Genomic DNA, 71,585 nt, shown 5'->3' on the forward strand with positions numbered 1-71,585 from the left:
GGCAGGGCAATTTGTGACTTGTTTTGATAATCAGTGGCTGTATTGGAGGCGGAGTGGTCTCTCCTCTCCTAGGCAATCAGCAATTAGTACAGGGAGGCATGCTCTGCACCTCTACTAGGCAATTAGCAATTTGTGTTACTACTTCAGTCTCTCCTGGTTGCTCGTTGGCAAAACTAAAATCGTCGCCGAAAACAAAGACAGTTCTGCTGAGTTGCTTGAGGAAGGAAAGAGAAGGCCCCACACCCCTCTCACTTGAGTATCTTAGCAAGTTCTTTTCTGATCCTCTTTTGCAGCTTTGTCAACTATGTGTGTGTTTTCTACTGTAAGTCGCTCTGGATAAGAGCGTCTGCTAAATGACTAAAATGTTTTCTATATCTGTTCACTCCTCTCCCAGTTGGCTTTACAGTCACTCCCCACCCCTTGGCTGCAACCCTTCTAATTTAGTGTACCCTGCGCATACAACCCATGTGGAATTCCGGGTCTCTGGCAGCATTTGGAACTTACACTTTCTATCAATCTACATTTCAAGCTTCTGCTTCTGACCCGAGGGGACTCTTTTCCACCTTCTCCTCCATTCTTAATCCTCCCCCCTATCTGCGGACGACATTGTCAAGCATTTTGAAAAGGTTGATGACATCCGCTCCTCATTCACTCAGCCTTCTGAGTCACTAGTCCCACCTCTTGACCTTAACCAGCTTCAAGACGGGTCACTCAACTGAGACTACTCTTCTGTGTCACGGAGGCTCTTCCCACTGCCAAAGCTCACTCTCTTCTGTTCTCATCCTTCTAGATCTAGCCGCTCCCTTCAACACAGTGAACTATCAGATCCTCTCCACCCTCTCAGGGCTGGGTGTCTCAGGCTCAGGCTCCGCACCTGAAACCCTACCTCTTTAAAGAGCATCTTTAAAAATCCCCCTAGCTCTGACTTTGCTGATAGATACTTTGAGGAAAAGTGTCTTTACTATGCATGTGAGATATTTGTCCCACCTAGAACATGAATGCACTAAGTCACGCTAAATTACTAAAATGTTGATGCTTGTCTAATGTCAATGCTCCAAAATCAGTTTTGAAAATATAAAATCCTTTTGTTTGTTGTCCAACATTGACATATATATATATATCACACTTGGTGAAAGGAAGAATGCAAAGTAAATATTTTTTAGAGCATTTATTAATGCCGCAAGCAAAACATCACGATTATACAGTGAGGTCATAGCTTTCAGAGAAGCTTCCTTCATTCCATGTTATTGAACCACCTTTTCTCTTCACCCAATAAACAGAAGAACAGCCAGAACAGTCCAGTGTGTAACTTAACATCAAGTTCATAATACTCTGTCGTAAAGAAAAGGTCTCGCAGTGTATCAGGGGAGTCTACATAGTGTACAAGTACCACTGCAGGGTATGACTAGGAACGTGGCATCAATACTTTGGAACAGAAAGACAAAAAGTGAGGTCGGAAAATCAGTGTCTCTGCACCTCATTTAACTAATGACTACAAACATGGTTGTATGTGGGCCGTTTTCATTAGGCTATACAGTAGTAGCTAGTGTTTGAGAGGCTCACTGCACACTAAGTGGTTGATGGTTTAGGACCCTCTATTGAATTAGAATCGTTAGGGAAATTCCCATTCAAACCAGCATACAATTTGGAATGTTTGATTAATGGACACTTGTGTTCTACTTATTCAAAAGCTGTCCCACAATTTGGGTGGACCATGAAATGTTTTTAAAACATTTTTTTTTTTTTAGAGCTACTGTATATCCGTTCCACACGGTTCTTACGTCATGAGATTTCTCTGGCTGCACTCCAGCAGGTGAGGCAGGAAGAAGTGTGCTGTCCCGTCATCAGGCAACAGGTCCAGGAACTCCAGTGGGTTCAGTTCCATGGCAACCACCACCAGCGTTTCTGTTGTCAGGGAAAATACAGATGTTACGGCCCAAACTCTCTGAATATTAAAGGGGCAATCAGCGAGTTCTACATATTTTTTATTAATGATATACCGATTGATTCTTGAGGAATAGAACTTACACATGCCTCATGATCTTAGTTCAACTGTCGTACCCCATCAGAAACCAAAAATATACGCTTGTTTTATTCCACTGTGTGTAAACAAAAACTCTAGCCTCAAAAAATTGTTAAAACTATAATTTTGATATCATGGATGGTCAATCCTTGCATCCATAACACTGTCTATTAATTTAGGACTGGTTACATTTCTCTAGCCCCATCCCTCAGCTGTTTACCAAAACTGCAGATTTCCCATTTTAACTACAGCAAAGGAGGTGACATTATGAGTTAAATCCTATGCTTGAATCACAGGCTAGTCTAAGTGTACCTTTGAGTGCAGACAGTAAGATGGTGTTCTCTCCCCCTGCTGCTCTGGTTCTCTCACACAGCTCAGGAAACAGTTTCTGCCACCACAGAGTCTGAACAAAATCACATGAATATATAGAAATGTTATAGAAATGTTAGAGTTCAGACTTTAGGATTGTAAGGCGGTAAGGGGTTATGAGGACTTAAGGTTGTGCAAGTACTATGAGTTCCGCAGTAGGGTCAGAGGAGTTGGGGCAGTGCGTTTCACAGTAGGGTTGCGTTGCAGTACCCACCATTTTGTTATTCTGCAGCTCGTGGTTAGCGTAGGGGATGATGGCCTGAGGACATCGGTCCAGAAGCCTCTCGATGGAGCTCTCGTGGCGGTCCAGCTTGGTGGCACAGAGCAAGTGCACACTTAGCCCCTCGTTGTCCCTGTCTGGCAGCTGCTCCAACAGGGGCAGGATGGACGAGACATCCAGCGTGGGACCGCACAGCAGGGACTGGGGAGGAGGGGACATTGAGGGTTTATTGTTTGTTCACCATATTGGTGAATTTACATATCCTACATATTTACAAGTAAGGCTTAACCTCTTGGGGCTAGGTGGGACGCTAGCGTGCCACCTGTGGTGCACTCCATCAACAGCAGGTGCATTTCAAGAGCGGCAAATTTGAATCCAAATAAATGTCAAAATTCAAATTTTTCAAAAATACAACTATGTTACACCATTTGAAAGATAAACATCTCCTTAATCTAACCACGTTTTACGATTTCAAAAAGGTTTTACGGCGAAAGCATAAATTTAGAGTATGTTAGGACAGTACATTTACAAGAGTTGTGTGTAATGTTTTGTCAAGTCAAAGACAGGGTCACCAAAACCATAAAACCAGCTAAAATGATACACTAACCTTTTACAATCTCCATCAGATGACACTCCTAGGACATTATGTTAGACAATGCATGCATTTTTAGTTCTATCAAGTTCATATTTATATACAAAAACAGCGTTTTACTATGGCATTGATGTTGAGGAAATCGTTTCCCTCCAATAACCGGCAGTCAAGTCAGCGTCACAAATTAAATAATTAAAATTAGAAAACATTGGTAAAATATTATATTGTCATTTAAAGAATTATAGATTTACATCTTTTGAACGCAATCAACTTGCCAGATTTAAAAATAACCTTACTGGGAAATCACACTTTGCAATAATCTGAGCACTGTGCCCAGAAAAATACGCGTTGCGATACAGACTAGACGTCATGTTGGGGAGATCTAAAATCGAAAATACTATGTAAATAATCCATTACCTTTGATTCTCTTCATCAGATGTCACTTCCAGGTATCACAGGTCCATAACGAATGTAGTTTTGTTCAAAAAAGCTCATCATTTATGTCCAAAAATCTCCGTCTCGTTAGCACATGATGTAAGCCAGCCGGACTTCTCGTCATGAACGAGGGGAAAAAATATATTTCCGTTCGTTCAAACATGTCAAACGTTGTATAGCATAAATCATTAGGGCCTTTTTTAACCAGAACATGAATAATATTCAAGGTGGACGAATGCATAGCCTTTTATAACGTATTGGAACGAGGGTACCCAACATGAAGTAGCGCGCCAGGTGTCTAATGGGACATCACCGTTCCATGGCTCTTGTTCGGTCAGATCTCCCTCCAGAAGACTCAAAACACTTTGTAAAGGCTGGTGACATCTAGTGGAAGCAATAGGAAGTGCCAAAATATTCCTAAACCCCTGTGTTTTTCAATGGGATAGGTTTAAACTCAATACAACACATCAGGTATCCACTTCCTGTCAGAAAATGTCTCAGGGTTTTGCCTGCCAAATGAGTTCTGTTATACTCACAGACACCATTCAAACAGTTTTGGAAACTTTAGAGTGTTTTCTATCCATATATAATAAGTATATGCATATTCTAGTTACTGGGTAGGATTAGTAACCAGATTAAATCGGGTACATTTTTTTTATCCAGACGTGCAAATGCTGCCCCCTAGACCCAACAGGTTAACAAAGCTTTATTTTACATGTTGATTGGTTGGTTAATTGATAGACAATGTAGAGAGACTGACCTGTAGTTTCTGGAGATCCTCCTGGTGATCTTGAATGATACTGACGTGAGCTGGAGTCAGGATGCTGAGCCAGGGATACGGCACACCATAGTGAGAACATGAGTTGATCTACAACACAGAAACAATGTTGTTGTGGTCCTGAACTAGCTCACCTGATGCACCTATAAAATGGCTTGATGGTTAGTTGACAAATTGAATCAGGTATGCTGGCTGCGAAATAGTTAAAATGCATGGAATATCTGGGGGGTTTGAAGGTTCTGGAGGTTTGAAAACCCCTGATCTACACAACACATACACAACCGATACATAGTCTTACTGTAGGACTACCTCTCCACTACCTCCTAGCTAGGCTATAACCCTGGGGAAGATCACGCCATAGTGACAAGAACACAACAAACTACAGAGACAGAAACACACCAGGTCGTCTGAGGTCTTGAGTGGTTTCATGCCGTGGCTGTCTCGGCGCGCGACGCGGTCAATGTAGACAGAGGTGAGGCGGAACAGCAGCTCCTGGATGACAGCTTCCTGTGACGAGGCTATCAGCAGGGCCTCCCAGAAGTCCACCAGCAGCTGAGGGTCTCCCTGGGGCCCCGACAGATTCCCACAAAGCTTCTACAGGACACACATACACACACACACACACATACACATTTCAATACATTCACAATGACACGAACATTTTTAAAGATCATACTTGGGATCGAATCCTGCAGGAAATCCTACAGAAATCCTATGGGAATGACTTACACACAAACACTGTAACCCTAACCTGGAAGAAGAGGTCAGCCTCGTCCAGTTTGACCTTGTTATTCTCATGTAGCGCCACCATGGCTGCTACCAGCAGACCTTCCTGACTGTCCTTGAGGTGGCGTGCCAGGACGGTGGGCACCACCGTGTGCCCTCTGCCATGCAGCAGCAGTTTGTGCTCCTCGACGAACCCATATACCTGCAGCATCTGGGTAGGTATATAGTACATAGACAGTTAAAGCTGCAATATGTAACTTTTGAGGCAACCCGACCAAATTTACATAGAAATGTGAGCTATAGATCTGTCCTTCTCATTGAAAGGAAGTTTAAGAAGCGGTAGATCTGTTTTATGTGTGCTATTTCTTTGCTTACCGTTCTTAAGTTACATTTTTTTGCATCTTTTACTTTAGTTTTTTGGTTATGGAAAAGATATTTCACAGCGGTTTAGATGGTACAATGATTCTCTACACAATGACTGCTTGTTTTGTCACATAAATGGAATTAGTCGAACTTACGATGTCGCCGGAGGGGAGGGCTGCCGTCTTATTGGCTCTTAACCTCTTAACCAACCATGCTAATTTGTTCGTTTTTTTCACGTTGTTCGTAACTTGTTTTGTACATAATGTTGCTGCTACTGTGTATTATGACCGAAAAGAGCTTCTGGACATCAGAACTGCGATTGCTCACCTCAAAGTGGATGAAGATTTCTTCAATGAGTCGGACGGGAGGGATATACTACTACAGACACCCGAATAGGTCCAGATCCCCGTGATTCACTGGAGAAGGAAACTGAGATTTTGTGGAAAAAGATCAGGGTGCCTTGCGAGGATCAGGCGACGAGTGGCTAATCTGCCCTTGCCTTCCGTCCTGCTAGCTAATGTTCAATCGCTGGAAAATAAATAGGACGATCTGAAAGCATGTATATCCTACCAACGGGACATTAAAAACGGTTATTTCTTATGTTTCACTGAGTCGTGGCTGAACGACGACATTAAGAACATACAGCTGGCAAGTTATACACTCCATCGGCAGGACAGAACAGCAGCCTCTGGTAAGACAAGGGGCGGGGGCCTATGCATATCTGAACAACAGCTGGTGCACAATATCTAAGGAAGTCTTCGAGGTTTTGCTCACCGGAGGTAGAGTATCTCATCATAAGATGTAGACCACACTATCTACCTAGAGAGTTTTCATCTTTTTCGTAGGTGTCTACGTACCACCACAGACCGACGCTGGCACAAAAACAGCACTCAATGAGCTGTATACCACCATAAGCAAACAGGAAAACGCACATCCTGAGGCGGCGCTCCTAGTGGCCGGGGACTTTAATGCAGAGAAACTTAAATCAGTTTTACCTTATTTCTATCAGCATGTTAAATGTGCAACCAGAGGGAAAAAAATCGAAACCACCTTTACTCCACAAACAGAGACACGTACAAAGCTCTCCCTCGCCCTCCATTTGGCTAATCTGACCATAATTCTATCCTTCTGATTCCTGCTTACAAGCAAAAATTGAAACAGGAAGCACCAGTGACTTGGTCTATAAAAAAGGGGTCAGATGAAGCAGATGCTAATCTACAGGACTGCTTTGCTAGCTTATAAGAAATCCCACTATGCCCTCCGACGAACCATCAAAGAGGCAAAGCTTCAATACAGGACTAAGATTGAATCGTACTACACCGGCTCCGACGCTTGTCGGATGTGACAGGGCTTGCAAATTATTACAGACTACAAAGGGAAGTACAGCCGAAGAGCTTCCCAGTGTCACAAGCCTACCAGACGAGCTAAATAACTTCTATGCTCGCTTCGAGGCAAGTAACACTGAAACATGCATGAGAGCATCAGCTGTTCCGGATGACTTGTGTGATCACGCTCTCCGCAGCCGATGTGATTAAGACCTTCAAACAGGTCAACATTCATAAGGCCGCAGGGCCAGACGGATTACCAGGACGTGTACTGCGAGCACGTGCTGACAAACTGGCAAGTGTCTTCACTGACATTTTCAACCTTACCCTGTCTGAGTCTGTAATACCAACATGTTTCAAGCAGACCATCGTCGTCCCTGTGCCCAAGAACACTAAGGTAACCTGGATAAATGACTACCGACCCATAGAACTCAGATCTGTAGCCATGAAAAGCTTTGAAAGGCTGGTCATGGCTCACATCAACACCATTATCCCAGAAACCCTAGACCCACTCCAATTTGTATACCGCACCAACAGATCCACAGATAATGTAATCTCTATTGCACTTATGTGCGAATGCTATTCATGGACTAAAGCTCAGCGTTCAACACCATAGTGCCCTCAAAGCTCATTACTAAGCTAAGGACCCTGTGACTAAACACCTTCCTCTGCAACTGGATTCTGGACTTCCTGACGGGCCGCCCCCAGGTGGTAAGGATAGGTAACAACATCCGCCACGCTGATCCTCAACACGGGGGCCCCTCAGGGGTGCGTGCTCAGCCCCCTCCTGTACAGCCCTGTTCACTCATGACTGCACGGCCAGGCACGACTCCAACACCATCATTAAGTTTGCTGATGACACAACAGTGGTAGGCCTGATCACCGACAACGATGAGACAGCCTATAGGGAGGAGGTCAGAGAACTGACCGTGTGGTGCAAGGACAACAACCTCTCTCTCAATGTGATGAAGACAAATGAGATGATTGTGGACTACAGGAAGAGGAGGACCGAGCACGCCCCCATTCTCATCGACGGGGTTGTAGTAGAGCGGGTTGAGAGCTTCAAGTTCCTTGGTGTCCACATCACCAATAAACTAACATGGTCCAAGCACACCAAGATAGCCGTGAAGAGGGCATGACAAAACCTATTTTCCCTCAGGAGACTGAAAAGATGTTGCATGGGTCCTCAGATCCTCAAAAGGTTTTTCAGCTGCACCATCGAGAGCATCCTGATGGGTTGCATCACTGCCTGGTATGGCAATTGCTCGGCCTCCGACCGCAAGGCACTACAAAGGGTAGTGCGTACGGCCCAGTACATCACCGGGGCCAAGCTTCCTGCCATCCAGGACCTCTATACCAAGCAGTGTGAGAGGAAGGCCCTAAAAATTGTCAAAGACTCCAGCCACCCTAGTCATAGACTGTTCTCTCTGCTACCGCACGGCAAGCGGTACCGGAGCGCCAAGTCTAGGTCCAAGATGCTCCTAACTACCTTCTACCCCCAAGCCAAGAATCCTGAACAGCTAATCAAATGGCTACGACACTATTTGCATTGCCCCCCCCCCCCCCCCCCCTTCTACGGTGTTGCTACTCTGTTATTATCTATGCATAGACACTTTAATAACTGTACTTACATGTACATATTACCTCAATACCGGTGCCACCACACATTGACTCTGTACTGGTACCCCTTGTATATAGCCCCACTATTGTTATGTACTGCTGCTCTTTCATTATTTGTTATTATCTTATCTTTTTTTCCCCCCTGTATTTTCTTCAAACTGCATTGTTGGTTAATGGCTTGTAAGTAAGCATTTCACTGTAAGGTCTACTATATGTTCTATACCTGTTGTATTCGGCGCATGTGACAAATAACATTTGATTTGAACTATTAGAATTACAACAACCAGGAAATGGCGGAGCGATTTCTGCCTATTGCGCCTTTTAATGTACACACATCATGGAAATACGCAGTAGTACGTATACCACATCTACATACTAAACCACTTTATTTGGATCCACAGTGAAACATCACAGTATAATATAATCTACATTTCAATACACACACAGTCAATACACACTAACCTCTGTGTGTCTGTCCATGTGTTGTCTGTAGAGCTGCAGGTCTCCAATGCGGAGGGCCAGGGCAGCCTTGGAGAGAGTGAGGGGTACAGAGGGGGCTCCGATGGACTCCAGGCGCTCTAGGTGGGCCAGGCCACTGTCAGGGCTGGCTCTGACCATGGAGGGGCTGGCTATAACATGGGGGAGCTGGGACGGCTCGGCCACACCGAAGATATCCAGCACCTCGTTGGCCGTCTCCTACAATACACACACAGGCAAGAACCCTTGAATATCAACATTCAACACTATTGAATCAGATGTGCTAGTGTTGGAATTTAACAAAAATGTGGAATGGCTGGAGGTCTCCAAGGACTGGTGTAGCTACCTCAGAGAGCTCCTCCATGGTCTCCTCATAGAGTGAGTGTTTGAGGAAGAAGAGGAACCCCTTCCCATAGCCACAGGGGCTGCTGGACAGACACCTGTTCCTGGAGATCACCTCTGTCACAGACAGGCCTGACATCTTATAGTAGGGCAGGGCCAGATGGCAGTCACGCTTATCAAACCTACACATCAGTGGAAGAGACAGTCACACTTTACATTAAGTGTCCAGTAACACATTTGAAAAATAGTTGTTGACAAATGGGCAAACCAGTCCAAAAAAAATATCTATCAATCAGCTAACATATAAATCAATAAACTAGCATATTAATCAACTAACATACTGTATCAATAAATAAATAAATACATATCAATCAACCTTGATTTTAATGTGACCCTGAACCAACTGACCTACTGAAGCAGTCTCCTAAATGGGCACAGCTCTCCTGGAAGGCCTGCTGCAGCTCCTGTCTGTCTGTGGTTCTGTCAGTGGTGCTGCCTATTTTGTCTGTTGCTGTATATCCCAGGGACTGGGCTAGGTTCTGGTCACTGCTCTGAGGCTGCTCCACGGGATTTCCCACCCGGGGGTCCAGGAGCGTGGCTCTCAGGAGGAGGTGGGCCTCACTGAGCAGGTGCAGACAGCTCTGAGACAGAGGGTTGGTCTCCTCATACTTCTTACTATACTCCACCTAGCCCAGAGAAAAGGTTAATTGTTGAATGCAAGGTTATACCAGCATAAACGCATCATTCAGCACAACAGAGCCAAAGAAAAATGAATGGTAAAAATGAGTATCGTCTCGTAAACATTAAGGCTTTGGTTGACATGTTGTTCTGGTGTTGAGGTGCTGTACCATCTCATTGTAGAGTTGGAGTGGGGGGACGGTGTTGACCACGTATAAATTCCAGCCGTGACTCATCTCAATGGGATCTCGGTGCTTGGTGAAGGATGACTTCCTGTTCCTGGGATCAGAGGTCAGGGAAGCAGGAAGTACAGTCAGCTCATTTCCATAACGCCAGTCACTTCTATAACACCGGTCATTCTGGGCCACAGATGGCTGATATTACAGCTTCTAGGTCAGAAACTACAGCTCAGCTCCAATAACATTAAACACAAGAGGTTACAGTAAACCCCTGGTGTGGACCATGCAGAACGCTAACTCTCTAGCTCAATTTGAGTTCACATGAATGGCACAAACCTATTAGGTAAAATACCACCAAACATTTAGTTTCAGTTCCAGTATAAAATATTCAGTTTAACTTAGAGGTTAGTTTAATAAGGAACTAACGAGCATGACTACCTACAAATCCAAAACAATCACCAGTGGAAGTTATTGAGTACAGTGTTTCTGGAGTTGATGTGAATCAAACATGTTGCATGTTTTTCTTCATGACTTCACAAGTTAACACACAAGGTCTACAGACCATGTGCTGAACCCATTGTGCGTGTATGTTCTATCTGCTATATGTCCTGTATAGCCTCTAGCAGCCACAGCTAATGACGGACCGGACACTATTAGCCAGTTAACTTCTCTAGGGTATGTGGGACGGTAGCGTCCCACCTCGCCAACAGCCAGTGAAATAGCAGAGCGCCAAATTCAAAACAACAAAAATCTCATAATTCAAATTTCTCACACATACAAGTATTATACACCATTTTAAAGATAATCTTCTCATTAATCCAACCACACTGTCCGATTTCAAAAAGGCTTTACGGCAAAAGCATAGCATTAGGTTATGTTAGGACAGCACCTAGACAAGAAAAACCACAGTCATTTTCCAAGCAAGGAGAGGCGTCACAAAAAACAGAAATACAGCTAAAATTCATTACTAACCTTTGATGATCTTCATCAGATGGCACTCATAGGACTTCATGTTACACAATACATGTATGTTTTGCTCGATAAAGTTCATATTTATATCCAAAAACCCCATTTTACATTGGCGTGTAATGTTCAGAAATGTTTTGCCTCCCAAAACTTCCGGTGAATGAGCACATCAATTTACAGAAATACTCATCATAAACGTTGATAAAATATTCAACTGTTATTCAAAGAATTATAGATACACTTCTCCTTAATGCAAACGCTGTGTCAGATTTCAAAAAAGCTTTACAGCGAAAGCACACTTTGCAATAATCTGAGTACGGCGCTCAGTCACAAAACCAAACCCGCCATTTTGTGGAGTCAACAATACTCATTAATAGCATTATAAATATTCACTTACCTTTGATGACCTTCATCGGAATGCACTCCCAGGAATCCCAGATCCCCAATAAATGTTTATTTGTTTCGATAAAGTCCATCCTTTATGTCCAAATACCTCCATTTTGTTCGCGCGTTCAGTCGGGTAATCCAAATCCACTGTGCTCGCGCAGTGAGTTCAGACGAAAAGTCCAAAAAGTTATATTGCAGTTTGTAGAAACATCAAACGATGTATAGAATAAATCTTTAGGATATTTTTATCATAAATCTTCCATAATATTCCAACCGGACGATTCCTTTGTCTTCAAAAAAGAAAAGGAACACAGCTAACTCTCACGGGAGTGCGCGCCACTGAGCTCATGTCATTTTCTCAGTCATCTGACTCCATATGCTCTTATTCTCTCCCCATTCACAGTAGAAGCATGAAACAATGTCCTAAAGACTGTTGACATCTAGTGGAAGCCTTAGGAACTGCAAAATGACCCCACAGACACTGTGTATTAGATACAGAATCACTTGAAAAACTACAAACCTCAGATTTCCACACTTCCTGGTTGGATTTTTTCTCAGGTTTTTGCCTGTCATATGAGTTCTGTTATACTCACAGACATCATTCAAACAGTTTTAGTTTTTTTACTAATAATATGCATATCTTAGCTTCTGGGAGCGAGTAGCAGGCTGTTTACTCTGGGCACCTTCTTCATCCGGACGTCAAAATACTGCCCCCTACCTTCTCCTTCCTAAGTAGCTTATGGCTACAGTGCCAAGTGCTCTCATATGATATGAAAGCCTCCTGTGTGTGATTTGTGTGTGTTTGATTTGGAGAAAGGGTCAGCTTGGTGGAGGATAGGAATTTCCTGCATGTTGCCCTACTTCGCTTCTGTGAACGCCTGGCATCACTTCTTAATTCTAGTGGTCATGTGGTGCCTGTTGCACATGACTTGATCACATAAATAAAGTTGAAAAATAAGTTCTCATGAAAATATCAGATATAGTTGTTTCTTCCGACCCCTGGATCCTTCATGCTCTCTAGAGCAGGGGTGGACAAACCACAGCGTGCGGGACATGCCAGGGCAAACTTGAACTTTTAAAACTAGACAAAGTATGTAGACATTATAATAGACCTACACTACTGGTCAAAAGTTTTAGAACATAGTTTGTCTTCATCATTATTATACAATGTAGAAAATAGTAAAAATAAAGAAAAACCCTTGAATGAGTAGGTGTATCCAAACTTTTGACTGGTACGGGACAAAAATTTAATTTAAGAATGTCCCTAGTGAAAGTTGCGCCCGATTGTATGTGTGGGGTACAGATGAGGTAGTCATTCAGAAATTATGTTAAACACTATTATTGCACACAGTGAGTGAGTCCATGCAACTTATGTGACTTGTTAAGCACATTTTTCCTCCTGAACTTATTTAGGGTTGCCATAACAAAGGAGTTGAATACTTATTGACTCAAGACATTTCAGCTTGTCATTTTTTATGAATTAGTAAAAATGTCTAAAAACATAATTCTACTTTGACATCATGGGTTGTTTGTAGGCCAGTGACACAAAATCAACATTTTATCCATTTTTAATTCAGGCTGTAACACAACAAAATGTGAAAAAGTAAAGGGGTGTAAATACTTTCTGAAGGAACTGTACATGGAACATAATGTACAATGAACATTAACGTTTAATAATTCCAGTGCGCCTGAGTCTAGAGCAGGGGTGGGTAAAGTTTTTGGCTTGAGGGTCACATCAGGATCTCAAAATTCAACAGAGGGCCGCACAGATTTCTTTTAGATGATTTGGTCGCCCATTTTGCGGATAGAAAAAGGGAAGTTATTTGAAAATATACTGATCAAAAGTTTTAGAACACCTACTCAGGGTTTTTCTTTATTTTTTGTTTACTACATGATTCCATATGTGTTATTTCATAGTTTTGATGTCTTCACTATTATTCTACAATGTACAAAATAGTAAAAATAAAGAAAAAACCTTGAATGAGTAGGTGTGTCCAAACTTTTGACTGGTACTAATATATAACCTATTATATTATGTCCCCCCCACTTCTAAAACCAAAGCTGCACCCCGGCATACAATTATCTGTAAGGTTCCTCAGTTGAGCAGTGAATTTCAAACACAGATTTAACCACAAAGACCAGAGAGGTTTTCCAATGCCTCGAAAAGGTCACCAATTGGTAGATGGGTAAAAAAGAAAAACAATCACACATTGAATATCCCTTTGAGCATTGTGAAGTTATTAATTTGCTGCATCGTGTTATGGGTCTGATTAGGGCTGTTGAGGAGACCCTATTACCGACACACCGGAGTTCATGAGTCAGGACTGCAGTAAAATTCCATGTGACCGTTGAGTCATGGAAATCTACTCCTACGCACTCTGGACATGCATTGACAGTACCCAACTCACTAACAACCATCAGGTCGCCAATGGCCTGGTACTCAGCGCTCTATTGTCCCTCTAACATAAATGCAATCGAAAATCACATGAAACATTTACCATCAAAGTGGTGCTGTGCTTTTAAAACTCATCTTACTGTGATGATCAATCTGTAGAAAGAAGTTCAACAGGTTGAAACTGAGTGGGAAAAACTGTCATTGTTGATGTTGTTTCAAAGCCTAACACAACAAAACGTACAGCACCTTCTAAGGGGATTCTTAATTCAAAACCCCCACATGCATATTAGAGCTTATGCATTCAAAAAATATTTTATGTTAGTCTTATTCTAAAATTGATTAAAAAAAATACTCACCAATCTACACACAATACCCCATAATGACAAAGCGAAACGGGTTTTTAGAAATGTTTGCAAATGTATTAAAAATAAAAACAGAAATACCTTATTTACATACGTTTTCAGACCCTTTGCTACGAGACTTGAAATTGAGCTCAGGTGCAAGTACACTGTATGAAGTACAACTTTGGTTGATCCTAGAATTTCTAAAGATCTGCATGCCAGTTATGATTTTCATATAGGCATTGTGGTCTACTCAACTCTGGCCAGAAAATGTCTAATTGCCCACAAACTGAATAGCCTAATACTAGCTCGCTACTAGACAGAGATGCTGTCCATTCAGCCACACCCCACGGAGCTCCACTATACCTACCTGCACCGAGGCGCAGTCCATTCAGCGGTGCTGAATCACTAGTGCAACATTAACGGGTACATTTTTCTTCATTCCTTGGTCGAGTTTGTTTATCTTTATGCGTCTTTGCAGATTGATGGCCTAAGTAATTCCTTTGATGTATGCTTATTATTTCAACGCATTTGTAGGATTTATCTGGCATAGATAGCATTTACAGTTAGCTGTTTTATGCTCCGGTTATTTTCACATTGATGTTGGTATTTGAAGTCGGCCTCGATAGTGTGTATTATGCATCTCTCTCATGTTGCACTGTTCCAACAGTAGGCTAAATGAGTCAATGTAGGCTATGTATGATGAGGTTGAGTAATACATTGTACATGCCATTCCACAGACCTTTAAACCTAATATGATACTGTGTTTTTGAAGTTCTCCAAATAGCATTTTAGAGTTTTAAAATTGTGTAGAAGTACAATAAATGAGCTAGTGGGTGTATTTCTACACACTCCACTTTGCCATAACCTAGGTTTTGCCGAAATGACACCCCCCCACCCCCTCTATTTTGAATTCAGGCCCTAACTCAACAAAATGTGGAATAAGTCAAGGGGTTTGAATACTTTTTGAAAGCACTGTAGGTGATATCATAACACTGATGTCTATGTCCTTTGTTTAGTCCACACACCATTAGCGACAGGCCACACAGGGAGATGTTAGGGCTGTTTTAGTGGGGTTGGGGTTTGAGGGACATTTTAGGTGGACTACAGGGGGACACATGTGCAAAAACCAAGCAATGAGGTAGAAGGAATTGTCCGTAAAGCTCTGAGACAGGATTGTGTCGAGGCACAGATCTGGGAAAGGGTAGCAAAACATTTCTGCAGCATTAAACGTCCCCAAGAACAAAGTGGCCTCCATCATTCTTAAATGGAAGAAGTTTGGAACCACCAAGGCTCTTCCAGAGCTGGTCGCCCAGCCAAACTGAGCAAATGGGGGAGAAGGGTCTTGGTCAGGGATGTGACCAAGAACCCAATGGTCACTATGACAGAGCTTCAGAGTTCCTCTGTGGAGATAGGAGAACATTCCAGAAGGACAACCATCTCTGCAGCACTCTACCAATCAGGCCTTTATAGTAGAGAGGCAAGACGGAAGCTACTTCTCAGTTAAAGGCACAGCGCAGTTGGAGTTTGCCAAAAGGCACCTAAAGCACTCTGAGACCATGAGAAACAAGATTCTCTGTCTGATGAAACGAAGATTGTACCCTTTGGCCTGAATGCCAAGCATCACGTCTGGAGGAAACCTGGCACCATCCCTATGGTGAAGCATGGTGGTGGCAGCATCATGCTGTGGGGATGTTTTTCAGAGGCAAGGACTGGGAGATTAGTCAGGATTTAGTCAGATGAACGAAGCAAAGTACAGAGAGATCTTTGATGGAAACCTGCTCCAGAGCGCTCAGGACCTCAGACTGGGGCAACGACTCTAAGCACATTGCCAATACAACGCAGGATTGGCTTCGGGATAAGTCTATGAATGTCCTTGTGTGGCCCAGCCAGAGCCCGGACTTGAACCTGATCGAACATCTCTGAAGAGACCTGTAAATAGCTGTGCAGCAACGCTCCCCATCCAACATGACAGAGCTTGAGAGGATCTGCAGAGAAGAATGGGAGAAACTTCCTAAATACAGGTGCACCAAGCTTGTAGCGTCATACCCAAGAAGACTCGAGGCTGTAATCGCTGCCAAAGGTGCTTCAGCAAAGTACTGAGTAAAGGGTCAGAATACTTACAGTTGAAGTCGGAAGTTTACATACACTTAGGTTGGAGTCATTAAAACTCGTTTTTCAACCACTCCACAAATTTCTTGCTAATTAATTAACTTCAGGCTACGGTCCTTTTTTCTGAATTTCCGCCTGACTGACGTGCCCAAAGTAAATTGCATGTTACTCAGGCACAGAAGCCAGGATATGCAAATAATTGGTACCATTGGATAGAAAATACTTTGAAATTTGCAGAAATGTTAATAATGTATGAGACTATAACACAATAGATATGGTAGGAGAAAATCCAATCAGAATTTTTTAAATGGAAAGTCTAGGGGCATTTCCAAATCCAGCTCGCAGATTACAATTCCTATGGCTTCCACAAGATGTCAACAGTCTTTGTTCAAGGTGTCAAGTTTTTCTTCCAAAACGAGGAAGAATAATGAGTTTTAGTACTGGGACTCAGAGTTGGAAATCAGTCTGTGTGCGTGCGATGAAGAGGACGTGCACCTGCTAATATTGCTTTCCTATTGAACATACTTCTTTCCGTATGAAATATTATAGTTTAATTACATTTTAGGGTACCTGAGGATTAAATAGAAACTTATTTTGACTTCTTTTAACAAAGTTTAGCGGTAGCTTTTTGGATTCCTTTCTCTTCATGTTGAACGAGTGGATTACTCAAATCGGTGGAGCCAACTAAACAGACTTTTTGGGATATAAAGAATTATTTTATCTAACAAAATGACACTACATGTTGTAGCTGGGACCCTTTGGGTTGCAAATCAGAGGAAGATTTTCAAAAAGTGAATATTTAATCGCTATTTGTGATTTTTTGAAGCCTGTGCCGGTGGAAAAAAATTTGATATGGGGCGCCGTCCTAAAACATTTGCATGGCATGCTATCGCTGTAAAGCATATTGTAAATCTGACAATGCAGTTAGATGAACAAGAATTTAAGCTTTTAACCAATATAAGACACTTGTATGTACCTAAATGTTTAATATCCATAATTGTTATGATTATTTATTTGAATTGCGCGCCCTCCAATTTCACTGGAAGTTGTCGACAGGTGTCTCACTAGGCATTGACTGACCTTTATGTCTTAAAGTAATGATGGACTGTCATTTCTCTTTGCTTATTTGAGCTGTTCTTGCCATAATATGGATGTGGCCTTTTACCAAACAGGGCTATCTTTTGTATACCACCCTACCTTGTCACAACACAATTGATTCACAGGTCTTCATTGTAAAGGGTTTAAACACCGTTTCCCATGCTTGTTCAATGAACCATAAACAATTAACGAACGTGCACCTGTGGAACGGTCGTTAAGACACTAACAGCCTACAGACGGTAGGAAATTAAGGTCACAGTTATGAAAACTTAGGACACTAAAGAGGCCTTTCTACTGAATCTGAAAAACACCAAAAGAAAGATGCCCAGGGTCCCTGCTCATCTGCGTGAGCATGCCTTTGGCATGCTGCTAGGAGGCATGAGGACTGCAGATGTGGCCAGGGCAATAAATTGCAGTCCATTCTGTGAGATGCCAAAGACAGCGCTACAGGGAGGTAGGATGGACAGCTGATCGACCTCGTTGTGGCAGACCACGTGTAACAACACCTGCACAGGATCGGTACATCCAAACATCACAATAACAATAACAACTGCCCGAATTACACCAGGAACGCACAATCCCCCATCAGTGCTCAGACTGTCTGCAATATGCTGAGAGAGGCTGGACTGATGGCTTGTAGGACTGTTGTAAGGCAGGTCCTCACCAGACATCACCGGCAACAACGTCGCCTATGGGCACAAACCCACCGTCGCTGGACCAGACAGGACTGGCAAAAAGTGCTCTTCACTGACGAGTCGCGGTTTTGTCTCACCAGGGGTGATGGTCGGATTCACGTTTATTGTCGAAGGAATGAGCGTTACACCGAGGCCTGCACTCTGGAGTGGGATCGATCGTCATGGTCTGGGGCGGTGTGTCACAGCATCATCGGACTGAGCTTGTTGTCATTGCAGGCAATCTCAACGCTGTGCGTTACAGGGAAGACATCCTCCTCCCTCATGTGGTACCCTTCCTGCAGGCTCATCCTGACATGACCCTCCAGCATGACAATGCCACCAGCCGTACTGCTCGTTCTGTGCGTGATTTACTGCAAGACAGGAATGTCAGTGTTCTTCCATGGCCAGCGAAGGGCCCGGATCTCAATCCCATTGAGCACGTCTGGGACCTGTTGGATCGGAGGGTAAGGGCTAGGGCCATTCCCCACAGAAATGTCCGAGAACTTGCAGGTGCCTTGGTGGAAGAGTGGGGTAACATCTCACAGCAATAACTGACAAATCTGGTGCAGTCCATGAGGAGATGCACTGCAGTACATAATGCAGCTGGTGGTCACACCAGATACTGACTGTTACTTTTGATTTTGACCCCCCGCCTTTGTTCAGGGACACATTATTCCAATTCTGTTAGTCGCATGTCTGTGGAACTTATCTCAGTTGTTGAATCTTATGTTCATACAAATATTTACACATATTAAGTTTGCTGAAAATAAACGCAGTTGACAGAGGACGTTTCTTTTTTTGCTGAGTTTAGATGGTATTGAAAACATTCATACCGGTTTACCTTAAAATATGATATCGGCCAGCCCTAGATCAAATGTCTTACCATAGATCTATAACATTCTCTTAATTTGAATTGGTCAGATTTTGAAGCAGTATTTAGTTTGGTTTGAGTCAATTGCACAGGTATATTTCCTTTCTAATGAAGTGCAGCTCTAGCTATGACAAAAGTCTCTGACTGTGTGTGTGTGACCTACAGGTTTCTGCGAGCAGCCCTCTCTGTGTCCTCCCTGGTCTCCACGTCTGCAGCGGTTAGCAGGACGATGTGGTGGCGATCGTGACACAGAGCCTTTAGACCAATGAACAGCTGGATCCGCAAAGCGCACACCTCCATGGTGATGGGAGGACAGGCCTGCACACAACACAACAGCCAGTTACACTTAAGAGACTTGTATTACCTGGTGGTTGTTTATGCTTAGTTGGTGAAATTGTAATTACCATTTTTGTATCTTCGGGATTCATTAAAATAATCACATTAATACTGCTACATGTCAACCGTTTCTTGCAGATGTTATGGTCTTACACTTGAAACTGAAGGTATGCTTAAATGGTTTTGTTTGAATATGGGTCACAGGGCAGTGTAAATAGTCAAGAAACACAAAGTCACACTTTAGTAGCCTTTCGGGTAAATTCGATCAACTTCTATGCCTGTGCGCTTCTAAAAATTAATCTTTCAGCACTTCACTCACGGTGGGCACAGCACCCCAGGCACAGTTGCTGCGCGAGACTGTGGGATATATGGGACTCTTCGTAGTTGTTTGTGTGATTAGCTACCAGCTATGAAACAAAATGTCAGAAATACTTTGAAAATAGCTACAGCAGCAATTCTTTGCACATGTGCTCATACTCGCACATGCACACATACTTTTTCAGTTCGCACACATATATTTTTTTAGGCACATATGCGAGTGTGCTGCTCTGATTCCACTGTGTAACTGTTTGGCACGCACAAGTGTATAGACACAAACTGCAACTGTGTAAGTGGTTGTCATTTTGATCCCTTTCCAGCTCCTCCATCTTTGTGAATGTAACACACTGATCTTGAGCCAAGCAGCCATCCATCTGTAGTTCTGCAGAAGCTCTTATCCACTTTAATTGCTTCCTGTCTCATTGTGTAGCAGGGCCAATCAGAGCACAGCCAACCGAGGCACAGCCAATCACACACAAGAAGGGAAGACAGTCAACGCATCCTTCAGATCAATAATGAGGAGGTCTAAGGCATCGAGGTAGGTTTAAGCAGTAGGCGTAAGTGGGATTGATCTGTTTTCCATTAGCTAAGGGCAGTGGAGTGATCCTCACCTTCATGGTGGTATCGATGTAAGGGTCCTCAGCTCTGGCTGCCACTGCTGCACACCTCACTGAGAAACACTGGAGAGCATTCCTAACAAACACACAGGTATTATTACGTTTAGAAAAGGTAGATGAGACCAGTCTCAAATAATCAATCAATCAGTAATACCAGTCTCATGAACTTCGTATTCTTTCTCCTATCCTTACTTGGTGATGATGTGGAGGAAGAGGTCAGTGAGGACGGCCTGCTGGGCTTTCTCTGGATACTGATAAACTGAGACCATCTCCACTCCGCCCCTCACGCTGTACACGTAGCCCGTATTGGGCAGTGAGAAGAAACAGAACACACACGTCGGCTCCACCCCTCTCCCCCCTCCAGCACACACTTCCTGGTTACCTGGTTGTCAGGGTGAGAAGGCCAATAGAAAAGAAAGGGATGAGGAGTGAAGGAGGGAATGTAGAAATAGGTCCTACTTTACAATATGTGTGCCTCCTACCTACCTATGTATTTACAGTACATGTTAGTTCCATAGGCAGGGACAGCGTAAGGAAGTTATGACTCACTGGTGAATACAGGGTGGAACTGCAGGGAGTGCAGGCGGGTATCCTCCACGCTGCAGCCTTGGAAGAAGTCTGGAGCAAAACGTCTGGAGGGGAGACCCAATAGGATGAGACCAACCCCTAGTACACACACACACGCACGCAAACACACAGAGAGAGACAGCGAGAGAGAGACTAGGGCTCCTGAGTAGCGCAGCGGTCTAAGGCACTGCATCTCAGTGGAAGAGGCGTCAATACAGTCCCTGGTTCGAATCCAGGCTGAATCACATCTGGCTGTGATTGGGAGACCCATAGGGCGGCGCTCAATTGGTCCAGCGTCGTCAGGGTTTGGCCGGGGTAGGCCGTCATTGTAAATAAGAATTTGTTCTTAACGGACTTGCCTAGTTAAATAAAAATACAAACTAAAAAACACAACAACAGCTCCCACACATACACACCTGTATAAGATATAGGTGATAGTGAGGATACCCCTGGCCTCACTGTCCATGCCTGTCCACTCCAGAGAGACCTTGACCCCACAGTCCTTGGCCCTGTCCCCCAGCAGCTCCTGATGCTTAGGGAATATGAAGAAGTCATCCTGATCAAGGTGACCAGCAAGACCCTCTTTCCTCACCTCTGGGGAATACAAAGACAAGAAACACAACCCAATCAGACAGAATATACAACCATACCATTTTCAGTGCAGTTTGTAGTACAGTGTATTCAGACCCCTTTACTTTTCGCACATTTTGTTACATTACAGCCTTATTCTAAAATGTATTACATTTAAAAATGAAAAACGAATTTCTCCCATTCTTCTCCGCAGATTCTCTCAAGCTCTGTCAGGTTGGATGGGGATTTATTTAATTTATTTTCAGGTCTCTCTAGAGATGTTCGATTGGATTCAAGTCCGGGCTCCGGCTGGGCCACTGAAGGACATTCAGAGACTTATCCCAAAACTACTCCTGCGTTGTCTTGGCTGTGTGCTTAGGGTCATTGTCCTGTTGGAAGGTGAACCTTTGCCCCAGTCTGAGGTACTGAGCGCTCTGGAGCAGGTTTTCATCAAAGACCTCTCTGTACTTTGCTCTATTCATCTTTCCCTCGATCCTGACTAGTCTCCCAGTACCTGCCGCTAAAAAACATCCCCACAGCATGATGCTGCCACCACCATGCTCCACCGTAGGGATGGTGCCAGGTTTCCTCCAGACGTGATGCTTGGCATTCAGGCCAAAGAGTTCAATCTTGGTTTCATTAGACCAGAAAATCTTGTTTCTCATGGTCTGAGAGTCTTTAGGTGCCTTTTGGCAAACTCCAAGCAGGCTATCATGTGCCTTTTACTGAGGAGTGGCTTCCGTCTGGCCACTGTACCATAAAGGCCTGATTGGTGGAGTGATGCAGAGATGGTTGTCTTTCTGGAAGGTTCTCCCATCTCCACTGAGGAACTCTAGAGCTCTGTCAGAGTGACCATCAGGTTCTTGGTCACCTCCCTGACCAAGGCCCTTCTCCCCCGATTGCTTAGTTTGGCCGGGCGGTCAGCTCGAGGAAGAGTCTTGGTGGTTCCAAACATCTTTAATTTAAGAATAATGGAGGCCAATGTGTTCTTGTGGACCTTCAATACTGCAGAAATGTTTTGGTACCCTTAGGTACCCTTCCCCAGCTCTATGGACAATTCCTTCAACTTCATGGCTTGGTTTTTGCTCTGACATGCACTGTCAACTGTGGGACCTTATATAGACAGGTGTGTGCCTTTCCAAATCATGTCCAATCAATAGAATTTACCACAAGTCGACTCCAATCAAGTTGTAGAAACATTTAAAGGATGATCAATGGAAACAGGATGCACCTGAGCTCAATTTTGAATCTCATAGCAAAGGGTCTGGATACTTATATAAATAAGGTATTTCTGTTTGTTAGTTTTTTATATTAATTTGCAAAATTCAAAAAACAGTTTTTGCTTTGTCATTATGGGGTATTATGTGTAGATTGATGAGCAAAAAAAGCTAATTTAATCAATTTTAGAATGAGCACCTTAATCAAATACAGGTGTGCCAAGCTTGTAGCGTCATACCCAAGAAGACTGGAGGCTGTAATCGCTGCCAAAGGTGCTTCAACAAAGTACGGAGTAAAGGGTCTGAATACCTATGTAAATGTTATATTTCCATTTTATTATTAGCAAAAAAAATCGAAACTATTTTATACATTTTAAAATAAGGCTGTAACCTACCAAAATGTGGAAAAAGTCAAGGGGTCTGTACATCTTGTGTCTGAGCCATTGACTTGTGACTCCACTTTGTCTCTGTACTGACGTTTCTCCTGTTCCATTCCATTAACTGGACTGTTCGTACTCAACCATATTCCCAGTCACCTTGCCGTGGTTAAATGTGGTGGTTCACGCTTTCAATTTTGCGCGAAGGTTGCCATCTATTCACGTTTTTTGGTTTGGATAGGTTTTAATCGTCACAGTGGGAACAACATCCCCTATTCACTTCCTGATGAAGTGTGCATGGCCGATTTATTAGGGCCGATTTCAAGTTTTCATAACAATCGGTAATTGCCATTTTTGGACGCCGATTATGGCCGATTACATTGCATTCCACGAGGAAACGGCGTGGCAGGCTGACCACCTGTTACGCGAGTGCAACAAGGAGCCAAGGTAAGTTGCTAGCTAGCATTAAACTTATCTTATAAAAAACAATCAATCTTCACATAATCACTAGTTAACTACACATGGTTGATGATATTACTAGGTTAACTAGCCTGTCCTGCGTTGCATATAATCAATACGGTGCCTGTTAATTTATCATCGAATGACAGCCTACTTCACCAAACGGGTGATGATTTAACAAAAGAACATTCGCGAAAAAAGCACAATCGTTGCACGAATGTACCTAACCATAAACGTCAATGATTTTCTTAAAATCAATACACAGAAGTATATTTCTTTAAACCTGCATATTTAGTTAAAAGAAATTAATGTTAGCAGGCAATATTAACTCGGGGAATTGTGTCACTTCTCTTGCGTTTATTGCACGCAGAGTCAGGGTATATGCAACAGTTTGGGCCGCCTGGCTCGTTGCGAACTAATTTGACAGAATTTGACATAATTATGACATAACATTGAAGGTTGTGCAATGTAACAGCAATATTTAGACTTAGGGTTGCCACCCGTTCGATAAAATACGGAACGGTTCCGTATTTCACTGAAAGAATAAACGTTTTGTTTTCGAAATTATAGTTTCCGGATTTGACCATGTTAATGACCAAAGGCTTGTATTTCTGTGTTTATTATATTATTATTAAGTCTATGATTTGATAGAGCAGTCTCACTGAGTGATGGTAGGCAGCAGCAGGCTCGTAAGCATTCATTCAAACTTTACTGCGTTTGCCAGCAGCTCTTAGCAATGCTTGACACAGCTCTGTTTATGACTTGAAGCCTATCAACTCCTGAGATTAGGCTGGCAATACTAAAGTGCCTATTAGAACATCCAATAGTCAAAGGTATATGAAATACAAATGGTATAGAGAGAAATAGTTGACGCGTCATAATTCCTATAATAACTACAACCTAAAACTTCTTAACTGTGAATATTGAAGAACTTGGAATATTGAACCACCAGCTTTCATATGTTCTGAGCAAGGAACTTAAAAGTTAGCTTTTTTACATGGCACGTATTGCACTTTTACTTTCTTCTCCAAAACTGTGTTTTTGCATTTTAATCAAATTGAGCATGTTTCATTACTTATTTGAGACAAAATGTTTTTTATTTATGTATTATATTAAGTTAAAATAAGTGTTCATTGTTCATTCTGTATTGTTGTAATTGTCATTATTACAAATATAAGACGATTAATCGGTATCGGCTTTTTTTTTGTCCTCCAATAATTGGTATCGGCGTTGAAAAATCATAAATCGGTCGACCTCTAGTGTATACGTCAATGTTATTCTCAGAGGCAACCCATCATATCCTGGTCCGGGTGATCAAAACAATCTTGAAGCATGGATTCCGATTGGTTAGACCAGTGTTGAACAGCCCTTACCACGTGTACTTCCTGTTTGAGTTTCTGCCTATAGGAAGGGAGGACAGGATGGAGGCATGATCTGATTTGCTGAAGGGAGGGCGGGGGAGGGCCTTGTAGCCGTCCCGGAAGGGAGAGTAGTAATGGTTGAGTTTTTTAAGCACAAGGGGCGCAGGAAATGTGTCGATAAAACTTTGGGCATGTTTTCTTTAGATTTACTTTATTAAAGTCCCCAGCTACAATAAATGCAGCCTCCGGATATGTAGTTTCCAATTTACACAAAGTCCAGTGTAGTTCCTTGAGAGCCGTCGTGGTATCGACTTGATGGGGAATATACACGGCTGTGACGATAACCGAAGAGAATTCTCTCGGGAGGTAATGCCGTCGGCATTTGATTGTAAGGTATTCTAGGTCGGGTGAACAAAAGGACTTGAGTTCCTGTACATTACCACATCACACCATGAGTAGTTAATCATGAAACATACTGTGTAGAGCTAGTCGTGTTACCTATCTCATTGTTGTGTTCTGCTCCAGTGATCATATCCTTGAGGACTAGACAGTGGTCCTGGGACTTCTTGTCAGCTGACTTCTGGGTAGGGGCGGAGCCAGGAAGTCTCTCCAGCTTGACCACCAGCACTTCGAGGTCTGCCTGCAGGGCAATGTACCCCGCACAGATCGCCACCTGCAGGCAGGGATGGCAACGTGAATAAATACTCTATTAAAGAATCTTTTGTATGCAAAGTTTGCATTACAGAATTACCTTCTCAAACCCTAACCTCGTCCTCATCAGGCTAAATGCTACCAAATATAACAGGCTCCACAAAAAGAACTGGCTGGTAGATGAGATGACCAAAATCCCAACCCCTACCTGTTGGGGCGACAGTCCTGGGAGGTGGAGGATCAGACAACGCTCAAAGTCCAGGATGGAGAGCTTATCGTTGAGGGCCTGTTTCTTGAGACTGAACAGCACCAGGCTCTTAGGACACCCCACCAGCAGGTCCCCTGTCACCCCACAGCACGCTACACACAGTGGGCGCTCAAACAGCGGAATCTCAATGATCTCCATCTGCTCCTTGGGAGCTCCACGCATGGATGAGCCACGCAGGAAGTGGCCCAGCAGACGCACACCCACACGGGTCTTCTCGGCCACCTGGTAGCGCCAGTTGGTGTAGGTGCGGAGGTAGGTGACATTGTTCTTCTCCTCGATGGTCACCAGGTAGTCCCCTGGGGTGGGAGGGCAAGACAAGGGAGGACAGAGAGAGGATTGAGAACACGGATGAGGAGATTGTCATGAGTGGAGAGTTATTTAATGATTATATTCCAAATTCATTCATTTATATTCTGTGTATATTCTGTGGGAAATTAGCCTGGATTAATTTTCAATGTAAGACACTTTTTTACAAGGGATCCAAATTAGACTACTGTTTTTTTTCTTTGACTGTATTTACAAACTCTAGCTATACACACATGCTGATGCACCTCACTCCCTCAGCAGTTTACCAAAGACAGTACAGTATGAAAATAGGCTTAAACTGCTTCTCCAATAGAAATCCCCGATCAAACTTTCAGGTGATGTCATGGCGACGTTGGCTAGCAAAGCTCATGCGTAGAAACACGTCATCGGTTCTAAAGGTCGTCTCGATCCGAACGGCGCATTTGCACCCATACAAAAAAAAATGCTGTTTTGAAACTGCAGTAAAAGTGCAGTAACTGCATCAGACTATGGTATTTTGGACGCAGTAATTGCAGCATACTGCAGTTATACTGCACTCTAACTAAAGTTATATTACAGTGTTCTGCAGTTGTACTGCATTCGAGGGGCGCAACTTTCACTGGGGACAGGGAGGCTATGCCCCCCCACATTCTGAAATTGCATTTTTGTCCTCACCAGTTTTATAATAAATGATGCAACATTGTGCTTTAGGACCATGCTGACGCTATCGAGCGGCCGGGTTGGCTGTTTTGAGTATTTATCCAACTGGATAAAAAACAAAAAAATAATAATGTCCCCCCACTTCTATAACCAAAGTTGTGCCCCTGCTGCAATCTTTTTTCGCATGGGCAGGCCATCAAATCAAAGGTACTCCTTTGACATAACAGTTGTTTTTGACAAATGAGGGAGGGGAGGGGGGGGGGGGGGGGGCGTAATAACATGTTCAACTACTTAAGACATTGGCTCGAATCGAGGTCGTGCCTTTAGATTTCGAGAAAACTAACAACTAAGGAAGAATGTTTCACTCATTGACTTCTCAAACCCTTAACCCCGGCCTGGTCTGTTTGCTGCGCCTCTGGGTTTCTAAACCATGTGAGTAAACAACAGCGCAAAGACAGAAAGGAGAAGTGTGATTAAGAAAGTGACACACCTATCTCGCTGTGCAGGATGCTCTGCACAGTCCCCATGGTGGCGAAGCGGCAGATAAGAGGACACCCCTCCGCTTCCAGTTGAAATGCCTCGATCTTGCATCCTCCCGCGGATTCCACAAACAAGACACCCCCGCCACAACACACTAACCCAGGCTCCTGTTCGGCTTGCACGATTTGCTGGGAAGCGAAGGGATGGCAGTTGTATACGTGAACCATCTTCACTTTTCCCCGTAATTTACGTCGAGAAACACGATGTGTACATCAAGGTAGATACATCGCTTCTTTCCGGATAATACAGGGCTTTGTTTTCACTTCTGTATCGAAGTTAGCCAGCTACACCCAGAGGCTAGCTAGATAACTTGATCATATCACATGCCCCCACCGTCTTGTGATGAGCAGGCAGAATTCGTTAACTTGAACATTAGTTTTTTTTTTACCCAGTCCCGGGTAAGTTTACGCCACCTGCTCTTTTCTACAAAGAAATCTTAAGTATACGCTAATTATATCTGAAAGGAACACAGTTTGAAGAATTAATGCGGTGCTAATGGTGAAAGTGAAAACTAGAAACAACAACTCCTTCTCCAGCGATGATTGGTTGATTTCCCTGTCATTAAGGAGCGGTGACTTTCATTTGCTATTGTGCACCACAACTCCATCTACTGTAAAACTACAGTGCCAGATTGCGAAATATTTGTGAGTCATTTGTTTGACATGAATCATGGTCTTGAAACACACACTTTTGCCCTTCACGTCAGATGAGAACATGTTTAATTGTATACAAACATCTGTCAATGTCACCTCCAGGGCTCCATATGAAGTGGCTACAATTGCACAATAAATTATGACCATTGAAAATATATTCATTGTAAACTATTCATTTATTGCTCTGATACACACACATCATAGTTCATATTATCATACACTACAATGTTGTGGAATTCTTTACATCTGTGATCCAAAATAGCAAAAGAAACATCCAGCCAGGGCAAAAGAGGGGAAGTATTGGAGTCATAGTGCCCTTGTTACCAAATAGCTTTGTATCGCAAGTGTTAATAAACATTATGCCCACTCCGAGATCAACACCTTCCTTTCCCCTAGACCTATTCTTGAATTTAGTCAGATCTGGACTGGAACAAACGCCTGCATTGTGGGGGTCTCATCTGCCCAATTTCTGAGGTTACTGCTGTGCTGTCTCTATGTTACTGAGGTTTCATCATGGTATGGCAGTGATGGCACTGTTGTGGAAGTTCCCTACCTCTGGTTCAAGGATTTCACACTTGAACTCGATGGGAAGTTTGATCTCAAACATGCCATCATCCAGAGTGGTGTGAGAGCCTGTGCAGAGCCCTTGTGCTAGGGGACAGAACACGGAATATTATTGGGTAAACCGAGAAACAGGATATGATGACATAGTGAAATCACTGAGAATGGTGTGATGCTGATGTGGGTCTACAGTAGGCTACCTTCCTCCATTGAATAGTTGCCAGCTTGTCACATACAAATCATAATTTTGACCAGTTGGTTTTCCCTTTTTACCTATTTCAGAATGTGATAGACGGTGTGTAGCTGTACTCCATTGAACATTCACAGTCCATCATTTTACATTGGGTCAGATCAACGTCAGGATTGTCCTTAGCAGAAACCGTCTCTTGAATGGTGAACTCCACAAAGTATGACGGACACTCAACCCACTGTGAAGATTTTAACTTGAAATAGTTGTTACAACATCAAGTTTTGTGAGCGAGAGTCACATCTATTTACTTAAAATGCTTTTATGATTTTTGGTTGCACCTCATCTCATGTTGGTTAAGTGCCTCCTACTGCTCTCTAAGACAATAGCAAAGTAACATTTTATTTCAATAGCAAAATTGTCATATTTGCCATACAACAAAGAATGAACTCACCGACCTGCATGCTAGCTCCTGTTAGGTTGAGGAGGGTGTAGTAGTTGGTGAGGCGACTCTTTCTGTTGTATGTCTGGAGGGACAGATTGGCCGTCTCCGCTATGATGGGGTCATCCAGGCGCTCTACTGTTGGACAGTCTGGACACATGTCGACGATGAGGTAAGGGCTCACTACTATAGGTCATTACTACAGGTTAGTCAAACTAAAGCAACAATAGACCAGTAGGTCATTCAGCTGAAGGGGTTTTGTGGTTACAGTGCATACTGTATATTTTTCCTGACCTATTGACCTGACCAGGAAAAACAAAACCCTACTAGCCAGACTCTACCTTGTTGGATGGTACATTTTATTGCTGCAGAGTTCCACACTTTTCCCAACATACAGTAGATAGATGCCATACACTGCCCATACACCTGTTTAGTGGTAAGAGAGTTTCATTCAAAAATCATACTCCCCACACCCTTTAAGCCAACCTGGACTCAGGGGTAGACGTAACATAGTAAACTAAAAATCTGGGACACTCATGTTACATTTGGTATGGCATTTCTTAATTTGTGGATGTCCATCATCCATTTGTATGATAGGTTACGAATTGCAATTCATATGATGCGTTACGAATTACAATGTGTATGATATGTTACGAATTACATTTGCTGTGGCTAACGTTAGATAGGTGCCTACGTTAGCTAGGTGGCTAAAGTTAGCTAGGCTAAGGGTTCGGCTTAAGGTTAGGTTCAAGGTTAGGTTAAAGGGTTAGGGGAAGGGTTAGCTAACATGCTAAGTAGCTAAAAAGTAGTTGCTAATTAGCTAAAATGCTAAAGTTGTCCGTGATGAGATTCCAACATTCAACCTTTGAGTTTCTAGATGTTTGCCCGACCAACCACCCTCCTTTTGTTTTTTGCCTTAAGTAACCTCTCTTATCTAACCATACCAAACATAACATATGGGCCGTAGGAGATGGCTGTTATTTTACACGCTCCTAACCAATTGTGCTATTTTGTGTGTTTTCTCGCGTTGTTTGTAACTTATTTTGTACATAATGTTTCTGCCACCGTCTCTTATGACCGAAAATAACTTCTGTATGTCAGAACAGCGATTACTCACCTCGAACTGGACAAAGATATTTTCTTTAACGAGTCAGACACAAAGGATTTACTGCTGACATCGGACCAGGCCCAAATCCCTTTCATTCACATGAAGAAGAGATGCCGATATAGGGGACACAGGTCCAGGTGCTTTGTGAAAGGTCGCCGGCGAGTGGGTAACCCGCCTCTAACATCCGTCCAATTGGCCAATGTGCAATCTTTGGAGAATAAACTGGATGAGCTCCATTCGAGACTTACCTACCAGCGGGACATTAAAAACTATAATATTTTATGTTTCACCAAGTCGTGGCTGAACGACGACCTGGGTAATATACAGTTGGCTGGGTTTTCCATGCATTGGCAACACAGAACAGCTGCCTCCGGTAAGAAAAAGGGTGGTGCTCTGTGTCTATTTGTCAATATGAGCTGGTGTGAAAAATCTAGTATTAAGGAAGTCTCGAGGTTTGGCTCGCCTGAGGTAGAAAATCTCATGATAAGCAGTAGGCCACACTATTTACCAAGAGTTTATCTATATTTTTCGTAGCGGACCTTTTACCACCACAAACCGATGCTGGCACTAAGACGGCACTCAATGAGTTGTTTAAAACCTCTTGAGGATACCGTAGGATACAGCGCATTTTGAAAAAAAATCGTTCCCATTTTCAACGGCCTACTAATCAAACTCAGAAGCTAGGGCATGCATATACTTATTATATATGGATAGAAAACACTCTAAAGTTTCTAAAACTGTTTGAATGGTGTCTGTGAGTATAACAGAACTCAAATGGCAGTCAAAACCCCGAGACCGATTGAAACAGGAAGTGGAATTCTGAATTGTGGACTCGACTTCTCATCTTTCCTTATTAATCACACCGTTAACAATGGTTCAGTGAGCACTTCCTATTGCTTCCACTAGATGTCGCCAGTCCTTTCACAGTGGTTTGAGCCTTATAGAGTCAAAACTCAGTGAATGACACGAGTTTGAAATTGGTCACAGGGGATGGGCCATCACCATTATGACGCCGGCGGCCATGTCTGCCCCCACCTTTGGATACGGTTTTAAAGGCCATGACATCATCCCCCTCGAATCTTATTGGCTCTCTTGGTGTTACAGGCCTGAAGATTTATGTTATACAACGTTTGACATGTTTGAACGAACCTACATGCGGGAGCATTGCATTTTATTCGGAACTTCAGCCCTGCGCTTGGAGAGAGCCATAGGACGCGCTACCAACATCAGGCTAATGGAACGTGAAGTATGGACTTTTTGACCGAAAATACATCTGTTGTGGACCTGGGATGCTTTCTGATGAAGACAACTAAAGGTAGGCGATTATTGACAATATTATACAAGATGAGATGTGACATGCGATTGTTTCCAAGATGGCGCCGAGCTCTGTATATTAGCTAATTTTCTGAGTATCGCATCTCCTTTTATCGCAAAGTGTGATTACCCAGTAAAGTTAATTTAAAATCTGGTATGACGGGTGTTCTCAAGAGATATTCATCTATAAATGTTAGATTGACAATATACATTTAAAAAATCGTTATAGGATAGTAATTTAGGGAAATGTAGCATTGTTTACCGGGACGCTTTTGAGGGGAAATTATGTAGTCAACCTCAGACAGAGATGTAAAATGCTGTTTTTATATATAAATATGACCTTTATTGAACAAAAGAATGCATGCATTGTATAACATGATGTCCTAGGGGTGCCATCTGATGAAGTTTGTAAAAGGTTAGTGCTGCATTTAGCTGTTTTTTGATTATATGTGATGCAAGTGGTTGGTCGGAAAATGGCTATGAAGCTGCTTTTTACGATGGACTCATCTAATATAATCTAATGATTTGCTTTTCCTGTAAAACCTTTTTGAAATCGGACGACGTGGGTCGATTCAGGAGAGGTGTATCTATAAAAAAAAAAAATATATATATATATTTTTTTAAATTATGATTTTTTTTTAATGCTAATTGGCGATATGATTTTTCGCTGGATTTTGATCCCGGTGACGGGATGAGACGCTGAAGAGGTTTTAACCTGTTAGGGCTAGGGGGCAGTATTGACACGGCTGGATAAAAAACATACCCGATTTAATCTGGTTACCACTCCTACCCAGTAACTAGAATATGCATATACTTATTACATATGGATAGAAAACACCCTAAATTTTCTAAAACTGTTTGAATGGTGTCTGTGAGTATAACAGAACTCAAATGGCAGGTCAAAACCTGAGAGATTCCTTTACAGGAAGTGGCCTGTCTGACCATTTCTTGAACTTGTTTTCCATCTCTATCATTTACTAAGGATCTCTGCTCTAACGTGACACTTCCCACGTCTTCCATAGGCTCTCAGAGCCCGGGAAAAAACAGAATGTCGTCATTCCAGCCCCAGGCTGAAACACATTATCGCCTTTCTCAAGTGGCCGATCAAGGGACACTGGCTTATGCGCGTGACCCCGACCGCCCCCGCCTTTGGGATTTTTTCCTCTGTTTGCCGAAAAGGAGATTCCCTGTCGGAATATTATCGCTTTTCTACGAGAAAAATTTCGTAAAAATTGATTTTAAACAGCGGTTGACATGCTTCGAAGTACGGTAATGGAATACTTAGAATTTTATTGTCACGAATTGCGCCATGCGCGCGACACTTCTTTACTATTTCGGATAGTGTCTGGAACGCACGAACAAAACGCCGCTATTCGGATATAACGATGGATTATTTTGGACCAAACCAACATTTGTTATTGAAGTAGCAGTCCTGGGTGTGTATTCTGACGAAGACAACAAAAGGTAATCAAACTTTTATAATAGTAAATATGATTATGGTGAGTGCTAAACTTGCCGGGTGTCTAAATAGCGAGCCCGTGATGCCTGGGCTATGTACTTAGAATATTGCAAAATGTGCTTTCACCAAAAAGCTATTTTAAAATCGGACATATCGAGTGCATAGAGGAGGTCTGTATCTATAATTCTTAAAATAATTGTTATGCTTTTTGTGAACGTTTATCGTGAGTAATTTAGTAAAATGTTAGCGAATTCCCCGGAAGTTTGCGGGGGGGTATGCTAGTTCTGAACGTCACATGCTAATGTAAAAAGCTGTTTTTTGATATAAATATGAACTTGATTGAACAAAACATGCATGTATTGTATAACATAATGTCCTAGGGTTGTCATCTGATGAAGATCATCAAAGGTGAGTGCTGCATTTAGCTGTCTTCTGGGTTTTGGTGACATTATATGCTGGCTTGAAAAATGGGTGTCTGATTATTTCTGGCTTGGTACTCTGCTGACATAATCTAATGTTTTGCTTTCGTTGTAAAGCCTTTTTGAAATCGGACAGTGTGGTTAGATTAACGAGAGTCTTGTCTTTAAATGGCTGTAAAATAGTCATATGTTTGAGAAATTGAAGTAATAGGATTTTTAAGGTTTTGAAAATCGCGCCACAGGATAGCAGTGGCTGTTACGTAGGTGGGACGAATTCGTCCCGCCTAGCCTAGAGAGGTTAAGGCCATAAGCAAACAAGGAAGTTGTTACGCGAAGTGGAACTGGGGAACCCAACGGCTGACTCAGACGAGGAGACTGGGTTGAAGTAACCAAGGTATTTATTGAAACACAGGGGAGAGATGGAGTGCAGGTCAGGGGAAGCTCGGGGGGGTTGCTGGAAACCAGGTGCGGAGGCTGAGGCTGGAGCGAGAGGGGTTGAGACAGGGTAAGCAGGTCTGGAGGGGAATCCAAGGGAGTAGTAGAGTGGGGAATCCAGGACAGAGTGCAGGATGACGAGACGTGGCACTGGAGACAGGGACCAGAGTCAGAGCGGGCAGAACTGTAGCGGAGAGGAAAACAGTGCCAGGCAAGGAAAACAGGTACAACAGGATAACTGGATCTGAATAGTAACAAACGGCTAGAAACGTAGACTGACTGAGCAGAGATTACAATCTGGCAGCGTGGAAGTGGCAGGGCTGAGTATTTGTAGAGGTCTTGATTATGGAACAGGTTGCAGCTGGTGGGGATCTGCTCTGACTCCAGCACACCTGTCTCTGGCCCACACAATCACACACAGAGAGGGAGAGGGAGAGAGTACTGGGGGAGTGGCGGCAGGTCAAGGAGACACAGGATGAGCAGTAGAGGGCGTTGCAGGAGCAGATGTGACAGAAGTGCTCATCCAGAGGTGGCGCTCCTAGTGGTCAGGGACTTTAATGCTGGTAAACTTAAATCCGTTTTACCTAATTTCTATCTATGTGCAACCAGAAGAAAAAAAACTCTAGATGACCTTTACTCCACACACAGAATTACGGTCTCTATCTTCCTGATTCCTGTTTACATGCAAAAACTAAAAGCAGGAAGTACCAGTGCATGTAAACAGGAATCAGGAAGATAGAGACCGTAATTCTGTGTGTGGAGTAAAGGTCATCTAGAGTTTTTTTTCTTCTGGTTGCACATAGATAGAAATTAGCTCAATACGGAAGTGATCAGATTACGCACATGCTAAGCTACAGGACTGTTTTGCTAGCACAGACTGGAATATGTTCCAGGATTCATTCGATGGCATTGAGGAGTATATCAGTCACCGGCTTCATCAATAAGTGCATCGATGACGTCGTCCCCACAGTGACCGTACGTACATATCTCAACCAGAAGTCATGCATTACAGGCAACATCGGCACTGAGCTAAAGGGTAGAGCCTCTAACCCAGATGCTTATAAGAGATCCCGCTACGCCCTCAGACGAACCATCAAACAGGCAAAGCGTCAATACAGGACCTTTCTCTTGCCTTTCTAAGAGGATGGTCTCTCAAATAAAAATTCTGGTTGGTTTTTCTTTGGATTTTCTCCTACCATATCCATTGTGTTATTCTCCTACATTATTTTAACATTTCTACAAACTTCAAATTGGAAAGAAAACAATGGTACCAATTATATGCGTATACTAGCTTCAGGGCCTGAGCTACAGGCAGTTTACTTTGGGCACGTCATTCAGACAGTAAGTGGAGAAAAAGGTGGCCTAGCCCTAAATGGATCACTAGTCACTTTTAACAATGCCACTTTAAATAATGCCACTTTAATCATGTTTACATATCACATGTATATACTGTATTTTATACCATCTATTGCACCTTGCCTATGCCGCTTGGCCATCGCTCATCCATATACTTATATGTACATATTCTCATTCACCCCTTTAGATTTGTGTGTATTAGGTAGTTGTTGGGGAATTGTTATAATACTGCACTATTGGAACTAGAAGCACAAGCATTTCACTACACTCACATTAACATCTGCTAACCATGTGTATGTGACCAATAAAATTTGATTTGATTTAATTGATTTGACATCTTAGACTCTGTTGAGACTGAGGATGAATCCTTCAGTGAGGTCAGTGTTGCTCTGGTCCTTCCTCCGCCACCCTCAGGACCTCCGGCTCTGGCACCCCACCACAAGGGCATCCAGGGAGGGGCTGCCCCTCTGCCAACACACACATACAGGGCCACCAGTCACACACAGACCCACATCCTTCCTGTACACAGAACCCTGTGTTAGCCTGGTCGCTAATGCTAATGAAGAAACAAGGCTAAAGAGCTGGGGGCGTACTGTAGAAGGGTTGGGAGAGAGGTAGTCAACGGCCCCTCCTGGGAAGCAGCTAGTGAACTTTCCCCTCTTCCACCAGAGGACATGTAAATAAAGCTTTATCTGCTGTTGACAAGTTACTTTTTGTACATTTAAATATTGAGGGAGTGGGGTATCTGTGGTGATAGTGATTCAAATGGGCCCTGTGTGGAAAGAGAAAAATATTTGCCCTCACTCAATGGGGGTGGCAGTAGGTTAGAGAGGTTGCTGGTTCGAATCCCTGAGCTGCCTAAGGATAAATCTGCAGGGATACTACCTACTACTGTTTTGACCATAAGCAAAGGAACTTTACTCATAAGTGTTCCAGGGGCCCCTGTCCTACCCCAGCCTGTGATGTGTGTACTGTAGGTTGGGTACTGTGACAGCAAAAAAATAAACAATATCCATGCAAATGGACCAATAAATCAAGTATTCTATGGATCAGGATCACAGGATGTGCTGTAACTGTTTGTTTGCATTGCATATCAGGTACTGTACATGGAATGTAAAACATAAAAAAGTAGTTGCAAGTAATGAAGGTGAAAACATGTAGCCTAGTTGCCAGTCTTTCTTTTGTTTAAATAGTGAACTGGTAGTTCAATGCAGAAAATGCCTAGTGGCCAAGGATACCCATGAGAGCTCAAAGTTAGTGGTTTGTGTTCCCTGAAAAGTACACTATAATTGCTGTGCTCTGTGCAGTTCCAGCAAGGCTTTCTGAATAACAAGGTTGTATCCCATCCATAGCAAGGTTTGTGAAGTGGATTGGCATTGGGCATATCCATCATATATACTAATCACTCCTATTCTTTCCTCTCTTACAAAACCAATCAAATCCACCTCAACAACACTCGCTCAAAGCCTGAATGGGCCTTTATGTCTCCAGCAATGATGCTATTGAGCAGTGGTGCAAAGTACTTAAGTAAAAATACTTTAAAGTACTACTTAAGTAGTTATTTGGTGTATCTGTACTTTACTATTTATATTTTTGAAGACTTTTACTTTTACTTCACTACATTCCCGAAGAAAATAATGTACTTTTTACTCCATACCGTTTCCCTGACACCCAAAAGTACTCGATACATTTTGAATGCTTAGCAGGACATGAAAATTGTTTAATTCACGCATTTAAGAGAAAATCCCTTGTCATCCCTATTGCATCTGATCTGGTGGACTCACTAAACACAAATGCTTTGTTGTTTGTAAATCAGATGGCACGATTTTCTGGTTTTTTAAATTTACGGATAGCCAGGGCCACACTCAGACATATTTACTTTTGATACTTCAGTATATTTAAAACCAAATACTTTTTTACTCAAGTAGGATTTTACTGGGTGACTTTCACTTTTACTTTAGTAATTTTCTATTAAGTATGACAATTTGGTACATTTTCCACCATTGCTATTGAGTGTGTTGTTTACTGTTCACCATCGTCTGCTCTCACACACAAACTTCTCTCCTTTTGTGTACATCTATACAGCTGTGATCTGATCAGGGTAGGTGTTATGGTGATGGCTCTAGATCTGTCTCTAATCTCCAATCCTCCTAGTATCTGTGGTGCCATGGTGAAGACAATTGGACTAAAGCAGGGAAAACGCTGCATCAGCTACTGCATGTGTATCTCCATAGACGCTATACTATAGCCCACCATTTCCCAAACTCTGTCCGCGGGACCCTAAGGGCTGCACATTTAGATTTTTGCCCTAGAACTACACAGCTGATTCAAATAATCAATTAATCATCAAGCTTTCATCATTTGAATCAGCTGTGTAGTGTTCGGGCAAAAACCAAAATGTGCAGCCCTTAGAGTCCCGAGGACCGAGTTTGGGAAACGGTGGCCTATAGTATAGCATCTATGGAGATACACATGCAGTAGCTGATGCAGCGTTTTCCCAGCATTGTCAGAAAAGTACTTTGTATCTTGGGGTCATGGTTTAATTTTTTTATTTTTATAATAATGAGTCAACCTGCACACGCTTGCACCACCCCAACCCAATTTGAGATACAGTAGCCATGGTAATGCGTTGCCTTATTCTAGGCAATAAAAGCAGTACTATCCTACAGTGCCTTCAGAAAGTATTCATACCCCTTGACTTACTCAAAATGTTGTTGTTACAGCCAGAATTCAAAATTGATTAAATATATTTGTTTCTCACCCATCTACAAAAAATAATACCACATAATGAAAGTGAAAACATGTTTTTAGAAATTTTTGCTAATTTATTGAAAATGAAATACATAAATATCTAATTTGCATAACTATTCACACCCCTGAGTGATGACTTTGTAGAAGCACCTTTGGCAGCGATTACAACTGTGAGTCTTTCTGGGTAAGTCTTGAAGAGCTTTCCACACCTGGATTGTGCAGCATTTGGCCATTATTCTTTTCAAAATTCTTCAAGCTCTATCAATTGGTTGTTGATCATTGCTAGACAACCATATTCAGGTCTTGTCATAGATTTTGAAGTAGATTTTAGTCAAAACTGTAACTCGGCCACTCAGGGAACATTCACTGTCTTCTTGGTAAGCAACTCCAGTGTATATGTGGCCTTGTGTTTTAGGTTATTGTTCTGCTGAAAGGTGAATTCATCTCCGAGTGTCTGGTGGAAAGCAGACTGTTCCAATTTTTCCTCTAGGATTTTGCCTGTGCTTAGCTCCATTCCGTTTATTTTTTTTCTCCTGAAAACGCACTAATCCTTAATGATTACAAGCATACCCATAACATGATGCAGCCACCACTATGCTTGAAAATATGAGTGAAACTCAGTAATGTATTATATTGGATTGTACCCAAACATAAGTTTGTATTCAGGACAAAAAGTAAATTGCTTTACATTATTACTTTAGTGCCTTGTTGCAAAAAGGATGCATGCTTTGGAATAGTTTTATTCTGTAAAGGCTTCTTTCTTTTCCCTCTGTCAATTAGGTTAGTATTGTTGATTAACTACAATGTTGTTGATTCATCCTCAGTTTTCTCCTATCACTCTGTTTTAAAGTCATCATTGGCCTCATGATGAAATCCCTGAGCGGTTTCCTTCCATTCCGGTAACTGAATTAGGAAGAATGCCTGTATCTTTGTACTGACTGGGTGTATTAATACACCATTAAAAGTGTCATTAATAACTTCACCATGCTCAAAGGGATAGTCAATGTCTGCTTTAAAAAAATGGTTTACCCATCTACCAATAGGTGCCCTTTTTTGCAAGGCCTTGGAAAACTTCCCTGGTCCTTGTGGTTGAATCTGTGTTTGAAATTCACTGGTCGACTGAGGGACCTTACAGATAATTGTGTGGGGTACAAAGATGAGGTAGTCATTCAAAAATCATATTTAACACTATTATTGCACACAGAGTGAATCCATGCAACTTATTATGAGACTTGTTAAGCACATTTTTACTCCTGAACTTTAGGCATTGACTCAAAATATTTCAGCTTTTCATTTTTAATACATTTGAGAAAAAAAACATAATTCCTCTGACATTATGGGGGTATTGTCTAGGCCAGTGACCAAAAACAATTTGAGAACAAGACTTTAAATAGAACCATGAGGAAACCTGTAGGAAACATTATGCTGAAGTACTGACATTTTCACAGAAGAATGTTTCTGTTCTATGAACTATTTGAGAGCATTCCCAATTTCAAACCAGTTGGAGAACGTTCATAGAACATCACATCTACATTTTAGTCAATTAGCAGACACTCTTATCCAGAGCTACTTACAGTAGTGAATGCATACATTTCATGCATATTTATTTTTTGTATTGCCCCCCGTGGGAATTGAACCCACAACCCTGGCATTGCACACACCATGCTGGCGTTGCAAACACCATGCTCTACCAACTGAGCCACAGGGAAGACTTTCACCAAAATTGAAATGAAACCAAGTATAAACTTTAAGGAAACGTTCTGTTAAAGTAATAAAATACCAAGAAACAAATGTTTTGAGAATGCTCCAAAGTCAAGCAACTATCCTGCACCTTTACCAGAAAGTTGTGGGAAGGTAGTATGCAAAATAACCATATGACAACCACGCTCTCGCCAAGCTCTAAGAAACATACACTGAGGGAAAGAAGTATTTGATCCCCTGCTGATTTTGTACGTTTGCCCACTGACAAAGAAATGATCAGTCTATAATTTTAATGGTAGGTTTATTTGAACAGTGAGAGACAGAATAACAAAAAAATCCAGAAAAATACTTATTTCCCTCATTAAAATGCAAATCAATTTATAACACTTTTGACATGGGTTTTTCTGGATTTTTTTGTTGTTATTCTGTCTCTCACTGTTCAAATAAACCTACCATTAAAATTATAGACTGATCATTTCTTTGTCAGTGGGCAAACGTACAAAATCAGCAGGGGATCAAATACTTTTTTCCCTCAGTGTATGTTTCTTAGAGCTTGGCGAGAGCGTGGTTGTCATAGCTTTCTTATTATAAATGACAACAAAATTCAACAGTAATATCACCTTTCCAAAATCTGATTCAGTATTGGAAGCTATATTGGATTAAATATCTTACAAATAATAGGGGATCCAATTTTTGGGCACCCATTCTAATATCAATTAGTAGATCCCAAAGAGCATTTCTACCAAATGTGAAGCTTTAATCCGCTGTGTAACGGTTTCATATCAAGGTGATATTACATCAGTTGTAGCATAATGTAAAAGCCTATTGTTAGGTTCTAAATAAACAGAGTAAAACTAACAGACAACTAGTCAAAGCTCAAACCAAGTTGATTCACCCACTGGGTCAAACAGCTGCAAAGACAATGACATGTTTCCACAAGTACATATATTTATATCCTCCACTGGGCGGAGTCAACTCCTTGCACATCTAGACAGCCAATACATCTCTGTTGCTAGGCTGGAACAATTACTTTTCTATTTACACCTACGAGGCATCTGATCTATAATCACACTCTTATTTCCATCTCTCGTCGGACAACTAAATTGGGGCAAGAACCATCCATCCGTTCTGTTCTATGCCAATGGGATGCTAGTCTCCATGCCAGTGTCCTTAATCCTCATCCTCAGGTGTCAAAGCAAGACACAGACTATGGGCCTTGTACATAATTAATTGCACTGTATCATTCAGCAAGCCATATGTATTGATGCGCTTTAACATTAGAATTCTGATGACATGGTAAACCCCTACTATCAAGTACCCCACCATGGTTAGCCCAAGCTACCATCTAGTGGGTTCTCGAATAACCTCCCTCCTGGAGGACACGAAAAGATAAGGTTTCATGGGAGGTAACCCTCCCTAGAGTCAATAGATTTGAGCACCCTCCCCTCACTTTGTGCTCTCCTCACAGCTTAGGGCCAGCGCTCTCGCTCTCTTTCTCTCCTTTCCGTTTGATAATTAAAACAATTTATAAATTATCCAACCCAAATTTAGAATGACAGTCCTTAGTGCTTCAAGTTGAGTCTATCACTCGAATTAGAGACTCTCCACTTAGCATACACTGACACTGTTAGAATGTACATTTACAAACAGGGAACCATAAATAGACAATATGTACTACTTATATTACAGGTATTAACTTTTCTCATTACGGCCCCCGTTTATCCCAGTCTTACACTATCTTGAGTGGCATGTTAATGACAGATCAGTATCTCAATGCATTATTAACCCAAATTACCGTAAACTTCCCAGTGTGTAGACCTCCAAAATCACCTTATACCCCAAATAAACAGTTTAGGGCAACCCTAAATCAATTTACGAGCACAGTTGACCACTCCCCTCCTTCCCGGCACTCATCTTCTGGCGTATCGTCATTTTCTTCTTCAGATAGCATTATAGTTCATCTTCCAAACGGCACATAAACTCAGCAAAAAAAAGAAACGTCCTCTCACTGTCAACTGCGTTTATTTTCAGCAAACTTAACATGTGTAAATATTTGTATGAACATAAGATTCAACAACTGAGACAAAAACTGAAGTTCCACAGACATGTGACTAAAAAATGTGTCCCTGAACAAAGGGGGGGGGGGGGGGGGGGGGGTCAAAATCAAAAGTAACAGTCAGTATCTGGTGTGGCCACCAGCTGCATTAAGTACTGCAGTGCATCTCCTCCTCATGGACTGCACCAGATTTGCCAGTTCTTGCTGTGAGATGTTACCCCACTCTTCCACCAAGGCACCTGCAAGTTCCTGGACATTTCTGGGGGGAATGGCCCTAGCCCTCACCCTCTGATTCAAAAGGTCCCAGACATGCTTAATGGGATTGCGATCCGGGCTCTTCGCTGGCCATGGCAGAACACTGATATTCCTGTCTTGCAGAAAATCATGCACAGAACGAGCAGTATGGCTGGTGGCATTGTCATGCTGGAGGGTCATGTCAGGATGAGCCTGCAGGAAGGGTACCACATGAGGGAGGAGGATGTCTTCCCTGTAACGCACAGCGTTGAGATTGCCTGCAATGACAACAAGCTCAGTCCGATGATGCTGTGAAACACCGCCCCACACCATGATGGACCCTCCACCTCCAAATCGATCCCGCTCCAGAGTACAGGCCTCGGTGTAACACTCATTCCTTCGACGATAAACGCGAATCCGATCACCACCCCTGTTGAGACAAAACCGCGACTCGTCAGTGAAGAGCACTTTTTGCCAGTCCTGTCTGGTCCAGCGATGGTGGGTTAGTGCCCATAGTCGACGTTGTTGCCGGTGATGTCTGGTGAGGACCTTCCTTACAACAGTCCTACAAGCCCTCAGTCCAGCCTCTCTCAGCCTATTGCGGACAGTCTGAGCACTGATGGAGGGATTGTGCATTCCTGGTGTAACTCGGGCAGTTGTTATTGCCATCCTGTACCTGTCCCGCAGGTGTGATGTTCAGATGTACCAATCCTGTGCAGGTGTTGTTACGCGTGGTCTGCCACTGTGTGGACGATCAGCTGTCCATCCTGTCTCCCTGTAGCGCTGTCTTTGGCGTCTCACAGTACGGAAATGGCAATTTATTGCCCTTGGCCACATCTGCAGTCCTCATGCCTCCTTGCAGCATGCCTAAGGCACGTTCACGCAGATGAGCAAGGACCCTGGGCATCTTTCTTTTGGTGTTTTTCAGAGTCAGGACACTAAAGAGGCCTTTCTACTAAGTTTTCATAACTGTGACCTTAATTGCCTACCGTCTGTAAGCTGTTAGTGTCTTAACGACCGTTCCACAGGCACATATTCGTTAATCATTTATGATTCATTGAACTACATTTACATTTTTACATTTAGGAGATTTAGCAGACGCTCTTATCCAGAGCGACTTACAAATTGGTGCATTCACCTTATAATATCCAGTGGAACAACCACTTTACAATAGTGCATCTAAATCTTTTAAGGGGGGGGGGGGGGGGTTAGAAGGATTACTTTATCCTATCCCAGGTATTCCTTAAAGAGGTGGGGTTTCAGGTGTCTCCGGAAGGTGGTGATTGACTCCGCTGTCCTGGCGTCGTGAGGGAGCTTGTTCCACCATTGGGGTGCCAGAGCAGCGAACAGTTTTGACTGGGCTGAGCGGGAACTGTGCTTCCTCAGAGGTAGGGAGGCGAGCAGGCCAGAGGTGGATGAACGCAGTGCCCTTCTTTGGGTGTAGGGCCTGATCAGAGCCTGAAGGTACGGAGGTGCCGTTCCCCTCACAGCTCCGTAGGCAAGCACCATGGTCTTGTAGCGGATGCGAGCTTCAACTGGAAGCCAGTGGAGAGAGCGGAGGAGCGGGGTGACGTGAGAGAACTTGGGAAGGTTGAACACCAGAAGGGCTGCGGCGTTCTGGATGAGTTGTAGGGGTTTAGTGGCACAGGCAGGGAGTCCAGCCAACAGCGAGTTGCAGTAATCCAGGCGGGAGATGACAAGTGCCTGGATTAGGACCTGCGCCGCTTCCTGTGTGAGGCAGGGTCGTACTCTGCGAATGTTGTAGAGCATGAACCTACAGGATCGGGTCACTGCCTTGATGTTAGTGGAGAACGACAGGGTGTTGTCCAGGGTCACGCCGAGGCTCTTAGCATTCTGGGAGGAGGACACAAGGGAGTTGTCAACCGTGATGGCGAGATCATGGAACGGGCAGTCCTTCCCCGGGAGGAAGAGCAGCTCCGTCTTGCCGAGGTTCAGCTTGAGGTGGTGATCCGTCATCCACACTGATATGTCTGCCAGACATGCAGAGATGCGATTCGCCACCTGGTTGTCAGAAGGGGGAAAGGAGAAGATTAATTGTGTGTCGTCTGCATAGCAATGATAGGAGAGACCATGTGAGGATATGACAGAGCCAAGAGACTTGGTGTATAGCGAGAATAGGAGAGGGCCTAGAACAGAGCCCTGGGGGACACCAGTGGTGAGAGCACGTGGTGCGGAGACAGATTCTCGCCACGCCACCTGGTAGGAGCGACCTGTCAGGTAGGACGCAATCCAAGCGTGGGCCGCGCCGGAGATGCCCAGCTCGGAGAGGGTGGAGAGGAGCATCTGATGTTTCACGGTATCAAAGGCAGCAGATAGGTCTAGAAGGATGAGAGCAGAGGAGAGAGAGTTAGCTTTAGCAGTGCGGAGAGCCTCCGTGACACAGAGAAGAGCAGTCTCAGTTGAATGCCCAGTCTTGAAACCTGACTGATTAGGATCAAGAAGGTCATTCTGAGAGAGATGGCAAGAGAGCTGGCCAAGGACGGCACGTTCAAGAGTTTTGGAGAGAAAAGAAAGCATGGGAAACAGTGTTTAAACCCTTTCCAATTAAGTTAATTCGTAAAAATCCAAATATCTTTGAAAGACAGGGTCCTGAAAAAGGGACATTTCTTTTTTTGCTGATTTTATGTAACGCATGCCTGTCACAGTTGATGGCCCTTGATAATTTGCCAATTTGAATATCTGGGGAATAATCCGATTTTCCCAAGCATACAAATCTCTCACCTGAACCGCCACCACCATTCTGTACAGTCCATTCTGTCTGGTCCAGTTTTCCACCAGTGCACCAGCAGCATGAGAGAAGTTTGGACGTGATCTCTCACCATGCTCACTCCACATGCACGGTCTCAGGACTCATGCAGCCCTCCTGCCGCTCGTACACAGATTGCTGGCTCGGACTCAGGTCTCAGTAGAAGTGGTGCAGGACAGGGCTGTAGTGAACGCCATTACTTCAGTCGGTTAGGGGGGTGAAGCTCACACTGTTCATGTCATATTATTCTTTCCATGCATATATGTAGATGCCATCGGTAGTCACTATCGCCATAACTTTAAGAGAGGACAGACCAAAACAACAGTTTAAGGCATTTCTGACTCAGAAAACGATTTACCGTATGACAAATTATTATCTTCCCAATTTCCTTTTTACAAAATTCCTCAGACAAATGTCAAAGAGCATACCAACACACTGTTGACACCATTTCCAAATTGGCTTATACTCCCTTATCATACTGGTGACCACAACTCGGAGTTATAGGGTCAGGTAGTTAGAGGGCTAACCCATAGGGAGAAACCCCGACCATACAGCAGACCCAACCTAGTTAAATTTGTATCGAAACAAAAACAAATACAAAGCAACAAAAACCAACAATTATTATCCACATGAGTGACATATGATATCAAGGGCCATTGCTTACTGAACTGTTAGTTGTTGATGAACAATTTGAGATGTTACAATGTACAACTTCTCACCAGTGATATAGATAATTGTGTCTATCACAAAGATACATCTACCTTATCAGTTTGTGGCTTCCATCAAGGTGACATAACGAGTTTGGTCCAGCAACATGGTATGACCTATGCAGCCTCTGCGACATGGCTCTGAGGGCAGACGCCCTCGGGTTAACACGAAGCATGCTGTCCGTCACTCTGCGTCTCTGCACCCAGAGCCCTTAATTGTGATCGAACAGCCTCCGGTCCACGTTTGTCGTTCCCAGCCACCAAGTCCTTAATCTTTTCATCCAGAGCCAAGTCTGACATGTCAGAATATAACAGTGCATGTGACAGATTGAAGTGTCTGGGGAAAAAAAGAGTAACAATGGGCAGGGATGAGGTAATGCATATCATCATAGTCATTTTAAAGTCCTGTCTTGATTGTAGTCATTCTAAATTGTTTGACTGGTAAGAAACTGGAAACCATGCATCTAGAGTCTGCAGTTTATAGCATTACTTCCAAGCACAACTAACCTTAGACGACGTTTGACTGTCGATCGGGACACATGTAGAATATCTGCCATCTGAGACACACTGAAAGCACAGGACATCAGAAACCTCAGTTGCTCTTGAATGATGGCATAACAAGGTGCACCTCTAGCTCCTCTCCAAGTCCGAGGAGCCGGCTGTAACAATAATACACTGTGTTTAGGCTACTTAATGTATTGTGACACAGCCCACTCCCCTCATTCCAAAAACACTTAAATTATAGTAACTGTCACAAATTGTGGCCAAGTAATATTTATAATATTGGATTTTAAAGCCAAGACATAAATAGAAATGTTGACGAAGAACGAATAGAATGGGCAGCAGGAGAACGAAGAGTGAACCCCCCCCCCCCCCCCAAAAAAAACAACAGTAAATCCAACCACACCCAACATTTATCAGCCTCCCCATAGCCCACTCAAGACTCCTCTGCATGGTTTCCATTCTGCAAGACGACAGTTTTGTGAAAATAGAGACCATGGATGGGACTGCGATTCCTGTTCAAACAGTACCATAGTACTAACGTTAACGCTCCTGGTTTATGTCTGAAGTTGTTAATTTCTACATCATAGGCTTAGATGAAATATTCATATTTCAAAGGGTATTCAAAATTAATATCTGTGTTGTTGGAAAGCTGATATGTTGTAGATATTAGCAAAGTTTTTACAGGGTTGTCCTAGGTCAAATGAGCTTTGTGAGCTTTGTAAATGTTTTCATGCTAATGAAGCTATGTAGCATTGAAATTATAGCTAGCCAGCCAGTCTGCCTGAAGCTTTAGGCCTTCCGTTGTTATTTTGCCTAAAAATACAAAAACATGTTTGACGTCAGTACTCCTTGATAATAAGTCACCTTTATGTAACTAGCAGGGCTGTAAAAATATTACAAGACGGTGCCGTTCACTGTGGCTATGGCCGGGGTGTGTGGCTAAGGAACGTTATCAAGCGATCTAGTAACTAATTTAGCAATCCAGCCATTTAAATACCAGCATTCATTACAATAAAATATATATATTCTACATATACTAGCTAAATATGAAATACTCCCTTGGCCTAATCAGACTTACAATATTAGTGACACATAGGCCTAAATTACTTGCACTGCTGTCTCAATGTCTGAGCCTCCAACATAACTGCATAGACATACACAGATCCGTCCTCTGTGTTAGCTAGCAGATCAACTTTATGATTAAGTAATAATAGTATTTAATCCGAATCAACCTTGTTAACATGGACTGAAGGGCATCAAGTCCAGGATTATCGAAGAGCAGAAGCCGAGTGCAGCAATTTAGGGTCTGTTTGCAGCGGATATGGAAGTTCCTTCTCGCCATCTTCAATTGTTGTGTTGTTGCATCAAACGGACTGTACACCGACTGAAAGGAGCTAGGGAAATTGCTGGTAAAATTAGCATATTAAAGAACGCGTTAAATTATCGTGTGTAGGTGTTTATTTAGCAGCTATAGGCGTGAATTTGAGTGTGCAGGATCGCTTGCAGCCGTTTATTTAACACATTTGCACGCGCTTATTTGACGCGTGTATGCATTGATTTAGCGAGTGAAGACGTTAATTTAGGGCCTGCTCCTGCTTACTTTACACACGCAGCATTAAAAATATGCGTTTTGACCACGTGCTTTAGGACCCAAACGGCATTCCATAGAAAACACAGAATCTTACTCATTACTCCAAGTGCTAATTAGGTCACTTTTGTTTTGAACCGATTTTACCATTGACTATGAACAGGTGCCCTGGTTTACACCCGGGAGGCAGGAGGGGTTCCAAAACGAATGCCAGATTAAAAACGAATGCCAGATTCATCGAGTCCCCTCAATGAAGGGAAGCGAAGTGGGAGGATGGTCGATTTTCACGTGGAGTTTGGCAAAAGAGGGCATGATTTGTTTACATAATTGTAATCCAAACCAAACCTTCACTCGTGACGCACTGAAGTTCCAAACTGTTTTAAACGAGACTGACAAAAATGATCCTATTTACACTTTGTAGTCAGTTTTGACACTACCGTAAATGTTTCGGACTCATATTGATGCCACACAGGCCGTTTTCAAAGGGATTACTTGCTTTTTGGGGCGGTCGTTCTTTAAATGAAGGGTTAGGTAAGGGTTTAAGATTAGGGTAAAGTTAGGGTTTAGGGATGTTACAAAGATTCCAGATAGTACTGACCCTTTCGATACACCTTTTCCACACGCCCACTATTTTCCTTTTGACATGTGGTCGCCAGATTGGGCTGCAGCATAGAGATAGATAGAGGGCTCATCTTTGTTTGCCTGACATTTCGAACTGAATTCTTCTGCTGCTCTCGTTTGCTACATACTTCAGTCTGAGACTGCCATCATTGAAGTCGTTTGTAGGGATGTCAAAATGAGTGGTGTTGTACAAAACAAAGTTAGCGATTGGATAATCTCTAACCAATCAGAGTATCAAAGCCAATGACGAATTTTCAAACTCTGCTTTACCCATGTGTGTTCTGGCTCTGACCCAACCCATTGGTTTCTGGAATCAGATGGTCTAGAATGGATTTCTATCTAGAAATTGTCGGGGAGGTACTCAAATCCAGACCCTTTGGTTTCTGGGACCAATCAGATGGTCTAGAATGGAAATTGTTGGGAGATAGATCCAGACTCATTGTGGAGAAGAAAATATTGTCTGTGGGCGTAGTGTAGTGTTTGGCCAGAACAAGGAGTTTGGGTAGCCAGGCAACATCTTTCTATCTGTGCCACTATAGCAACTGTGACAGTATAGGCAGCGCTATTGAGGCTATCTCCATCTTTAAGTAGTAATTTTTATTTTTCACAATTTGTTGATCCCTTCTGATGACCCAGTTGTACATGACTCCAACCGGGTCACCAGGAGGGATCAGCCAATGCAGTTGGAAGTCCCACCCAGTTGACTACATTAGAATGGTGGACGCTCTCACTTGTGCTTCACATACTAAAACGAAATTTTGGCCACTGGAGACCTCTATAATTCTCTATGGTATAGTGTTTGCGCTTAAATGTGACGCAATCAGTAAGCGACCGCAAACTCATGAGACCGATTGTTTGACAAGTGATTTGTTTGATATCGTTGTAGTAGCTGCGCAACTTCTTTCACTATTGCAGAAATGTGGTAACGTATGTGCTTTTATGTGTTTCTATTCGCGAGTTATCGTTACTGGAAGAACGAGTTAAAGTAGTGTATCTGTGCAGACCGATCGCTTTTTCAGCCATGGAAATAACAGGAATAACCATTTGTGTTGGTAACTAGTCAGCTTGCAATGCCAGCAAGCTTGTTCGCAACATTCACACACGACGACAAACAGTAGAGAAATAGCCTTGCCTTATCCAACACGCAAAAGTAGTTCCAGGTTATATTGTATACATGGCTGAGCGCCGAAGACGTGGATGTCGATTATGGCACCGCTCTGATTCAGAGGGGTTGGGTTAAATGCGGAATACACATTTCAGTTGAATGCATACAGTTGTACAGCTGACTAGGTATTCCCCCCCTCTCTTTCCCTTCCCATACTAGCTAGGTAACTGGGGCTGCAGGTAGCCTTGCGGTTAAGAACGTTGGGTAACCGAAAGGTCGCTGGTTCCAATTCCCAAGCCGACTATGTCCCTAATATGTCCTAAAGCAAGGCACTTAACCCTAATTGCCCCTGTAGTAGCTCCTGGATAAGACCGTCTGCAACAACAACAAAAAAGACGTGTGAAACTAGAAACAAAATAGTTTGCCAGTTTATAGTCCCATAAACCGGAAATGAGGTACCTCTGGTTGTCATTCATATGGGGAAACGGTTTTGGGATGAACGCCGAAAATAAGGTCTGACGTTTAGGTTAACACAGGCTTAGGAGATCGTATACGTTTTGTTCTATGAGAAGTCAGTTAACATGATAGTGAATTATGAAGCCATGTGTGTTTTGTGTTTTTTTTATTTATTACATGCATGCTTAACAAATCAAAGTGACGTTAGCTGATTGCTTGATCTCTTGGAACAAAACGTATATGATCTCCTAAACCTGTGTTTACATACCTTATTTTCAGCGTTTATCCAATAACCCCCCCCCCCCCCCAAAAAAAAATAATAATAATATATTACCCATGAAAATCTTTGTCCAACGAACCATGACGGAGTTAGTGCCTACAAAAAGACGCCATTATTATTGCTCTCTATATACCCCATGTCCCGGACTCAAGGTGCATATAAGTATGCCCCCAATCCACACCCACAGTGCGATTTCAACTTTTTTCTTGGTCAAATTAACTGTTGTCTTTTGTTGAATTTATAACAACTCTCCAACCTTGTTTAGCATTACTTTGTCCAAATATGGCATGACTCCACTATTTGTAGCCGTTTGCATCACTTTTAAATGGCGGGGCTTTTTATTTTGAAAGCCAACAGCAAATTCCACTTGTGGCTAATCCTTATTGTGGGTAACTTCACATAGGTGGTAACTTGCTTGCAAGCTAACGTCCAACAGCAACTGAACTTGTCAGTGAGATGTTTTATTTCTTAGACATAACCATTATTAACTGTAATACATGTTACTTTAGGAAAGGATTAGCCCTATAAATAGTATGCCAATAATATTAATTATAAACATTTATATTTGGATATTGTCTTTATTTATCGTAATGATAGAGGGTAAATGTCAGAATCGTAAATATAAATGTCACATCAGTATCCTAGTTGTAGTGGAAGCAAAGAAAGGATTACCTCAGACCTAACATGACGACCAAAATGGCTCCGCACGTGCGCTTGTTGAGTTTGTCTATCCCACCTGACATGATCAGGACAAGCAGGTTGAAATATCAAAACGAACTCTGAACCAACTATATTCATTTGGGGACCGCTTGAAACATTTATCTAGCCAGCTAGCAATTTGTCCTGGGATATAAACATTGACCTGTTATTTTACTTGAAATGTACTGTCTCTTTTTGCTGGATCTTTGTAAAATATCGACCAATTTTTAGTCACATAAAATTGTGTGTTCTCTACTCCGACAATGAGTCCACAGATAAAGGGGAAACCTATCTAGTTTCTAGTAATCTCTAGTTCAGTTGTCTTCTGTGGATTTATATGGTGGAGGCTGGTGGGGGGAGCTACAGGACAGGTTCATTGTAATGGCTGGGATGGAATTAATGCAACGCTATCAAACACATGGAAACCACATTTTTGACTCTGTTCTGTGTATTTCATTGCAGGAGCTGAGACCAATGTAGCTGCCTGAATAGCCCTGCATCCTCCCCCTACCTTCCAACCTCCACCTCTCTCCCTGATTCTGTCTCTCCTTTCATAAAACCAAACAAAACCATAGACATGGATTATTAACTACTGCATGTGTGTCATGGATAAAGAATTTTAATTTGATTTATTTCACCTTTATTTAACCAGGTAGGCAAGTTGAGAACAAATTCTCATTTACAATTGCGACCTGGCCAAGATAAAGCAAAGCAGTTCGACAACATACAACACAGTTACACATGGAGTAAAACAAACATACAGTCAATAATACAGTAGAAAAATAAGTCTATCTACAATGTGAGCAAATGAGGTGAGATAAGGGAGGTAAAGGCAAAAAAGGCCATGGTGGCAAAGTAAATACAATATAGCAAGTAAAACACTGGAATGGTAGATTTGTAGTGGAAGAAAGTGCAAAGTAGAAATAGAAATAATGGGGTGCAAAGGAGCTAAATAAATAAATACGGTAGGGGAAGCGGTAGTTGTTTGGGCTAAATTATAGATGGGCTATGTACAGGTGCAGTGATCTGTGAGCTGCTCTGACAGTTGGTGCTTAAAGCTAGTGAGGGAGATAAGTGTTTCCAGTTTCAGAGATTTTTGTAGTTCGTTCCAGTCATTGGCAGCAGAGAACTGGAAGGAGAGACGGCCAAAGGAGGAATTGGCTTTGGGGGTGACTAGAGATATACCTGCTGGAGCGCGTGCTACAGGTGGGTGCTGCTACGGTGACCAGTGAGCTGAGATAAGGGGGGACTTTACCTAGCAGGGTCTTGTAGATGACCTGGAGCCAGTGGGTTTGGCGACGATTATGAAGCGAAGGCCAGCCAACGAGAGCGTACAGGTCGCAGTGGTGGGTAGTATATGGGGCTTTGGTGACAAAATGGATGGCACTGTGATAGACTGCATCCAGTTTATTGAGTAGGGTATTGGAGGCTATTTTGTAAATTACATCGCCAAAGTCGAGGATCGGTAGGATGGTCAGTTTTACGAGGGTATGTTTGGCAGCATGAGTGAAGGATGCTTTGTTGCGAAATAGGAAGCCAATTCTAGATTTAACTTTGGATTGGAGATGTTTGCTTTGAGTCTGGAAAGAGAGCTTACAGTCTAACCAGACACCTAGGTATTTGTAGTTGTCCACATATTCTGTGAAGTCAGAACCGTCCAGAGTAGTGATGCTGGACGGGCGGGCAGGTGCGGGCAGCGATCGGTTGAAGAGCATGCATTTAGTTTTACTTGTATTTAAGAGCAGTTGGAGGCCTCAGAAGGAGAGTTGTATGGCATTGAAGCTCGTCTGGAGGGTTGTTAACAGTGTCCAAAGAAGGGCCAGAAGTATACAGAATGGTGTCGTCTGCGTAGAGGTGGATCAGAGACTCACCAGCAGCAAGAGCGACATCATTGATGTATACAGAGAAAAGAGTTGGCCCAAGAGTTGAACCCTGTGGCACCCCCATAGAGACTACCAGAGGCCCGGACAACAGGCCATCCGACTTGACACATTGAACTCTATCAGAGAAGTAGTTGGTGAACCAGGAGAGGCAATCATTTGAGAAACCAAGGCTGTTGAGTCTGCCGATAAGAATGTGGTGATTGACAGAGTCGAAAGCCTTGGCCAGGTCAATGAATACGGCAGCACAGTATTGTTTCTTATCGATGGCGGTTACGATATCGTTTAGGACCTTGAGCGTGGCTGAGGTGCACCCATGACCAGCTCTGAAACCAGATTGCATAGCGGAGAAGGTGTGGTGGGATTCGAAATGGTCGGAAATTTGTTTGTTGACTTGGCTTTCGAAGACCTTAGAAAGGCAGGGTAGGATAGATAGGTCTGTAGCAGTTTGGGTCAAGAGTGTCCCCTCTTCAAAGGAGGGGGATGACAGCAGCTGCTTTCCAATCTTTTGCAATCTTTTTGGAACGACACGAGAGGTTGAGCAGGCTAGTAATAGGGGTTGCAACAATTTCGGCAGATAATCTTAGAAAGGGTCCAGATTGTCTAGCCCGGCTGATTTTTAGGGGTCCAGATTTTGCAGCTCTTTCAGAACATCAGCTGACTGGATTTGGGAGAAGGAGAAATGGGGAAGGGTTTGGCGACTAGCTGTGGGGGGGTGCAGTGCTGTTGACCGCGGTAGGGGTAGCCAGGTGGAAAGCATGGCCAGCCATAGAAAAATGCTTATTGAAATTCTCAATTATAGTGGATTTATCGGAGGTGACAGTTTCCTATCTTCAGTGCAGTGGGCAGCTGGGAGGAGGTGTTCTTATTATTCATGGACTTTACAGTATCCCAGAACTTTTTTGAATTTGTGTTGCAGGAAGCAATTTCTGCTTGAAAAAGCTCGCCTTGGCTTTTCTAACTTCTCTGAAAAGTTGCATATCATGGGGGCTGTTCGACGCTAATGCAGAACGCCACAGGATGTTTTTGTGTTGGTTAAGGGCACTCAGGTCTGGAATGAGAAACATGGATTCGATTTACATTCTTCTCGTCGTCCATGCTTTGGTTTTGTATATATTTTTTTTTCCCCTGCAGACAGGAAATTCGAGACATATACAGGATGCTACCCTTCACAGCATAACCTTCACTCCAGATCAACAATCCAAACCTACAACCTAATTTTGGACAAAATGACCTGGAAGGAGTAATGCTACCCTCCAACCTGGAACTGAGACCGACCAGATACAACTTCAGTTAGCACTGATGTGTGAAGTGTTAAAGCCTTTGAGCCCAACAAATGGCAGGCTACCCCACCCAAATTCAGAGGCCTCGAAGCCCCCTCCTGCAGTTCAGAGACCATCTATTGGCATTTTCTACAAGAGATCTGCCTCAAGAAAAAAGCTTCTTCCAAGTGGGTGTGACACCTACTTCCGTTGCCTGCTGCACTGCTGCTTGGATTCCACCTGGCAATCTGTTCACCGTCTGCCCTGGTTGTCTTCCCCTGGTACAGGTACCCCCCCCACCCCCCTGAGCTTTCGCTCGCCTCCAGCACACAGGCACTGTTGGGGCGAGTGACTCTGACCTTAAAATGGCTAGCCCCAATTCGTTTTTTTTTTTCTTGTGCATTTTGCTATTTGTCTCGACTCCTGCATGCTTTGTTGACTGAACTCTTGTTTACCCAACTGTGGGTCAGACTGTTTGTTCCCACACTCGGGACTCTGACTCTCTATTGGTTACGCGGACTCTTGGCCTCCCATCCTATTCTAACCACCTCTCGCCGGCTTTGTATTCATGTTACCGGATGAAATTGCTGTGTAATATGATCTTGTCGCCAACTGATGCACATTCAAATGTAATAAATCATCACTGCAGAGCTCTCCCTGTCCTATGCCGTTGATTGATTGTATTACTGTTGATGATATCTGGAAATGTGCATGTACACCCTGGCCCATCTACTTGTTGTTAGCCCTAATTCTGACTTGTGCTCTGATATGTTTCACTGATTTCTGTTCTTGTAAAAGCCTGGGTTTTCTGCACATTAACTCTAGAAGCTTATTACCTAAAATGGATCAATTGAAAGTGTGGGTTCACAGCTCCAATCCAGGTTTTTGGTCATTACTGAGACGTGGTTAAGAGCGTTTTGAATACCGATGTTAACCTTTCTGGTTATAACCTTTTTCGGCAAGACAGATCTTCCAAAGTTGGAGTGGCAATCTTTACCAAGGATCACCTTCAGTGCTCGGTTGTTTCCACCAAATCTGTCCCCAAACAATTTGATTTGCTTGTTTTTAAGCGTTAAACTTTCAAATACCTCTGACTGTTGCTGGTTGCTATCATCCTCCATCAGCACCGACCTGTACCCTACCTGCCCTAAGCGCTCTCCTGGTCCCTTACACTAAGTCTGAATTTGTCCTGCTAGGTGACCTAAACTGGGACATGCTTAAACCACCTGACCAAGTCCTAAAGCAATGGGACTCCCTAAAGCTTTTTCAGATTATTACGAATCTCACAAGGTATGACTCCAAACACCCAGAAAAGGCTACTCTCCTTGATGTTATCCTCACAAATAATCCTGATAGGTATCAGTTTGGTGTTTTCTGTAATGACCGTAGTGATCACTGTTTTACAGCCTGTGTTCCTAATGGCTGCTCAGTGAAACGACCTGTCCTGATTTGTCATACACTTGCTAAAAAAACATTAATGAGCGAGCCTTCCTTCATGACCTGGCCTCTTTAAATTGGTATAGAATCAGCTTGATCCCCTCTGTCGACGATGCTTGGTTTTTATTTTTTGATAATTTTATTGATATAATTTGTGATATTAACAAACACGCCCCCATAAAGAGAAATTAGCATTTAAAAACAGTTTCAGCCCTTGGTATGACTGTGATCTTGCAGAGTTACTCCACCTCAAGAATTGCATTTGGCGACATGCTCAACACGCATACTCAGGCTGACAGGCTCTTGTTCAGGCAAATGAGAAATAAGTGCACTCAGGCTATCCGGAAGGCCAAAGTTAGTTACTTTTAAGGAGCATTTCTCTCTGTGGGTCTAACCCCAAAAAGTACTGGAAAAATGGTTAGACCTGGATCCTAACTGTTATAGGCCTATTTCTTATCAAAAGTGTTGGAAAAACTTGACAATAATCGACTGGCTTTCTTGATGTCTATAGTATTCTTTCTGGTTTCGGCTCAGGTTATGGATGTGTCACTGCAACCTTAAAGGGCCTCAATGATGTCACCATTGCCCTTGATTCTAAGCAATGTTGTGCTGCTATTTTTATTGACTTGGCCAAAGCTTTTGATACGGTAGACCATTCCAAACTTGTGGGCCAGCTAAGGAGTATTGTTGTCTCTGAGTGGTCTTTTGATATGATTTGCTAACTACCTCAAAGACTGCAGTGTATAAAGTCAGAACATCTCTCAGCCTCTGCCTGTCACCAAGGGTGTACCCCAAGGCTTGATTCTAGGCCCCACGTTCTTCTCAATTTACATCAACAACATAGCTCAGGCAGTAGGAAGTTCTCTCATCCATTTTATATGCAGATGATATTCTTATACTCAGCTGGTCCCTCCCTGGATTTTGTGTGAAATGCTCTACAACAAAGCTTTCTTAGTGTCCAACAAGATTTCTCTCCCCTTAACCTTGTTCTCAACACCTCCAAAACAAAGGTCATGTGGTTTGGTAAGAAGAATGCCCCTCTCCCCACAGGTGTGATTATTACCTCCTGAGGGTTTGGAGCTTGAGGGAGTGACCTCATACAAGTACTTGGGAGTATGGTTAGATGGTACACTGTCCTTCTCTCAGCACATGCTGAAGCTGCAGGCTTAAGTTAAATCTAGACTTGGTTTCCTCTATTGTAATCGCTCCGCTTTCATCCCACCTGCCAAACTAACCCTGATTCAGATGACCATCTTTCCCATGCTAGATTACGGGGATGTAATTTATAGATCGGCAGGTAAGGGTGCTCTCGAGCGGCTAGATGTTCTTTACCATTCGGCCATCATATTTTGCACCAATGCTCCTTCTAGGACACATCACTGCACTCGTATACTCTTCTGGTCATCTCTGTATACCTGTCGATGATTATTTATAAAACCGTCTTAGGCCTCACTCCCTCCTCCCTCCTATCTGAGATATCTACTGCAGCCCTCATCCTCCACATGCAACACCCGTTCTGCCAGTCACATTCTGATAAATGTCCCCAAAGCACAGACATCCCTGGGTCGCTCATCTTTTTAGTTCGCTGTATCAAAACTGTCCTGTTTGTTATCTCAATCTCTTCATTCAAAGACTCCATCACGGACATTCTTACTGACCGTTGTGGCTGCTTTGCGTAATGTATTGTCTCTACCTTCTTGCCATTTGTGCTGTTTGTACCATGTGTTGTGCTGCTACCGTGTTCTGCTGCTACCATGCTATGTTGTCTTAGGTCTCTCTTCGTGTTGTCTCTTGTTGTGATGTTTGGTCCTTTTTTTTAAATTTAATTTTAATCCCAGCCCCCGTCCCCGCAGGAGGCCTTTTGGTAGGCCGTCATTGTAAATAAGAATTTGTTCTTAATTCACTTGCCTAGTTAAAGAAATTCCATTCCAGCTGTTACAATGAGCCCGTCCTCCTATAGCTCTTCCTACCAGCCTCCACTACTGGTTGGCAACCAACTTTAAGGTGCATTACTGCAACTAACTGGACTGGAGTCTGGACCTCATCTTTCAATCACCCACATGGGTATATGCTCCTAAAAAACAATGATGAGATGGTGAGGCAGGACTTGCAGCGCGTCAAGTGTCTAAAATAGAACAAAATACAGCCCAAGTTATATTTTAGTGGCTGGATATAGACGTTCGCTTGAAATGATTGAATAACATGTATGTGTACATTTTATTTTGCAATGCGTCCGGTGTGGTCAGCATGTAACTAGTGCCTATTGAAGTATCTTTTTTCCTGGGGTACTTTTGTTTAGAAGAGCCCTGACGCTCATTCTGAACGTGAACATGCATCACTTGCGGTACGGTTTTGGAAACGAGTTCCTTTTCATATTAGCAAGAAATAATTTTCAGAACATAATGTTAAAGCTGTAATATGTGACTTTTGGGCGACCCGACCAAATTCAACTAAGTGTGTGTATAGATCTGTCATTGAAAACAAGTCCTAAGAAGCAGTAGATCTGTTCCATGTGCGCTATTTCTATGCTTCCCATTAAGTCAATTTAAAAAAAAAAATGTTTGCATCTTACTTTTTAGGTTTTGAACACCAGCTGAAAATACAATATTTTTGGTTATGGAAAAGATTTCACATGATGGAGAGTCATTGAACACTAAACTTGCTTGTTTGGTCACAAACTAAAATTACACGATCTATTAGATTTTTAGCAACCAAGAAATGGTGGAGCGATTTCTGCATTGCATCTTTTTAAATTACTACACACCTTTTTTAGTGTTACTGTTCCCACTAGGCTATATCTCCATGTTACAGTGGGTGTTTACGGAAGACTGAGGCGGCACCTGTGCCAACTAGCTACGTAGTATGCTCAACACTTGTGTAACGGGAGAAGGCCGTTACACAAAACACACTGTCGGCTGCAGCGCAGCTGTGATAAAGCCTGTTAAAACAGTGTACAGAGGGTGTATATTTTCCATTTGTGAAATTATTTTGATGTGAAGGGCTTTATGCTTCTAACTGTTTTTCAATTGAGAATCGATTCATGTTTAGATGTAGTTTTTGGCTGCCAGAGCCAGTCTACCTCTGAAAATAACCTAACTGTAGGCTCCTACACTCCTTAAGAGTACATTCTTGAGCTAGGAAAATATTAGATGGCTGTGATGGGGCAACATTTGACAACACAGGTCATACCACTATCTTCTAATTTGCCTAGCTATCTATCTACACAGTACTGTTGTCATCAAATTGCACAGAGTAGTACGTTCATTTCACACACTAATTGTTAATTTTACACATTTAGCCTAACACGGCTCTTTACTTGAATGCAGCTTCTTCCTTGGCTCCTAAGAAGATTTGTCCGAGCAGGTTGTGAGAAGACCACCCATGGAACTGAACCCTTGTTTGTACGGTGTATGTTCACAAACACGCCAATCCGGAGTACTGCTTAGGGAAGCATAGGAGGAGCAGCAAGGCATAGTCCCTGAGAATCTACATTCTCCACCATCTGAGAGACTGGTGTGACTCATCTAGTCCATCCACTGGGGAGCTCCATGGTTCAGGGCCCCTGAAGGGCTGGGACCAGCACTGAGGGCCGGAGGCAGCCGTGGCGAGATGGGGTAGGGGCTGAGGACAGAGCCATGGTTCATAACGGCTCAGCCCCCCACACGCCGCCGGCACAGGTGGGCACCAATGGCCGCTCTTCTGAGAGGAAGAGGACACCGAAGGCATGTGACTGCTGTGGGCCCAACTCTAAGCTCCATGATGGGAAGGCCCCACATGGGAAGAATCCGGGTGGCAAGTCCCGACAACGCAGGGCCCAGCCGGGGAAAGGCAAGGGCCAGGCACTGGGGGAGACCCTGACGAGAAAGGGTGGTCGCCCATCTTATAAGAAGACCCTGATGACAGAGGAGCAGGTAACAGCCATCCGAGAGGAGCTGGAGAAAGACTCTGCTGTGGAGCAGGTAACAAACTCTTTGGCTTCACCTGTAACTTCTGACCCATACAGTTTGTTAACGTACACTGTGGTTCAACCGGTAACGACATCAGTGGTTGAGCATTTTGCTGATTCAATAATAGAGCAGGAGAGAGCCTGTGAAGGGGCTGTGTGTGTGGGGGAGAAGGCCCCTGGTTCTGGTTCAGTCAAACAGCTGGTTATAGACCCTAAGATGGAGGTCATTAAGCAGCCCTCGCCCCAGGCTGGTGACCCAGCTGTCTTCCTTTCCAACGGTACATCAGCTGTCCCCGAAGAGGAACCAACAGACTGTAGCGCCCCTATGGAGGTGGAACCATCAGCCATAGCCTGTGTTTCCCCAGGCATTATTCTGTGCAGCATCCTCCACCCATTTGCCATGTGGGACCACCAAGATTACTGCAAGATAGGAGTGTGGGCTCCAAGACCTGAGCAGGGAAGTGCCACAAACCCAGCACAGCAGTCCCAGCCATCACCACAACAACCCAAACCAGAAGAGGGCATCCATGATGGAATCAGAGACCTCATTCATGGTACTAGACTTTTATTGTAACTATGATTTTAAAATTTCACTGGATATGACCTTTTTACTTAAGTTGCCTGTCTCTCCCTCAGAGTTCCTGGAGCTCTTCTATGTGACGTACGGGAGTTTCATCCCCCTCAGTGAGACTGATGTCTTGGAGCACCTGAAGAACAAGTGTAACGTGGACTTCAATGACAAGTATGAATCATGAGACACCCCACAAACCAGTTTTACTTTCACCACTGATTTCCATTGTTATGCTGACTGCATCTGTTCTTTTGTCTACTTGTTATTCTATTTAACCCTTGGTTTGACCTGTCTCATCCCTCTGTACCAGGAAGCTAAACATCCATTTAGAAGTTGTGAAGTACAAAGCAGGTCTAGCCTCCATCCCTATGAACTGCTTTAAAGTGGACTACAACAAGCACACTCTGACCCTGGAGGACCTGTCCACACTGGACGATCAAAACTGGGTCAACGACCAGGTAGCTATGGCCCATAGAAAACTGTGCTTGCTGCTTATAAACCTGATTCACTGTTTTATCTAACCTGAAATTCAAAAACTTTAGTGCAGGCCCTATGTTCCACCAAGAATAACGAGGATTAAGTAAACATTTTCATGTTTCTATGTCTTGTGTGTCTAGGTGATAAACATGTATGGCGAATTGATCATGGAGGCTACAGAGCACAAGGTGGGAGTACATTCATTCAAGTGCATTCATTTTGGATCCTTGATCAGAATGTTCAACAAAGGGTTATTGGTAAAAGGGAGTTGTTAGGATGGCGGTCTTATGTTGGGTTTCCAAGGTTACTGAATTTTCTTCTGTTTTCTCCTGCAGGTTCATTTCTTCAACAGCTTTTTTCACAGGCAGCTGGTGGCCAAAGGCTATGAAGGGGTTAAGAGATGGACCAAAAAGGTAAGCTGATGGTAGGTCAGATCATAAGCTCTGTAGTGCTGAGTGATTAACCAAAATGATGTTTTGTTTTTGTGGTTATTAAACAGCTAATTGACTGATGTCAGATCAATTACTTGAATTTCATTTAGTTTTTAGTTGTGAGCCCAATGCGCCATTTCTCTAGAGAAATTAAATTATTAACGAGAAATCAAGTCAAGAACTGATGGACTCTGGGCTGAAGCAAGTCTTTTAGTTTTATTAAGCAAATATTCAACATAGTTCATTGCAGAAACGTGGAAGTTAACAAAAATATAAATGCAACAATTTCAAAGGTTTTACTGCGTTACAGAAGATCAGTCAATTGAAAAACTCGAATCTATGGATTTCACGTGACTGGGAATACAGATATGCATCTGTTGGTCACGGATGCCTTAAAAAAAAAAAAAAAAGAGAAAAAAAGAAAAGAAATGGGCCTCAGGATCTTGTCAGTGTTTTTGTGCGTTCAAATTGCCATTGATAAAATACAGTTGTGTTTGTAGCTTATGCCTGCCCATACCATACCGCCACCATGGGGCACTCCGTTCACAATGTTGACATCAGAAAATCACTCGCCTACATGACGCCATACACGTGGTCTGCGGTTGTGAAGCCGGTTGGACGTACTGCCAAATTCTCTAAAATGACGTTGGTAGGCTTATGGTAGAGAAATTAATATTCAATTCTTTGCCAACGGCTCTTGTGGACATTCCTGCAATCAGCATGCCGATTGCATGCTCCCTACAAAACATATGACATCTGTGGCATTGTGACAACTGCACATGTTAGTGGCCTTTTTATTGTTCCAGCACAAAGTGCACCTGTGTAATGACCATGCTGTTTAATCAGCTTCTTTATAGGTGGATGGATTATCTTGGCAAAGGAGAAATGCTCACTAACATGGATGTAAACAAATTTGTGCATAATTGGAGAGATAAGCTTTTGTGCGTTTGGAACATTTCTGCTATCTTTTTTATTTCAGCTCATGAAACATGGGACCAACACTTTACATGTTGTGTTAATTTTTGTTCAGTGTACAGTCGTGGCCAAAAGTATTGAATGACACACACATTCATTTCCACAAAGTTTGCTGCTTCAGTGTCTTGAGATATTTTTGTCAGATGTCACTATGGAATACTGAAGTATAATTACGAGCATTTCATAAGTGTCAGGCTTTTATTAACAATTACAGGAAGTTGATGCAAAGAGTCAATATTTGCAGTGTTGACCCTTCTTTTTCAAGACCTCTGCAATCCGCCCTGGCATGCTGTCAATTAACTTATGGGCCACATCCTGACTGATGGCAGCCCATTCTTGCATAATCAATGCTTGGAGTTTGTCAGAATTTGTGGGTTTTTGTTTGTCCACTGGCCTCTTGAGGATTGACCACAAGTTCTCAATGGGATTAAGGTTTCTTGGCCATGGACCCAAAATATTGATATTTTGTTCCCCGAGCCACTTAGTTATCACTTTTGCCTTATGGCAAGGTGCTCCATCATGCTGGAAAAGGCATTGTTCGTCACAACTGTTCCTGGATGGTTGGGAGAAGTTGCTCACGGAGGATGTGTTGGTACTATTCTTTATTCATGGCTGTGTTCTTAGGCAAAATTGTGAGTGAGTCCACTCCCTTGGCTGAGAAGCAACCCCACACATGAATGGCCTCAGGATGCTTTACTGTTGGCATGACACAGGACTGATGGTAGCGCTCACCTTGTCGTCTTCGGACAAGCTTTTTTCCGGATGCCCCAAACAATCGGAAAGGGGATACATCAGAGAAAATGACTTTACCCCAGTCCTCAGCAGTCCAATCCCTGTACCTTTTGCAGAATATCAGTCTGTCCCTGATGTTTTTCCTGGAGAGAAGTGGCTTCTTTGCTGCCCTTCTTGACACCAGGCCATCCTTCAAAAGTCTTTGCCAGCAAGCTCTGTACTGGTGGCTCCCTGTTCCTGCAGCTGAATCAACTTTAGGAGGGACTTTGCAATTACTTGCAATTCATCTGATCACTCTTCATAACATTCTGGAGTATATGCAAATTGCCGTCATACAAACTGAGGCAGCAGACTTTGTGAAAATGAATGTCATTCTTACATTTTGGCCATGACTGTACAATGACCATAATCCGTGGCGCCTGTTTCTAGCTCGGACAGAGATCGGTATACTGTAGACTAATTAACTGACAACGTCACAAACGGTGCACACACTTCTGTGTGTTGTGATTCTGGATGGCCAGATATCTAGCAACAATGACAAGAAGCTGCCATGTGGGGTATCATAGTTGGCTCGTTTTATCTTGTTCTTGATACCATGTCTTGTTTTGAGGTGTTTTCTATGGCACAACTTTGCTCACTAGCTAACCAACATCTGTTACGGATTATTTGAGACAACAAGTGTGCAAATGTTTGTTTTCAATAAAATTGGTGACTAAATCTAGTTTACATGTTGTCAACCATCTAAGCCAACCAAGTCTGTTTTGCCCCATAGTTGCACACGCTCCAGTTTTGTTGCTAAACAACCAACCCATCTATGTAATGATGCAATGCTCATTTCGCCACCCTAACAATGGGAGCCATTGCCCCAAAGGTGGGAAGGCAGGCGACAAGCTTAGGTCCAAAATAAGCCCATAGAAACGCATTGGCCTTATTTTGGCCCGAGCAAAGCGAGAAGTTTTACCTCTTCCTCTCTGGAGAGAGACACTTTTTTAATTTTTTTTAATTTAAAAATGTACGCCTGCTGCGTTTGGTTAGATGCAGACTGTGAGAGGAATGTATGCATTCGAAGAAGACAGCTCTGCAGCATACTTAGGCAGGCTAGACTAGCCAAATAGAATGACTAAAGTCAGTACAGTACGGGGAGCACAGAGAACATTAGCTGGTCTGGCTGGCTGCTACTGCCTGAGCAGAGATGACTTTACGGAATGAGAAATCATTTACTCAAATAAAAACGAATATACACAACTGAAATATTGTATTTCATATTATACAACGAGTGGTTTGGAATTCCCGTTGTTAGCCTCTCCTGCCCATGACAGAGACGACACACGGCCACGTTCATATAAAGTGGCATTGTTTGTCGTTACCTAGCAACACACTACTACTTTTACAACCACTAGTCTTAACACCTGTAACTCGTCATGGATGATTTTTAAAGTTACTTTTTGATTTGTTTTATCCACTAAAGTTTAATGAATGGTTCCAACGAGAAGAGCAAGTGGACCAGCAACCTGAGCCTAGCATTAACAGACATGCAGAAATCAGTAATGTTAGCGCTGCTACTATAAAGGACACCGAAAAGGAGTGAAATGAAGAACCATAGCTACATCACTGCCCAGTTGGTTTGTATTGAAGTGCTTTCTGGAATGGCTGTCAAAAGCCATGATAAAATGTCATAACGCATGGCCTCTCGTATTATTGCTTATGTAATTTCCCATGTTTCTATTGATACCTAACGGACACTAGAATATTTAATGTTTTGGCAATTGAATGTTTACTATTTTTGGCTTTGGAATTTCCATTAAAAAGCTCATTTATTTTTATGTAATTATTTCATAATGCATTTAATTTTTAAATAATTATCGAAACTGAAAACCGTGATAAAAAAATACATATCTGGAACTGACTTCAAAAAGCATTAAAGCTCTGAATAAAGTTAGACTAGTGATTGTGTTTTGATCTGAGCCCTATACTTCAAGTCAGGTTTGAGGAGTTAAAGGTAACTTTGTTCAACTCGGGATAACCGGTACCACGATGGCAACCAGTTCTTCAGAACAACTAACCCTGCCCCAGAGCAGGTAATTCAGGGCTAACTCCATTGATTTTTGAATGAAGTGTCTGACACAAGTTAAAGACCAATGAAATCCGATTCCGTCATCATCCCCTTTGAGGAAGATGACGGATTTGAAATATTTTAGGAATCAAATGGTTTTAAAAACCTATCACATTGTACATTTAGTAACGACCGAATGCATTTGAAACTTCATACAAAAGTTTTAGTACTGTGCATGTCAATACTGTAGTTTATAAACCAGGATCGCTACTGTACACTTATTTTATTATTATTATCTTCTGCATTTAACCCAACCCCGCAATCAGATAAGCACACCAAAGACTGAAATGCCGATAAATAAAATGAAGATGACACTTCTCTTTCACATGAGTCTGCTGAATTAGCAATAACTTTTCTTTCATTTTGATTTCATCACAAATGAAAATGTGACACTGACTTGCCCATGAATTTGTTTCAGCATTGTCGCAATGAAGAGTGACTAGCCACACACGACATGCACGCACAGTTACAAGCCTGCTAGAATTGGCGGCAGGCGGAGGAGCAATATCCACGGTCCTAGTATGGACGAAGCCTGAACTAGAATATGACGCAAACTGAAACTGGCTAGCTTTTAGGAAACCTGAGTAGATCTTGCTTGCGTCGTAGTATACCACTCGGGTCTCTCTCCGTTTGGCAGGTGGATCTGTTTTCCAAGAGTCTGCTGCTGATTCCTATCCACCTGGAGATCCACTGGTCCCTGATCACAGTAGACATGGCCAACCACCACATCCACTACTATGACTCACAGGGCATCGTCTTCAAATACACCATAGAGGTATGCTCACACACACTTTACAGTCCTCTGCTGCTCTAAAACTCTTGCTTCTCTGAATTTCATCCTAGACTTGAGGAACATTGATTTGATAAGCATGGCAAATATTAACATTGGTCTACGTAGGCCCGCTGATTGCTTTTTTTTGGTGGGGGGAGGACTCAGTTGGGGGCTCAACTTACTTTTGAGTACAATTTACAAATTTGGTTGTGCATCAATGTCAATCAATTAGCCCATGACAGCAAATTTGTTTGGGGGGGATTGGTAAGTTAGTCTAGTGGCCAGTGATATAAACTTGTGGTAAGTATGGATGAGTTACAACCAGGGTGGGGCCCATTGATCATCAGTTATCAAACTCAGCAAAAAAAGAAACGTCCCTTTTTCAGGACCCTGTCTTTCAAAGATAATTCGTGAACATCCAAATAACTTCACAGATCTTCATTGTAAAGGGTTTAAACACTGTTTCCCAAGCTTGTTCAATGAACCATAAACAATTATTGAACATGCACCTGTGGAACGGTCGTTAAGACACTAACAGCTTACAGGCAATTAAGGTCACAGTTATGGAAACTTAAGACACTAAAGAGGCCTTTCTACTGACTCTGAAAAACACCAAAAGAAAGACGACCAGGGTCCCTGCTCATCTGTGTGATTGTGCCTTAGGCATTCTGCAAGGAGGCATGAGGACTGCAAATGTGGCCAGGGCCATAAATTGCAATGTCCATACTGTGAGACGCCTAAGACAGGGAGACGGGACGGACAGCTGATTGTCCTCGCAGTGGCAAACATCCAAACATCACACCTGCGGAACAGATACAGGATGACAACAACCACTGCCCGAGTTACACCAGGAACGCACAATCCCTCCATCAGTGCTCAGACTGTCCACAATAGGCTGAAAGCGGCTGGACTGAGGGCTTGTAGGCCTGTTGTAAGGCAGGTCCTCACCAGACATTGCCTGTGGGCACTAACCCACCGTTGTTGGACCAGACAGGACTGGCTAAAAGTGCTCTTCACTGAGGAGTTGCGGTTTTGTCTCACCAGGGGTGATGGTCGGATTCACGTTTATCATCGAAGGAATGAGCGTTACACCGAGGCCTGTACTCTGGAGCGGGATCGATTTGGAGGAGGAGGGTCCGTCATGGTCTGGGGCGGTGTGTCACAGCATCATCGGACTGAGCTTGTCATTGCCTACAATCTGAACGATGTGCGTTACAGGGAAGACATCCTCCTTCATGTGTAAAAAATTTGTAAAATTGCAGGAAATTAAAACATATGTTTTTCTCTTAGCTGCTAAAATGTTTTGCTCAGAGGGGGGGCTGTATTGCTGTGGGTACAGACCCAGCAGCCACTGCGGCCTCATGAGGTCCCTTTTTTTTTTTTTTTTTGGCCCCCATCAGTTGCTCATCCCTAGTCTACCTAGTCCACATTTTGGGAACCCTGAAGGAGTCCATGTGTAACTCAACCTTTTTTTTCATCTTATCGGCCCGACAGAACATCATGAGATACATCCTGGCCGAGGCAAAGGAGAAGAAACAAGCTTCCTATCAGAATGGCTGGAAGATGATTATAAACAAGGTATTGTTTCAGATGGCACTGTGACTGTTCTCTCACAATTTCCAATTGGCTCTGTTTTGACTACTCTCTGGTTCTCACCCTCAGGGTATTCCTCAACAGAAGAACGACAGTGACTGTGGCGTCTTCGTATTGGAGGTGAGTGAGGAATTTCCCTCCATACTGCAAATTCCCCACACACACTGCTATGGTGAGCCTTTTTATTTATTTATTTTTTAAAATTTTTATCTCTGCTTCTCTCACAGTACTGCAAGTGCCTGGCTTTAAAAGAACCGCTGCAGTTCACACAGGACGACATGCCCAAAGTTCGCAAGAGGATTTACAAAGAGCTCTGTGACTGTAAACTGAGTGACTGACTACAGCTGAGGAAGTACACCTGCCTTTTCAGTGAACCATGGGTTAACAACTGTTTGACTTATTGTACAAGGGCCATTAACACTTTTAAAAAAACTACTGGAGCCAAGGAGAAACTGAAGGAAATGCCGTGGAGACATGACATTTGACTGGTGACAGTCTTTTCTCTCCTTTAGAGGGCCAGCAGTGCATATTCTGCAATAATATATATATATTTTTTTGCACCGTTTTTAAAATCTTTAACGGGAGGGAAGGGACCTGAGTTTGAATTCCTTTGGGAGTTGACGTCCACGAAGTTTCCATTGTTGACTGACTGACCTGGGTCTGGCGCTAACGCTGCTGCTATAAGGTTTCAGATGCCAGTAACGGACCTATATGTGCTGATAACGTTTCCAAACTTCAGTTCTTGAAATGTAAACAGCAGATTATATGGGACATTAGGTGACATTTGAAGGTTCTTGTTTTATATCATGTAATCTCCGCCTGACTAGTGCGGTACAGAACAAGAAGACTCAAAGGCTAGCTTTTAATTGAATGTACTGTTTTATTACTACTTAATCTCAAACTGCTCTCTTGGGCTAGATTGAATCTGTATCACGGAAGATCCGCATTTGAAAAATTAAAGGTAATTTACAATTGAGCTGACATGCAGCATTTACAAGAAATGCAGTCTCTGCGAACGCGGGAACATTGCCTTGAAATGTAAATCGAGCTATAACGCGGATCTTTCCCGCTAGGGATTGAATCCAGCTCTTAGTTCTTGCGAAACTCCTTCGCATCAAACAGCAGTTGACGACGTGCTTAGATTCAATGTGGAAGATCCGAACTATAGGGAGACTGAAATTTAAAAAAAGGCAATCTTTCTGCATTCGGTAAACGTTGCATATGTTGGCTTAATTAGAAATTACATTTACATTGTGCCATTACATGGATCTTTCAGGAGTTAAATGGGAGATATTTAGTTACAATTGGCCATGCTACTCCACTAAAAATGGCTTCATAAACACCGCTCTTTCTGCTTCTGTCAAATACTGTACACCTTATTGTTTTTGAACAGCATATCCTGACATGGCGTACTGAGGAAGAAGTAATGCTACTGCTTTAGCTTTTTTTTGGGGGGGGGGGGCGGGGCCCAATCTATGGTTCTCATTGGTGGAGCACCAAGCACTTGAGCTGACTCAATTGGTGTCAGTTACCCATCTGAGGGAGCTGGTCCACAGACTGGGTGTAGTTGGGGAAACGCTGCTGTAGAACATGCTGAATGAATCCCATCTATACTGTCTCGTCCATTTCATTCAAGCACACTAGGTACCATTAGAGATCATGTTCACAGCATTCTCTGTACTACTGTTAAATCTGTTTAATCTTCGTTGAGAGAGACTTTCTGGTTTTTATTTGATATTGTTCTTGATTTAAGCTGCTGTGGTATAACCTAAAATATTGTATTGCAACTTCTTGAAGTAATACAGGGCTATACTTACAAATAGATACCCAGAGGGGTTAAATTGGGATTCTCTAGATGTGAGAACTGTCCTCAATTTTATGTTAATGGAAGTTCCCAATGTATGCATCTCATCCTAAACAGTGGCACAGTTTCCTTTCTAAGTTGACCCCTGAATACATTCATACAAACACATGATGTAGCTTGTATGACTCAGGCATTCATTTTCTCTACTTTGGTTTTAATTCATGTTTGAGAGATTACTCTGGGTTTTTGCATCAGGAGGATGCAACAACCCAGAGGCCCAGCCACACCGAATAGAGGGGTATCCTACGACACAAGCTAGATCTACTCAGGGTTTTAAGGCTAACCAGCTTCTGTTAGCTTCACATTCCAGGTCTGGCTTTTTCTGTACTAGGGCGGTGGATATTGCTTGTCCGCCTGCCGCTAACTCTAGCAGGCTTCTAACTGCGCGGGCTAGTCGAATGCCGATCTCTTCATTGAGACACTGAAACATCAATCCATGGTTTAGTCCGTGCCACATTTTCATTTGTGCCAAAATTCTTGCAAATTCAGCAAGCTATAGGCTCAATCCCAGTGGTGTGAAAAAGGCTTTTAGAAGTGCCGGCTTAATTCTATTATCGTTAATGCTGTCTTTGGTGTGCTTATCAATGCATATCACCTTTTTCCCTCCCACTCTTATTGATACAATTATTTTAGAAATCTTATTTGTCATACTAAACTTTTACTGTGTGTGAAGTTTCAAATGCATTCTGTAAATACAAAATAATTTGATGGGTATTTTAACATGTTACTATTTTTTTTAACAAAAAAATTGATTAATAAAATATTTAGTCTTTTGCAAATGAAGGGGTTGATGATGCAATCTTTGCGAGAGGGAGGGAATTTAATTGGTCCTCAACTCGCTGCTCAGACACTTCATTCAGGATAAATGGATTTTGCCTGCCCTGGAGCAGGTTAGTTTTGAAGGATTTGTTGCCATAGAAATGTACCTGACTGAAAGGTGAGCCACATTCTTAAACTAGTTATCAGGAGTTGAACTTCGAGTTGACAAGTTACCCCGCTAACTCTTCAAACCTGATTCGTAGGATAGCCGTCTGGAGCGATGGCCTTATGCTTTTTGTATTTTTATTCTGTAAAGAAAGTAGTACTACTATTGTGACCTTGGCACTGTGACCTTTGTCAACTCAGCATATTGGTGACTGGATGGATCTCTGTTAATGTTGACTGCTTTAGCAAACAGTGTCCCATGTGAGAATGTTTAATGATCAACTTATGGTTGGTGATGGGTGGTTCGTAAAGTTACTTGAAGTGTAACAAAACTGTTTCTCTGACAGAGGAGCCTATGGGTGGTGATTCCATGATACTCAGGCTGTTATTCAATCCGATCGCATGTTAGGCATTGTCTTTTTTAAAAGCAATTATCCCCCAAAAAACGACTTCTCATTTAGAAAACAGCCTATGTGGCATTGATATGAGTCAAACATTTATTCTACTGTTAAAGTTGACTACAGTGTAAATAGGATAATTTTGGTCTAAGTCAGTCTTGTCCAAAACTTGAGTTTTGTGAGATTTGTGACTGTGTCATCACCTAAATGAAGGTTGGGTTTGTTTCAATCCTGCCCACTGCTGGCCGCACACAAGTAATCATTAATTTGGAGTGCAGCTGCACGTGACCCAATCGTAATGCCTGTGGTAAATTTGGATATCCTTATGGTGCTATAGGGACCATTGGCAAATTACAAAATGTAAATGGGGCAATATGTAAAAATTCCAATGGCTCTAAATTTCAATGACAAATTTCAAACCATCTATAAATTGTAGTTATTCATATACAAGTATAGCTGCAAGCAGCAATGCCGTGGTTCAGCTATGGGCCCACTGTGCCACCATCAGGAAAAAAAGTCTGTACTGTTTACCACGCTTGCCAAATATCAGAACTGAAATCAAACTGATTGTGCTATATGATTTTGATGTATATTGGATCAATTTCACTGATCTTGACTACTTTAAAACGTCTTCCCCAGAACTGCTGGACCGATCGGCACAAAATTTGATATATAGCATCTATATACACACACACACACACACACACACACATCTTCAAATGCAATATTTTCCAAGACAAGCTGAAACAATTTGGCCTCTGAGCTTGCATGAATAGTTTTTCCTTGTCAACAGTGCCACATAGTGGCCAAACTCAACCATACTTTACAGGTTAGCGGTGTGACAAATTTAATAAGAGACTAATAGATCAAGCTATAATAGTTCCCTTTATAGTACCACCGTGTGGTTGACATGAAATTGCTTGCATATGTTTAGTGGTGACTGTTTGCAACATGAGTACCAAATTTGGTTACAATGCGAATATCCTTGACCGATTTATTATATGCATTTGTGACAGACCACGCCCACATGAAAGCTTATTGGTCACCATATTGTTTTCCGTACTAGCCTGGAATATAGTGTGTTTACAGACCTTATGCCATATCAGGTTTGTGCAGATTGGTCATTTGATGCCAGGGGACTAGCGTTTTAAGTGTTTTGCAAAATTCTAAATGACGGAATATCCATCATCGTGGACCTTACGGCTCCTTGAGGCAAATGTGTTCCTTGTGAAAAGGACCTAATGTACCAAATTTAATGACTAGGTCACATGGGGATGTGACCTTTCAAAATGCGCATCTTCAGTCGCTTTATATAGCGCCACCATGTGGCCAATTGGCATGGCATTGCAAGAGGGGGAGTGGCCATAGAGATAGGACTCATCTTTATATCTGTGCCATTATAGCTTCTGTGATAATATGGGCTGCGCCATTGAGGCTACAACCAATAGGAATTCCCACCCAGTTGACTACTTTAAAATGGTGGAATCCCTTAATGGTGCTGCCCATGCTGAAATGACCTTTTGGCCACTAGAGGCCTCTATCATTCTCTATGGGTGTGACCTTTGGCCCTTTACCATCATGCCAGGTTGCACCCTCCAGGACCTTACCAT

At 42.8% G+C, this 71,585-nt stretch overlaps 2 protein-coding genes across 5 annotated transcripts; one reads left to right on the forward strand and one right to left on the reverse strand.

Annotated features, from left to right (window-relative positions):
- Positions 1 to 1,153: 1,153 nt before the first annotated feature.
- LOC106583958 (BLOC-2 complex member HPS3) lies at positions 1,154 to 27,750 on the reverse strand. The gene is made up of 18 exons (XM_014168671.3): positions 27,148 to 27,750; positions 25,653 to 26,008; positions 25,292 to 25,466; positions 21,226 to 21,403; positions 20,792 to 20,874; positions 20,435 to 20,624; positions 20,237 to 20,318; positions 19,135 to 19,289; positions 10,119 to 10,227; positions 9,679 to 9,956; positions 9,275 to 9,452; positions 8,914 to 9,147; positions 5,169 to 5,354; positions 4,817 to 5,011; positions 4,400 to 4,507; positions 2,607 to 2,813; positions 2,336 to 2,426; positions 1,154 to 1,905 (listed from the first exon to the last, which is right to left on the reverse strand). The coding sequence occupies exons 1-18, from the start codon at positions 27,362 to 27,364 to the stop codon at positions 1,778 to 1,780; spliced, it is 3,150 nt and encodes a 1,049-aa protein (XP_014024146.3). The 5' UTR covers positions 27,365 to 27,750; the 3' UTR covers positions 1,154 to 1,777.
- A 21,101-nt stretch (positions 27,751 to 48,851) lies between these two features.
- LOC106583960 (sentrin-specific protease 3) lies at positions 48,852 to 68,764 on the forward strand. Of its 4 annotated transcripts, none has more exons than XM_082967889.1 (10): positions 48,852 to 48,982; positions 58,506 to 59,679; positions 59,762 to 59,867; positions 60,007 to 60,154; positions 60,314 to 60,361; positions 60,509 to 60,586; positions 65,062 to 65,199; positions 66,691 to 66,774; positions 66,859 to 66,909; positions 67,017 to 68,764. In XM_082967889.1, the coding sequence occupies exons 2-10, from the start codon at positions 58,815 to 58,817 to the stop codon at positions 67,125 to 67,127; spliced, it is 1,629 nt and encodes a 542-aa protein (XP_082824015.1). In that variant the 5' UTR covers positions 48,852 to 48,982; positions 58,506 to 58,814; the 3' UTR covers positions 67,128 to 68,764. The 4 variants fall into 4 exon arrangements, with proteins under 4 accessions (XP_082824015.1, XP_014024150.3, XP_082824017.1 ...); XM_014168675.3 differs by having other exon boundaries at positions 48,856 to 48,987; XM_082967890.1 differs by lacking the exon at positions 48,852 to 48,982 and having other exon boundaries at positions 49,943 to 59,679.
- The last annotated feature ends 2,821 nt before the right edge of the window (positions 68,765 to 71,585 follow it).

The sequence above is a fragment of the Salmo salar genome, chromosome 23 (assembly GCF_965601325.2).
Source record: "Salmo salar chromosome 23, fSalSal1, whole genome shotgun sequence".
Taxonomy (NCBI): Eukaryota; Metazoa; Chordata; class Actinopteri; order Salmoniformes; family Salmonidae; genus Salmo; species Salmo salar.

Bases quoted from the DNA above. Each gene is read 5' to 3' on its own strand.
- LOC106583958 (XM_014168671.3), bottom strand. From the start codon at position 27,364: ATGGTTCACGTATACAACTGCCATCCCTTCGCTTCCCAGCAAATCGTG. The intron at 5,355-8,913 runs GTTAGTGTGTAT...ATACCTACCCAG, and splicing joins ACATGGACAGACACACAGAG to ATGCTGCAGGTATATGGGTT. The intron at 5,012-5,168 runs GTTAGGGTTACA...TGTGTCCTGTAG, and splicing joins AGGCTGACCTCTTCTTCCAG to AAGCTTTGTGGGAATCTGTC.
- LOC106583960 (XM_082967889.1), top strand. From the start codon at position 58,815: ATGGTTCATAACGGCTCAGCCCCCCACACGCCGCCGGCACAGGTGGGC. The intron at 60,362-60,508 runs GTGGGAGTACAT...TTTCTCCTGCAG, and splicing joins TGGAGGCTACAGAGCACAAG to GTTCATTTCTTCAACAGCTT. The intron at 60,587-65,061 runs GTAAGCTGATGG...TCCGTTTGGCAG, and splicing joins TTAAGAGATGGACCAAAAAG to GTGGATCTGTTTTCCAAGAG.